General features: G+C 40.8%; 2 protein-coding genes across 2 annotated transcripts in view; one reads left to right on the forward strand and one right to left on the reverse strand.

Moving 5' to 3' along the window:
* The first annotated feature begins 23762 nt into the window (after positions 1 to 23762).
* LOC131910460 (olfactory receptor 2B11-like) lies at positions 23763 to 24713 on the forward strand. The gene has a single exon (XM_059262391.1). The coding sequence runs from the start codon at positions 23763 to 23765 to the stop codon at positions 24711 to 24713; it is 951 nt and encodes a 316-aa protein (XP_059118374.1).
* Positions 24714 to 72063: 47350 nt separating this feature from the next.
* The window catches only part of Aoah (acyloxyacyl hydrolase), a 209211-nt gene continuing 209185 nt past the window's right edge, over positions 72064 to 72089 (reverse strand). Inside the window, exon 21 of the mRNA XM_059262392.1 lies at positions 72064 to 72089. This exon is cut by the window's right edge and continues 354 nt beyond it. The gene's annotated coding sequence lies outside the window, so the exon portion shown is untranslated.

Consider the following 72089-nt stretch of genomic DNA (forward strand, 5'->3'; position numbering starts at 1 on the left):
CAATTCATTTCTCTTAAAATAAATGTTATAAAAAGAAGATAACTACTAACAGATTGTGGAGAAAGGGGAACCCACATACTCTATTACTTTGAATATGTTAGTTCAATCACTATGGAAAATGTCATGAAGATTACACAAAAAATTAAAAATAGAACTATTAGGGATACATCCAAAGGTAAACAATAAGTATATTAGATATCTTTACATTGCTATGTTTGCTACAGCATTAAGAGTCAAGGAACAGGCTCAATCTAAGTATTTATCAATGAATGAATAGATAAAGAAAATGTGGTCTATAGATAGATACTGTAATACAATTCAGTCATATTAAATAGAAAATCCTGTCACTTTGAAACTATTTTGATGAATCTTGCAGATACTGAATTAATTGAAACAAAGAAGATACTATGCAGCAGGTAACAATTATATCTTAGAAGCATCTCCATAGGGAGATATTTCTCAGGGAATTTGCTCTGCTAGCACTGGAAGAAGTTACATGTGTGAAAACAATGCCAAGAGGAACCAGGAATATAAAAACTCCCAGAAAGCATTCTACTACTGTGTTCCAAAGCCATGTTCTTTTTTTTTTTTAAATTAACTTTTGTCACTGGCATCAAGAAAAAACCAAAGAGTTTTTTAAACTAATCAAATGCTCATCTGTATACAGCAGAATGCCCATCCTATCTCAGTCTGAAAAGTTCTGAGTTCCTTTTTAATGTTTCTTTATTGCATATTATTTAAGAAAATAGTGTAAGTAAAAAAGACACTTGCTTTTAAAGATCATGGATGATATTTTTAAAAGTTGGTATTTTTATCATCCTGAGTGAGATAACCCAGACCCAGAAAGACAAATATGGTATGTATTTACTTATAAGTGGATATTAACTGTTAAGTGAAATTAAATGATAATTAAGCTACAATCCACAGACCCAGAGAGGTTAGGTAAAGAGGAAGGCTTTAGGGAGATGTGTGGATCTCCCTGAGAAGAGGAAATAGAATAGATTTTTCCTTGACTATGGATAGGTGGGGATGGGAGCAGAAGGGTTGGGGTGGAGGAGGGGATGAAGGGGGAGAAGGTAGGGAGAGACAGTTATAATTGGGGGGCTTCTAGGAGGGATGTGGAAACCTAGTGCAGTGCAAACTTCCTGGAATCTGTGGGTGTGACCCTAATGAGGACTCCTAGTAATGGAGGATACAGAGTCTCCTCTGTCCATCTTTTGTAGCCAGGCAAGGCTTCCAGTGGTGGGACTGGGTTGCATTCTGTTGAGTTGTTGGCTGAGGAGGTCCCATGGAGATCCCTAAACAATCCAGGCTGATTCTAGGGCAGAGAGTCCCTCTCTGAAAACTTTCTAGTCTCTTCAGGCTACAGAAAGAGAAATGTGGACACCAACACAGCCACAAAACCTTTGACCTACAATCTATCCTGCCTGCAAGATGTGCTGGGACAATGGTAGTGCAGAACTTTTGGGAGTGGCCAACCAACGTCTGGTTTAACTTGAGGCCCATACCAAAAGAGGCAGCCCTGCCATACACTGCCTGGATGGCCAGAAACTGGAGATTGGATAGCTCAGAGACCTATGGTAGAACCAAACAAGGCTGGGAAAAAAAAATCAATGAAATGATTTCTAATGGTATTCTGCTATACTCATAGATTGGTGCCTTGTCCAGTTATCAGCAGAGAGGCTTCCTCCGGCAGCATATGGGAGCAGGTGAAGAGACCCACACCAGAGTCTAAATTGGACATCTCCATCCAGTCCCTCCCCTCAGATCTATGGGAACCTCGCAGAAGAGGGGGAGGAAACATTGTAGGAATCAGAGGGGATGGAGGACACCAGGAGAACATGGCCCACTGAGTCAACTAAGCAGGGCTCATATGGGCTTACAGACCCTGAAGCAGCAAGCACAGGGCCTGCATGGGTCTGCACCAGGTCCTCTGCTTATATATGTCACAACTGTTAGCTTGGTGTTTCTGTGGGACTCCTAACAGTGGGAGCAGGGCCGTCTCTGACTGTTTTTCCTGCTGTTGCGACTCTTTTCCTCCTATTGGGTTGCCTTTGTCTAGCCTCTGTGTGAGGGATTTTGCCTTGTCTTACTGTATCTTGTTTCATCTATTTGGTTGTTATCTCTTGGAGGTCTGCTCCTTTCAGAAGGGAAACAGAGGGGGAGTGGATCTGGGTGAGAGTGGAGGTGGAGGGGAGCTGGGAGTTGTGGAGGGGGGGGGGAAACTGTGGTCCAGGAGGATTGTATGAGAGAAGAATTTCTTTCCATTAAAAACAAGATAAAACAAACCAAAAGTTGGTATTTTATACAAAATTTTTCATTAACACACATTAATCACACATATTGGTAGAATTTAGGGGATATTTCCACAAATGCATACAGCTTGCAATTATTCTTTTACCACTTCCTTCAACATCCTCATCACTTCTGATAGGAGTGGGGAAGATGGGCATGAAATCTCGCTGCTAGCTGAGGAGCTATTGGCATTTGATAGCTGCTGGGAAAGAAAGATTTAGGTTTTTTTTTTTTTTAAATTTTATTTTACAGTATAATTTAGTTCTACGTATCAGCCACGGATTCCCTTGTTCTCCCCCCTCCCGCCCCCCCTCCCCTTCCCCCCAGCCCACCCCCCATTCTCACTTCCTCCAGGGCAAAGCCTCCCCCACGGACTGAGATCAACCTGGTAGACTCAGTCCAGGCAGGTCCAGTCCCCTCCTCCCAGGCCGAGCCAAGTGTCCCTGCATAGGCCCCAGGTTTCAAACAGCCAACTCATGCACTGAGCACAGGACCCGGTCCCACTACCTGGATGCCTCCCAAACAGATCAAGCCAATCAACTGTCTCACCTATTCAGAGGGCCTGATGCAGTTAGGGGCCCCTCAGCCATTTGGTTCATAGTTCATGTGATTCCATTCGTTTGGCTATTTGTCCCTGTGCTTTATCCAACCTTGGATAAAGATTTAGGTTTCTTTAGGAAAGGAAGATTTAGGTTTTGTTTTTGTTTTTGTTTTTAATTATGTGACCACTGATAGATTGACCACACACCAGGGCAGGGCAGGCCCCATTCCCAAGACTAGCTGGGTAACATAAACTAGACTTGGTGTGGAAAGAAGGAAGAAGAGAAAAAATCTTAAAGTTGGGTGAAAGGATGGGAGGCAAGAATTGATGGCAACAGGAAGACTTGAGGGAGAACGTGTTCAAAATGCATCGTGTGAAATTCTCAAAGAATTAATCAAATATTTTTAGAAGACTTTATTTTATTTGTGTGCATCCACGAGTGTGTGTCGTGTGAGTATATGTTCACATGTGTGTGCAGATATCCCTGGATCCCAGAAGAGGCCCTTAGAACCCTTGGAGTTAAGAGTAACCAGAGCTCATGATTCATTTGAGATGAGTACTGGAGTTCAAACTCCAGGCCTCATGATTGAGCAGCAGATACTCTTGACATCTGAGCCATCTCTCCTGCCCCAACTGGCTGTCTTTATCCTGAGACTTGTACACACAATTCTTTGGAAGTATTGATTTTCATCATGTCTGTATGTGTCTTATGTTTGCAAAATGAGCAGTCTTTTTTTTTTTTAACTCAGCCATACAAGTACTCAGTTCATCTCCATTTGTCTGTACATCAACTCTGATTTAGGGTCCTAGGCCTGTCAACTTTAAAAATACCATTGGGGAAGTATTTTTTTTAATAAACAAATCCCTTGTGCATATGCAATCTGTGTCATTCTTTTCCCCCTTTAATGAAAATAGGTTCATTTTTCATTCAGTATATCCCAATTACAGTTTCTCCTCCTTCTATTCCTTCAAGTTCCTCCCCACCGCTCCTCCTATCCAGATCCACTCCCTTTCTGTCTCTCATTAGAAAGAAAGGCTTCTAAAAGATAACAATAATACATAATAAAATAAAATATGAAAGATAAATGAATCACATTGAAGCTGGACAAGGCACACCAACAGAAGAAAAAGAGCCCAAGAGAAGGCACAAGAATCAGAGGTCCACTCTCTCACACATTCAGGGGTCCCATAAAAACACAAAAGTGAAAGGAATTATATATGTGCCAAGGACTTGGTTCAGACCTGTGCAGACCCTGTACTTGCTGCTTCAGTCTTTGTGAGTTCATATGAGCTTTGCTCATTTGATTAAGAGGGTCTTGTTCTTCTGCTGTCGTCCATACCCTATGGATCTTATATTCCTTCTGCTTCCTCTTCCACAGAGTTCGCTGAGATTTGAGGGGAGGGATTTGAGGAGACATCCCATTTAGAGCTGAGGGTTGCAAAGTCTATCTCTCTCTCTATCTGCATAATGTCTGTCTGTGGGTCTCTATTTTTTTTCTTATCTGCTTCAGGAGGAAGCTTCTCTGGTGATGGCTGAAAAAGGCATTGATCTAAGATCTAAGAATATAGCAGAATGTCATTAAGAGTCATTTATCACTACTTTTTTTTTTTAAGACCAGTAGTATTTGGTTTTTCCCTAGGTCTATGGACTATCTAGTCTTTGGTCCTTGGTCACCTAAGCAGTGCTGTGTATGGGTTCCACTTCCTGGAGTGGACCTCAAGTTAAATCAGACACTGGGTACTTGCTTCCACAAGTTCTGTGCCACCACTGCTTTTGCATATTTTTCAGGCAGGCAGCATTGTAATCAATGGCTTTGTGACTGGGCTGCTGTATGCATTTCTCTTTTCGCAGCCTGCAGAGTACCTTCCTGTACTAAAGACACTAGAACACAGGGTGAAGGTTCTGTGTAGGCACCAGATTGACCGCTCCATGTTCAATGAGTTATGTGGGTGCTGTCCTCAGTAATGGAGCATTTCTGTCATTTTGTGGAGAGCAACCTATTGTCTTGACAACAGCATGGGTTGTTTGGGGATTTCCATGGAACCCCTTTGATCAATAACTTGATTGGATGTAACTGAGTCCAGGTAAAGGAAGCCTTGTTTGGTGCTAAGAGATTTCCAGTTCAGACTCCATCTCTCCCATTATTTGGAACCTTCATTAGGTTGGCCTTCATATATTTTAGGAAGTGTCCACTGCACCAGATTTCCATACCACATCTCAAATGCCCCTCGATTTCAGCTGTCTCTCTCCACATGACCTCCCTCTCTAACCTGACACACCTGTTCAAGTTCCCCTCTGTCCCCAGTACACCCATAAAATCTATTCTATTTAATCCTCCCAGGAAAATCCATGTGCCCCTACCTAGTCCCTTCTTCTATATCTAACTTCTCTGGGTCTACAGATTATAGGTTTGTTATCATTTACTTAATGGCTAATATCCACATATAAATGAATACATACCCTGTCTATCTTTCTTGGTCTGAGTTACCTCACTCAGGATGACTTTTTTCCCCAGTTTCATCTATTTCATGATATCATTTTAAAAAACCAGTTGATTAATACTCTGTTGTGTAAATGCACCACATTTTCTTTATCCATTCTTCTGTTGAGAGACATCTAGGTTGTTTCCAGTTTTTGGCTATTGTGAATAAAGCTCAATAAACATGATTGAGCAAATGTCCTTGTGGTAGGATGAAAAGTCTTTTGGGTATATGCCCAAGAGTGGTCTAGCTAGATTTTGAGGTAGATTGATTCTCAATTTTCTGAGGAACTGCCATATTGATTTCCATAATGGATTTACAAGTTTGCACTTCCACCAGCAATGGAGAAGTGTTCCCCTTGTTCCACATACTCATCAGCATGAGCTGTCGCTTGTGTTATTGATCTTAGCCATCTGACGGGTGCAAGATGGGTGGCCATTTTTACTATGTTAATCCTACTGATCCATGAACATGGGAGGTCTTCCCATCTCTGGTATCTTATTCAATATCCTTCTTTGAAAACTTGAAGTTTTACCATGCAAGTGTTCCACTTGCTTAATTAGAGTTACCCAAAACATTTTATATTATTTGATGCTATTGTGAAAGGAGTTGTTTCCTTGATTTGTTTGTCAGACCATTTGTCATTTGTATGTAGGGCTACTGACTTCTGTGTGTTAATTTTGTATCCAACTACTTTGTTGAAAGTCTTTATCAGTTGTAGGAGTTTCCTGGTGGAATTTTAGGATCACTTATGTATACTATCGTATCATCTGAGTAAAGATACTTTGACTTCTTCCTTTCCAGTTTCTATCCCCTTGATCTCTTTCTGTTGCCTTAATGCTCAGCTAAGACATCAAGTTCTATATTGAATAGATATGGAGAGAGTGGACAACCTTGTCTTGTTCCTGATTTTAACAAAATTGCTTTGAGTTTCTCTCCATTTAATTTTATGTTGGCCATAGACTTGCTGCACATTGCCTTTATCATGTTGAGGTATGTCTCTTGTATTGCTAGGCTCTCCAGGACATTTATCACAAAAGGATGTTGGATTTTGTCAAAATTTTTTTGTACATGAGATGATCCTGTGTTTTTTGTCTTTCAGTCTGTTTATGTGGTAGATTACATTTATCAATTTATGTATGTTGAACCATTCCTGAATCTCCGGGATCAAGTCTACTTGATCATGGTGGGTGATCTTTTTTATGTGTTCTTGGATTTGGTTTACAAGTACTTTACTGAGAATTTTTGCCAATATGTTCATAAGAAAAATTAGTCTGTAATTCTTGTTCTTTGTTGAGTCTTTATGTGGTTTGGGTAACAGGGTAACTGTGACCTCATAAAAGGAATTAGGCAATGTTCCTTCTCTTTCTATTTTGTGAAATAATTTGAAGAGTATTAGCATTAACTCTTCTTGGAAAGTCTGGTAGAATTATTAACTAAAACCATCAGTCCCTAGGCTTTTTTTTTTCACTAGGGGTTATACATATGCTTCAATTCTTTATTTGATCTTGATTTAACTTTGATAAGTGGTATATGTAGTCAGAAGTTTTCCTGTGTCCCGCCTGTTCCCCAGCCGCTTGGACAAGTAAACACACAGAGGCTGATATTACTTACAAACTGTATGGCCTAATGGCTCAGGCTTCTCACTAGCTAGCTTCTATAATTTAACCCATTTCTATTAATCTATAAGTTGCCACGTGGCCATGGCTTCTCGGTATTTTCACATCTTGCTTCTCCTGCTGGCAGCTTGCAGTGTCTCTTCTGCCTCTTTCTTTCTTCTTGCCTCCTCTTCAATTTCCTGCCTAGCTGTAACCTGACTTGCCATAGGCCAAATGGTTTTATTTATCAACCAGTCAGAGCAACACATATTCACAGCATTCAGAAAGACATCCCACAGCAGATATGTATCAAGAAAATTGTCCATTTCTTTTAGATTTTCCAACTTGGTAGGGTACAGGTTTTTAAAGCATATCCTTACGATTTCCTTGGTGTCTGTTATTTTGTCCATTTTTTCATTGAAGATTTTGTTAATTTCAACATTTTTCTCCATATTTTAGCTAATTTGGATAGGGATTTGTCAATCATTGATTTTCTCAAAGAACCAACTCTTTATTTCATTGATTCTTTGTATTTTTTTTCTCTGTCTTACTGATTTTAGCTCTGAGTTTGATTATTTCTTGCCTTCTACTCCTTTTGGGTGTGATTTCTTCTTTTTGTTCTAGCTCTTTCAGGTGTGCTGTTAAGTTGCTAGTATGGGATCTCTCCAATTTTTTATTATTTATTTTATTTTATGTAGTAATGAGAACTTGCCTCTTTGAGTCTTTTTCCTGTGTCCCATTAGTTTAGATATGCTGTGTATTCATTTTCATTCAGTTATAGAAAGTCTTTAATTTTCTTCTTAATTTCTGTCTTGACACATTTTTCATTCATAAGTTTGTAAGCTTTCTGTTGTCTCTGTAGTTGTGGTGGTCTGATTGGGTACAGATAGTTATTCAATTTTTTTAAAAAAATATCTGTTGAGACTTTCTTTGTGCCCAAGTATGTGGTCAATTTTGAAGAAAGTTCCATGAGGTGCAAAGAAGGTATATTCTTTTGTATTTGGGTGAAATGTTCTGTAAATATTCTGTTAGTTCTATTTGGTTTATAACATCTGTTAGTTCCTGCATTTCTCTGTTTAGTTTTTGTCTGGATGACCTATTCCTAAGAGTGGGGTATTGAAGTCTTCCATTACCTACTGGTGAGAGTGGGCTATTGAAGTCTCCCACTATCAGCATGTGAGGGTCAATATGTGATTTTATGCATAGTAGTTTTTGTTTTCAAAATTGGGTGCTCTTGTTTTTAGGGCATAGATGTTAAAAATTGACATGTCATCTTGGTGGATTTTCTTCGATGAGTATATAGCATCCTTCTCTATCTCTTCTGATTAGTTTTGGTTTGAAGTTTGTTTTCTTAGATATTAAAATGGCTATGCCAGCTCACTTCTTATGTCCATTTAGTTGCAATAATTTATCACTGGAACTTTGATTCATTATCTTTTTTTCCCTCCTGATGACAGCTATAAGTTTGAAATATGCTATGTTAGTCTAAGACCAATTATGAGATAAGAATCACACAGTGGTTTAAAGAAGGGAGGTGAATATAAGTTATTGCTGAACTCCCAGGGGGAGAAAATAACCCCCGGGGCTGATGGAGAATATCCAAGGGAAAATGTGAAGGGAGGCTGTCCTTCAGATGTCTTTGGAGGAGGTCCAGTTGCAGTCCCTGAATGGCAGGAAATTTGCTGGGCAAACATGTGTTTCTTGGATGCAGTGGAAGTATGGATTCTGTTTTTGCATTTATTTTCTTAGTTTTTTCTTTTGATTGGGGAATTGAGAGTATTGATGTTGAGAGATATCAATGACAAATGATTGTTGATTCCTGTCATTTTGTTTTTGTTGTCATTGTTTTGTGTTTGTGTGTGCGTGTGTGTGCGTGCGTGTGTGTGTGTGTGTGTGTGTGTGTGTGTGTATGTGTGTGTGCAGGAGCACGTGTACTTTTATTCTTTACTGGTTCTAATATTATTTATTCCCTGCATTTTCATAGCTGTAGTTAACCTCTTTAGCTTGGTATTTTTCTTCTAGAACCTTCTGAAGGGCTGGATTTGTAGACGGATATTGTTGAAATTTTGTTTTATCATGGGATGTCTTATTTTCTCCATCTCTGGTGATTGAAAGTTTTGCTGGGTACAGTAGTCTGGGCTGGTATCTGTGGTCTCTTAGAGTCTGCAGTTCAAGCCCTTCTGGCTTTAAGAGTCTCCACTGAGAAGTCAGGCATAATTCTATTCTGTCTGCTTTTATATGTTACTTGGTCTTTTTCCCTTGCAACTTTTAATATTCTTTTTCTGTTCTGTACATTTAGTGTTTTGATTATTATATGTTGAGGGGGCTTTCTTTTCTGGTCCAGTCTATTTGGTACTTCTTCTACTTTTATAGGCATATCCTTCTATAGGTGTTAGAAAAGTTTTCTTCTATGATTTTGTTGAAAACATTTCCTGGACCTTTGACCTGAATTTTTTCTACTTCCTCTGGTCCTATTATTTGTAGATTTGTTCTTTTCATAGTGTCCCATATTTCTTGGATGTTCTGTTAGGAGTTTCTTTAGATTAAACATTTTCTTTGACTGAAGTAAGAATAATCTTTATAGGCCTGAAAAATAAAAAAACATATTAGCCAGTTCTGAGTAGAAGAATATTTAAGATAGCAACAAAAACAACAGCAACCTCAAAACAAAACAGAATTGTACCAAGTTTGTGAGACCATGCTTTTGATATAATTCTTGCTGGAGATTGTTCTAAAAACTAAAAATTCTTAATCAATTCCCAACACTAAAGTAGACTTAGAATACCATCCCTAGCAAAAATTAAATCATTTATTCTGTGTATATGCAAAATTTAGAGACATTTTATAGTAATTAGCCAGTAAACAGAAATCAGTCAAATTTCAAGATTACTTAAAATTATTTTTTCCAACTAAATACACCATAGTTTATGAAGCTGGACACTTTTCAAACAGTGAATCTGATTTAGAATTGACTTCACAGGATAAAATTTTTCTTTCAAATATTTGATTAGATTAGCATAATAAGAATATATACCAGAAAAACAAATTATGTGTTTTAATTCAAAATTCATATTTTTACTTGCAACATCATGCTTTATTCTTTTAAAAATGATTTGTTTTTCATTTATGCATATATGTATGTGTCTGTGTGTGTACATGTGAGTACGGGTGTCAATAGAGTTAAGAATAGGGATCACCTGGACCTAAAGTTATAGGTAGTTGTGAGCCACCAAGCATGGGTGCGGGGAACCCAACTTTGGTCCTCTGCAAGAGCAGTATGTATTCTTAACAGCGTAACCATCTCCCCAGGCCTCTGAATTCTTTTGTTTTTCTTTAAAATTTTTTTCCTGTAATATATTTTGTTCATATTTTTCCCTCTCCCAATTCCTGCCATATCTCCCTTACTTTTCTACCCACCCAACTTCATGTTGCCTTTCTCAAAAAAAACAAAAACAATACAGAAAACAAAGACAAAAATTATCAAACAAAACAATACCAAAAATCAAAACAAAACAAAAAACCTGGGGTCTATTGTGTGTTGGTACTACTCCTGGGCATAGGGCCTGGACTGTGTGTGGTTGATATAAGCAGTGACACTCTATTGGAGAAAATGGACTATCACTTTCCCAGCAGATGTCAATTGCAAAAAGCTTCATGGTTAAGAGTAGGTCTTTGTGGGCTCACCCTTCTCAGTGATAAGATTTTTTTTTCTGGTTTGACCTTGTATAGGTCTTGTGAATGTTGTTGTAGTCTCTGTGGGTTCATATATGTATCAGTCCTGTTGTGTCTGGAAGACACTGTTTTCGTGAGTCATTCACCACCTTTTGTTCTTACAATCCTTCTGCCTCCTCTTCCACACAGATCTCTGAGCTTTGAGGAGAGGGATTTGATAAAGACATTCTGTTTAGGAGTAAGTGTTTTAAAGTGTCTAACTCTCTTCATTGTCCCTTTGTGGATCTTTGTGTTAATTTCCATCTACTGAAAGAAGACGCTTCTCTGCTGATGGTTGAGTGAGGCATTGATGTATGGGTATAGTAATAATGTCATGAGGAGTCAGTTTCTGGGTCTGTTCATTTAACAGAATGATAGGAGTAGGCTATTATCCTGAGGCCCATGTGCTATTTAGTCACAGGGTCTTTGCCACCTTTGCAGCGTTAGTCATGGGTTTCATCCCATGGTGTGGCCCTTAGATACAATCAAATAGAATTACTTCCATAACATTTGGGCAACTATTACAGCAGTATAGCTTTCAGATAGGTCACTATTTTAGGCTACAAGGTTTGTATCTCGCTGATACTAATAATTACTTCTCCCATAGTGTGCAAAGTTCTTCCCAGCACCATGAATGCTAGTCAGTAGGGATGAAATTTCTAATTGGGTACCAGCTAGATTTTTCTGTGTTCAATGACACAAATAACTGTTGTCTTCAGCAATAGACCTTTAGCATCAGATTTAGAGAGTAACCAATAGCCTTGGCAATAGCCTGTGACATTCAGGTTGCTCTATGGGACCCCTTTGACCAACTGCTTAACAAGAAGTAACCCATTCCCAGCACTGGGGGTTTTACTTGGTGACAAAAGATTTCTAGCTGGGGCATTATCTTCTCCGTTATATGGCAACTCCATTTAAATTCCTTTTACAAATATATACAGGAAGCTTCTACTGAAGCAGGTTTCCATATGGCTTTTCAAAAGACCTTTAGTATTGGCTGTCCCTCTGTGTATTCCCTCCTCTACCCTCTCCTCCGATCCCTTCCCATTTTAACTTGATTATTCTGCTTTCCTCTTCATCTCTTTGAACACAAATATATTCTAGTTCCCGTTTTCTGGAAGATCCTTTCCTCTACACTGGTACCTAACTATCTACCTAACCTCTGTGGCTTTATGGATGGAAACACGCATATCTAAAGCTTAGATGTGAACATCTACATAAAAGACACAGAATTGTCTTTCTGGGTCTGAGTTACCTAACCAAGGATGACTATCTCTAGTGCCATCCATTTATATGGTAATTTCATGATTTTTTTTCTGAACAGCTGAGTGACCTTCCATTCTGTAAGTGTATCACATTTTTGTATGTTTGCCACAGTTTTGTGATGAATATCTAGGCTTTTTCTAACTTTTGGCTATTATGACTAGACAAGCAATGAGCATGGATGAGTATCTTTGTAGTAATATATATATATATATATATATATATATATATATATATATATATATATATTCCTTTGGGTATATGCCCAAAAGTGGTATAGCTAAATCTTGAAGTAGGTAGATTTTCAGCTTTTTGAGGAACCTCCACACTGACTTATATAATACCTGTACCAATTAGTATTCCTACCAGCCATGAATAAATGTTCCTTTTCCTCATTCCCTAACTCATGTGCTGCATTTGTTTTATTGATCTTGACTTGAGTAAGATAAAATATTTTTAATTTAATTTTAAAATAAGAAATAAGTTGTTTTCATAGAATATATTTGAATCACGATTTCCCCTTTTTCATCTCCTTCCAGACTTTTTCTTATTCTTCCAATTCCATACCTTCTTTCTCTCTCTTAAAACAAACAGGCAAATAAAAAAGACAAACAAGGCTAAAAACAAAATGAACAAGTTAACAAACAACACCAACAAAAAGAAACTAAGAAAGAATACAAAAAATGTGTGCACAGCAGATACACACACATACAACAACAAAACCCATAAAGACTCAAAATCAGAAACCACAATATGCAAGCAAAAGATCAGTAAGCTTAAAAAAATGCCCAAACAAAGCAACAGGAGACAAAAGAATCTCCAAAAATACCTTTGAGCTTGTTTCATGTTGGCCATCTACTGCTGAGCATGGGGCCTGACATTAAGTGTGGTTTGTATATCCAGTGAGACTTGCTTGGAGAAACTATGGTTTTCCTTTGTGAGAGATTGTTAATTGGAGACAGCTTCTTGGTTGGAGATGGGACCTCGTGTTATATCCCCATCTCGGTACTTTGATCTTATCTGGTTTGGATATGTACAACCCTATGCATGCTGAGTTCAAATGTCAATCAATTATGGTGTGTCTGAAAGACACTATTTCCTTGGTGTCTCTCTCCCCATTGGCTAATACAATTTTCTGTTTCTTCTTCCACACAGTTCCCTGAGCCCTGAAGGGAGAGATTGGATGGAGACATCCAATTTAGGACTGAGTGTTCCGAGGTTTTCACTCTCTGCACATTGTCCAGTTGTGGATCTCTGTATTAGTTCCCATCTACTGCAGGAGGAAGTGTCTCTGATGAAGGCTGAGTGAGACACTTTTCTTGGGATATAGCAGAATATCATTTAGAATCATTTTATTGCTATGTACCTTTAGCAGAACAATAGTATTTGGTTTTCCCCTAGGACCATGGCTTATCTAGTCTCAGATACTTGACCACCTGAGCAATGTCAGTTATAGGTTCCATCTCATGGACTGGGCCTTAAATCCAATCAGTCAGTCATGAGTTAGTGTAGCATGAATCTTTCCTACATCTTTTGAGCCACTATTGAAGTATTATGCAGGCATGTCACCACTGTAGATTGAAGATTTTGTAGCTGAGTGGTGCTTACCTTTCCAATCTGGTAGTGTGCAGAGTACTTTCCTGTACTATTAACACTATTCAGTAGGGGTGAAGGCTCTAGGTAGGCATCAGCTTGACCTCTGCATGTTCAATGAGATGTGTGGGTGTTGGCTTCAGCTAGAGGGCCTTACTGTCAGTTTGTGGATATTAACTAATAGCCTTGGCAACAGCGTGAGTTATTTGGGGGTTTCTATGGAGCCTTTTGGGGCAATAACTCAATTAGATATTGTTAAGTTTCAAACTCTAGACTAAAGACCAAGATGCCTGTTTAACATATCAAAGCAGACTTGGCCTCTAGGTTCTCCCAGCATCCCTCAGTCTCTACCTGTACAAGGTATGGCTGGCACATCCCACCCTCTATGCTGTACTCTTCAGCCAGGGGCCGTGCTGCCCTTCCCCTAGAAGATCTTCCCTATGTAATCCAGACATTTTGACTACCTGCCCTCTTTGTACCTTTGGCCTCTTGGCTGATGCACCTGGTTCCCTCTCTTCTCTCTTCACTCCCCCCACATCTCCCCACATGGCCCAGCTCAGTCTGGTTATGTCCAGTCTGGACTCTGCCAGATATCTCTGCCTCTGGCTATGCTCTACATTTTATCTACAGTAAATTTTAACCTCCATCATACCTAGGAACACTCATGTCCTTTCCTTTCCTTTTTATTTCTTTTTTTTTTCATTCAGATATAACCCATTCCTGACTCTGGAGGTTTCACTTGGTGGCTAGAGATGTCTTTGGGGGGCCTTTCTGTCCCTGTTATTTGGTGATTCCATTTAGATTTCTTTAATATATGTATATATTTCATGAATCTTCTACCTTTGTGGGTTTCCATATAAACCTTCAAATGGCGCTTAGTGTTATCTATCCCTCCCCATATTCCTTGCCTTACCTCCTCTTCTTCCCCTTCTAGTTTAATCCTCCAGTTCCAGTCTCCTCCTTTGTTTCTCTCTGGCTATATATTCTATTTTCCCTTCATTGGTAGATCCTTCCCTCCATTCAAATTCCTTACTCTATACCTTACCTCTGAGGTTATTCAGATATTAGCATGCCTATTGAAGGCTTAAAAGCTAACGTCCACATTAAGAGAATACATACCACAGTTGTCTTTTGGGATCTGGGATATCTTAGTCAGGATGAATTTTTTAGTATGATCCATTTATCTATGAATTTCAAAACAACCTATTGAGCTCTCAATACTCAATAGCTTTTCTATCCCCAAGTTCCAAAGTCCTTCCCCAATCCTCCCCCAAACAACACAGTCAGGTCTGTCACAGCAATACCCTACTCCTGGTACCAACTTGTCTTAGGGTTTCTACTGCTGCAACAACAACACCATGACTAAAAAGCAAGTTAGAGAGGAAAGAGTTTATTTGACTTACATTTCCATATTGCTGTTCATCACTGAAGGAAGTCAGGACAGAAATCCAAGCAGGGCAAGAATCTGGAGGCAAGAGCTGATGCAGAAGCCATTGAGAGGTGCTGCTCACTGGTTTGATCCCCATGGCTTTCTCAGCCTGCTTTCTTATAGAACCACAATGGGCTGGGCCCTCCAGAATCAATTACTAATTTAAAAAATGGCTAAAATCTGGATCTCATGGAGGTATTTTCTCAATTGAGTTTCCCTCCTTTCAGATAACTCTAGTTTATGTGGCAAGGTGGCATAACACTAGCCTGCACATCATCCGTTTTGTTGGGTCATTATGTCATTTTGTTATCAATATAATAGTGGTTTTGTAAAAATAATTATAAAATATTCCTTTAAATTATATTTTTTTGGAATAATTTTAGGATTACAGGCACTGATTCTTTGAAGGTCTGGTTGAATTATGTGCTGAATTCACCTGGCACTGAGGTTTTTTGGTTAGGAAACTTTTAAGGGTTTATTTATTTTATTATTTTATATGTGTGGGTGCTCTGCCTGCATGTATGTATCTGTACCATGTGCTTGCTGGGCTCCCTCAGGTGATATATATATTTAGACACACATATATACATACATATGTTCTTATGATTCTCTGAATTTCCTTGATGTTTGTTATAATATTTCCTTCTTCATCTATAATTTTATTCATTTGGATATTCTCTCTCCATAGTTTGGTTAATTTAAGATTTGCCAAATTTTTTGATTTTATCAGTGAGCCATTTCTTTGTTTCATTGATTCTTTGGATGTTTTTTCTGTTTCATTGATTTTAGACTCAAGTTTGAGTATTTCTTTCTATCTACTTATTTTAAGTATTATTTCTTCTTGTTTTTCTATAGGTTTCAGGTGTGTTGTTAAATTAATAGTATAAGATGTCTTCAGTTTTTTTTTAATGTAGACTCTTAGTTTGCTGAATTTGCCTCTTAGAACTGCCAGTTCATTAATTTCTGCTCTGATTTTTATTATTTTTTCCATCTACTGGATTTGGGTTTGTTTTTTTCTTTTTTCCAAATTCTTGAGTCGCATCATTAATTGATTATTTGTGCTCTTACTAATTTTAATGTAGGTACTCAGAACAGTAAATTTCCCTCGTAGGACTGACTTCAATATTTTATAGAGGTTTGGTTGTGTTGCATTTATATTTTCATATTTTTAGTTCCAGGATTTTTAATTTTTTTCTTGACTTTTTTTTGACCCATTCTGCTGTGGGATGTTCTGTATGGCAAATGTGTTGCTAATTAGTCAATAAATAAAACACTGATTGGCCATTGGCTAGGCAGGAAGTGTAGGCGGGACAAGGAGGAGAATAAAGCTGGGAAGTGGAAGGCTGAGTCAGAGAGACACTGCCAGCCGCCATGATGAGAAACAGCATGTGAAGATGCTGGTAAGCCATGAGTCATGTGGCAAGGTATAGATTTATAGAAATGGATTAATATAAGCTGTAAGAACAGTTAGCAAGAAGCCTGGTACGGCCATACAGTTTGTAACCAATATAAGTCTCTGTGTTTACTTGGTCGGGTCTGAGTGGCTGTGGGACTGGCAGGTGATAGAGATTTGTCCTGACTGTGGGCAAGGCAGGAAAACTCAAGCTACACCATTCTTTTTTTTTAGTAAGGAGTTGTTTAATTTTCATGAGTTTGAGAACTTATTAGAGATTTATTTGTTGTAAATGTTTAAGTTTTATTGTATTCTCATCAGATAATATATATGGAATGATTTCAAATGTTTTTTAATTTGTAGGTATTTGTTTTGTGTCCCAGGATGTGCTCTATTTTAGAAAGCTTCTGTGTGCTGCTGAGTAGAACGTGTATTTCTTGGTATTTGGGTGAAATATTCTGTAGACAATGTTAAGTCTATCTGATGTATGTTGTCAATTAATTTTGATATTTCTCTGTTTTTTTTTCTAGATGACATCCTTGTTGGAGAAAGTGGGGTATAAAATCACCTAGTATTAATGTGGATTGATGTTAATGTGTGTCTTTAAATGCAATAAGAAGTTTTTTTTTTGGTTTTGATTTTTTGTTTTTGTTTTTGTTTTTTTTAAATGATACTGGGTATCCCAGAGTTTGGTGCATATACATTTAGGATAGTAATGTCTTCTTGGTTAACTGTTCTTTTGATGAGAATAAAGTGTCCTTCTTTATCTCTTCTGATTAGTTTTATTTTGAAGTTTATTTTGTCAGATGATGGGATAGTGATACCTTCATGCTTCCTGATTCCATTTAATTGGAGCCTTTGTCCGACTTTTTACTCTAAGACCGTCATCTTTAAAGCAAAGACGTGTGTCTTTCTTCTTTCTTTCTTTTTCTTACCTTCCTTCCTTTCTTTTTTTGACAGGGTCTCTCTCTGTCTCTGTCTCTCTGTCTCTGTCTCTCTCTGTCTCTGTCTCTCTGTCTCTGTCTCTCTGTCTCTCTCTGTCTCTGTCTCTCTCTGTCTCTGTCTCTCTCTGTCTCTGTCTCTGTCTCTATCTCTGTCTCTCTGTCTCTGTCTCTCTGTCTGTCTCTCTCTGTCTCTCTCTCTGTCTCTCTCTCTTTCTCCCCCAGAGTCCTGGCATCCTAAAGCTTGCTATGTAGACCAGGCTGGCCTCAGACTCACTGCCTCTGCCTCCCTAGTGCTGGGATGAAAGGTTATTGCCACCATATCCCACCCAAGATGTGTTTCTTATAGACAGCAGATAGATGCATTTTGTTTCCTTTTTCTTTTTTTCTTTTTCTTTTGAGGGTTGGTGGTTGATACAGGTTTTTCTGTGTACCCCTGACTGTTCTGGAACTCACTTTGTACACCAGGCTGGCCTCGAACTCACAGAGAGCCACCTGCCTCTGCCTCCCAAGTGCTGGGATTACAGGTATGGGCCACCACCACCTGGTTTGTTGCACAGAAATTTTATAGGCTGTTTATTAATACATTTTCTGCCCCTCCCAATAAGTTTCTCCACCAATACAGTAAGTTAGATCAAGCTGAATTGGAAAAGTATAACATCAGGTTTATTGAGATCAAAGCAACTCTCAGGTGGGTTCTCCAGTCCCACAGAAGTTGAGCACCCAAGCCAGGGCTGGAAAGCTTTATCGACCGTGAGAGATGTAGGTGAGAGATGATGATGTGTCTGCCACAAGCTGGGTTTGTGCCCGAGCATGGTCAAAAGCAGAGCACGCAGACAGGACCTTGGGTGGCTGTCAACTTAAGGAGAGAAAGCCGCAGTAGCCGCCAAGAATGCAGAACTGGGCTTTTGGCGCCTTTCTTTTGTTCAGAGAATCTCTGAGCAGGCGAGATTTGGAGAGAAAGAGGCAGGAATGGGCTTTTCTGGACCTTCCAGGGGCGAGCCAGAGGCTCTAACCAAATATGGACGCCACGGAAAAGTTTTTTTTCTCTTCAATTATGGCAGATAGTTTTGCTGGGTATATAGGTCTAGGCTGGCCATCATAGTCTTTTGGACTCGAGTGCATTCATTGCTCCAGGCTCTTCTGGCTTTCAAACTTTCCATTGAGAAGTCAGTTGCTATTCTGATGGATTTTCCATTATATGTGACTCGCAATCTTTCTCTTGCAGCTTTCAATACACTTTCTTTGTGTGTATTTAGTGTTTTAACTATGATTTGCCATTGGGGTTTCTTTTCTGTTTTTGCCTAATTGGTGTTTTGTGTGATTCTTGTATCTGTATGGGTGTGTCACTCAAGATTCTTTTCTCTCATCTATGCCTATAGTTTGAAGGTTTCCCCCCCATGATATCCTACATTATGTTCCTTTCCTATGTTTAATTTTTTTCATAGTCCTTACTTATTTGATCTAACTCCTCTACTTGGTCTTTGAGTCCTGATTTTCTACCGTCACCTGATTGATTCCACTGGTAAGGCTTTCTTTTGGTTTTCGAGTTGAGATATTGGGTTTTTAATTCCATCTTCATTTCAGCTTGAGTCCTCATCAATGCTTCTGTCTCTTCATTGAATTCCATTTTCAAGTTCTCAATTGTCTTCATCATTTCCATCAACCTTATGCTGTGTTTTCTTCATTATCACTCAAATGTTTATTCTTCTTAAGTTCTTTCTCCTTAATTTCATTGAGCTGTGTGTGTGTGTGTGTGTGTGTGTGTGTGTGTGTGTGTGTGTTCTTTAAATATCTTGAATTCTTTGATGAAGTTTGATTGCTCTTTTTAAATTTTGTGTTCTGGAGTTTATCTAGGCAATTATCATTGGCAAACAGATCTACAGGACTGGCAGGATTCAGAGAGTAAATACTGGCTTGATCTTTTATAGTGTTGGTATTTTTGCAATGATATCTGGGCATATGCATTCTTTTGTTAGTTCTAAGTCTGTTATGGACACATTTATGGACAGAAGACAGTATGTGTGAACAAGTTGAGCTTAGAGACTCCAAATGGCTTCAGTGGAATGAACTCAGGTAGACAGAGGGCACTGGGCTTGTGTATGAGATACATTTACTGGTCCAAGCCTGAAGTATAGGGGTGGATCTAGCTTAGTAGACATGTTGGATATGGCTTGGGAAGGGACTGTGGGCTTGGGGATGGGTAGGGAGAGTCCTTGCTGAAGTCTAGAGATCATTTGTGATACAGGCAGTAGAGGGCAGACTAGGCTGTACATAGAACCTAAGCTAGACCAGATGGGTGGGGAGAAAGCAAGGATGGGGAGGTCAGGGAGACTCATCAGACTAGACCTTAGAAAGGGAGATGGAAATCTTGCTGTGTAGAGAGGTTGAAAGCAGTGCAAATGGGACCTGTGCATGGTGGCAGGTAGGAGGTTCCTGCCAGAAGTCTAGAGGTCAGCTTTGACGCAGGAGGGGGTGGCCAGACTAGACTAGGGTACTGGATGTAGGACTCCATCTGGTTGGTTGGGGAGAGGGTGTAGATGGGGCCATATTTTGAACTTTTGTTTCCAAGTTACTCACTATTATACTCACTTTGACTGTCTTGTAGAGGTCTTGAATAGATTTTCTTAATTCATTTATTTGTTTGAATCTTCTATATGATCATCAATTCTTTTCAAAAGGAAGACTGAAGTTTTTCATAGACATTTCAGTTATCTCTGTAGTTTTGCATTCCATTATATGAGAGTTGGTCATTTGGGGATGTGTCATGAATATAATTGTTTCGTATTTCTTGAGTTTGTTAAATTTTGCACATATGTTGGAGTGTATTTATCTTTCAGTTTTGACCTTCTCTTCTCTTCTTCCTAGTCTATTGGATGTTTTGTTTTTATGACTCTTCCCCAGGGATCTCTTCATGCTTAGCTATGGGTATTGGTTATGCTTGGTGTTGGTTGTCAATGGACTTTTGGAGGTTAAAAACCCTCATCATCCCTTGGCTTTTGCGAACACTCTAGGGATAAAACAAGTATCAGACCCACTGGCATCTGTGTACTCACTGGAAGCTGTGGTTTCCAGTAGGCCCCAAACAACCTCTGAGACTCAAGAATACAGATTTCTGGCCCTGAAACGACTCCTGAAACCTTAAAAGTCAAAATCCCAGACCAATCCTGACCTGTGAGATACTGAAGCCATAGCCTCGGTTTCTCAGTGGACCTAGGGCCTTCCAAAGCTGTGGCCCTGCACTGATCTCTGGAGCCACTTGGGATGAAGAGCTAGTCCTGTGATACTCACTGGTCCCTATGAAACTGGAAGTTTGATTCCACGTTCTACACTAGTTCAGCAAACTATTCATTGAGTATTGGCTGGTTACCATACAAAAATATTAAGGTCATAGCAAGGACTAATAGCTTTGGGGAGGCCATGTGGATCTATCCCTTACCCACCCAGCTGGCAGATGATGCATTCTAACCCCATGTGTCTTGTTAATCTTTCAAAGAACTAACTTTAAAAAGATGTATTGTTGTTTATTATTTTTCTTTTTTTTTGAGATTATAGTATAATTATATCATTTCACTTTTCCCTTTTCTCCCTCCAAGACCTCCCATATACTCCTTACTGTCTTCTAAATTCATGGCCTCTTTTTCATGAACTTAATTTTTGTTACATATACATATATATGTACATATATGTATATACATGTATATTCCTTAATATATAAAATGCAACCTGCTTAATCTGTATAATGTTACTTGTAAGTATCTCTTCAGGGTCTGCTATTGAATATCCAATTGGTATGTGCATGTTTGCACAGGTATACACTACACACGAACCCACACACACACAAACCTACACACACAAACTCACACACAGAAATCTATTGTTCAAAGTCTTTAGGATTTACACTTTTAAACATCTGGGATCCATGTTACAAACCAAATGATAGTCCATCCAGAGTGACACACCAAGTAATCCCAGAAATTGGAAGGTAGAAGCAGGAGGTTCAAGAATTCAAGGTCAGAAAGGGTTATATGAAATGATGCCCCAATTAAAAATATTTTTATCATTGTAAATTATTTAAAATTATTTAAATTACACCTATGTCACTCTAGAACTCAATCTTTCAATATAGTGAGAATAAACACAACTATTTCCTGTATTAGAATATATTTAATCACAGAAAGTTTGGGGACGTTGATATTCAGTGTTTATTTGAAGTATTAAAAAGAACAGTTGATACATACTGATAGTTAATATTGACTAATTTAGCAGATGATTGAAACATTAATATACATAAATGAGATAATGTTTTTAACTTTTAGGAGTCTAATGTACTATCCATTGCATACCAGAGTGTTTTTTTTAATTAATAATTTTAAGATCATCAAAATAAGATCAAATAAAAAGTCTATAACATGCTAGGATATTATGAAAGAAATATTTAAAGACAACAGCTTTTAGTTTATTAAAAATCATATTGGAATGGATTGGCCTTGTCCATTGCTACAAAGAACTAAGATGATATTAGCACTGTGGGAATTTCAAGAATAAAACCTTGAGAAAAATATAAATAAAAGAAAGCTAGATCTTGACATCATAATAATTCTAAAGTTTTTCTCATAAGCCATGACAATTTTCTGAGATTTTTAAAGAAATGCTTGTTTGTTTTTAAAAACCATTTTAGTCCCACAACACATGCTAAAATTTATTATTTCATTTTATTTTCACAAGAAAATCATGGGAAGGTACCCACAAGGGGAATTTCTATGGTGTCTTTTGCCAAGAAATTTCCACTGAGATTCATTATCTACACGGAGAGCGAAGTCTCAGGGCTTTATAAGGCACAAAAGCCCCTCCTTTGCTTTGTTTGTTTTCTGTGGTGCCAGGACTCAAACCCAAGGCCTGGTGCAGAAGGGCAAAGTGTCTACCCCGAAGCCACATCACCAAGTCCTTCCTCAGTTATTTTCTTTTCAGAGTAAAATATATTTCCTCACTTTAAAATACTTCTGATTTTTCATATCAAATATTAAGGATTTATGTTATATAAAGCCACTCTAGACAGAGGGAGTAGTCAATGCTTATCTACTATTAACACTGAATTCTGATAAAAAGACCAATATTCACATTTACAAGAAAGTGAGGTACCACCACAAAAAGTCAACATTAATTCAAGGTAGGTGTTTCATATGGGTGGAGATTATTCCTCTGATTTGATGTAAGTTTTGCATAACTCTGCATGCTATGAATTCTTTGTGCAAATTTGCATATTAAAGAATGTATGCATAAATTACATTTTGATACTAACAAGAACCTTTATAATTTACAACATTGAAATGCATTTTTAAGGTAGTCCAGGGATCCTCCTTGCCTTAGTATTTCTGCTAATTAAAATAAATGTACACAAATATTAAAATGTTGAAGGCCTTAATATTAGATTCAAGTGAGATGATCTGAGAAATTAAAAAAAATAGAAGGAAAGAAAATGCAGACATTATGAGAGGAAGAGAACTGATAGTATTTGGATGCAACTAGAAGAGATATTGCATTAAATATTGCACATTAAAAAGCAGATGAATGTTGTGGTCCATGCCTGCAACCACAACATTGATGAAGCTGAGATAGGAATCTCATCACATATTTGAGCCTGCCAAAGCTATATGGTGAGTTTCAAAAAAGCCTAGCCTGCAGAGTAAGACCATGTCTCAAAATATATGACTGAAAGAAAGGCAGGATGGAGAGGGCTGGAGGGAGAAAAGGTGTTCTTATGTATAATGGACTTATAACTAAATAAGTAGACAAAAAATAATGCACAACTGTCTAAATGTATTACAGATTACAACTCACAATGTGAAACTCACTAATGTACTCATAGTATGCTGATAAGTCATGTTGCTTTAATAACATTTCATCTCTAGGATTTGCGATGAATTATTTTACCTTTTTTTTTTTTCAAGCTCTGAATTTATTTCAAGAGATCATTTCCTCTTAGTGAAATGCTTGACTTTATAGCCTAAATTTAAATTGGTAAGTCAGTTAAAAGTTTGGAGAGTAGAGCAATATTTGTTGTTTCTATGAACTCTGAACTCATCTAAACTGACCTTTAATCTAACTAGAGCATGGTGAAGGTAAGTAGATCACAGATGTTAGAATTTAACATGAGGTAAGTCAACATGAGTGGTTCCTAGGCATTCTTTAGATCATCCATTTATTATCCTTATTCTTCTAGCTCACATAAGATCATCTAACCTTTTCTTTACTTGTCTATTATTCTATTAAAATATGCTGTATTGTAATTCTTGCTTAAATGTATAGAATCATTAATCTTTCTCTTGGTGGTAACAAAAGGCAATATTTGTTTCATGCTTTCAAATATTAAATCAGTTCTGTGAAATGACATTCCAAGAAAAGTCTCTTAATAACTCATGTTATTTTATTTAACTCCATATCTTGACTGTCATAGAAATTCCATACTAAAATACAAGTCTTCACCTTCACTTGAATTCACCAGTCAACAAAAGTAATGAATCTAGGCAATGAAAGTGCTCCAAAGATCTTCATTCTTTTGGGTTTCTCCAACCATCCATGGCTGGAAATGCCCCTCTTCATAATGGTGCTTGTTGCTTATGTCTGCACAATGCTGGGAAATATCTCAATTATTGTTCTATCCAGGATAGACCCCCAACTGGACAGCCCAATGTATTTCTTCCTTTCTAACCTCTCCTTCTTGGACCTGTGTTTTACTACAACCACCATCCCTCAGCTGCTTCTGAATCTTTGGGGCCCAGATAAATCTATCAGCTATGGAGGCTGTGTGACACAGTTTTATGTTTTTCACTTCCTGGGGGCTACAGAGTGCATCCTCCTGGCTGTGATGTCTTTGGATCGCTACATTGCCATATGCAAGCCCCTACGGTACCCATCCATCATGCACCAGCAACTGTGTATCCTCCTGGTGTCCATGGCATGGCTGAGTGGTTTGGCTAACTCGTTGCTTCAATCAACCCTCACTGTCAAGCTGCCACTTTGTGGAAACAACAAAGTAGACAACTTTCTCTGTGAGGTCCCAGTGATGATCAAGATGTCCTGTGCTAACACTGCATTCAACGTAGCTATGCTCTCCATTGTAGGGACTTTCTACTCCCTGGTTCCCTTGTCACTTATCCTTGTTTCCTATGGGTTCATTGTGGCTACTGTGCTTAGGATTCGTTCCTCAGAGGGCAAGAAGAAAGCCTTTAATACATGTGGTTCTCATGTTGTTGTCGTGTCTCTTTTCTATGGACCGGTAATCAGCATGTATGTACAACCCTCATCTTCTAATTCCCAGGACAAGAACAAACTTCTGTCTCTGTTCTACAGTTTGGTGACTCCTATGCTTAACCCCTTTATCTATACTTTGAGGAATAAGGACATGAAAGGAGCGATGAGGAGGCTTCTTGTCTCATTGTATCACAGGGGAACAGAGCAAACCTAACTTTTAGACCCTTCCTCTGCATTTGTGGCTTCAGTTCTAACATTATCTTTTTAGCATCCATTAGCTCTGTTCTATCTACGTATATCTTTCCATCATACTGCTATGATTTCTTCACTCATTGTAAACTCTAAGCCTAATTTGTCCGCAGTTTGCATGAGCATGAAAACAGCCACTTAACTAAGTTGCTTTGTATCTGTCTAGAGATCTGTTGTAGAAACCTAAGGAATTGGCAATAAATAAATGCTTACTGATCAGTTTTGTCAAGCTACAGCAATAGTAACCACAACAACAATGAGGATGACTCAAAACAACAAAAATATATAAATTTTTAATGTCATTTTGGAAAATAAGTAAAAAGAATTTAGCTTGCTGTTTACCAAGGCTTAAATTTCTATTCAAGAATTATCTATTTCATAACTGGGTGTAATGGTGCATGCCTTTAGTCCCAGGACTTGGAAGGCACGTCATAGATGGATCTCTGTGAGTTCAAGGACAGCCTGGTATACATAGTAAGTGCCAAGACAGCCAGAGATACATAAAAGCACCCTGTCTTGGGGGAAAAAAAAGAATTAACTATTTAATGAATTACCAGCAAGATCAAGTGAGTTGTTATCTCACATTTTGTAAACTGTCAACCACACATCCACTAATCTTTTAAGAAGAAAATACTTAAAATTTCTGACTTTTGCCATCTACAAATCTTGATGGATTCCTTTCTTTTGAGTTATTTGGCTAAAGCCAGTCTTTTTAGGTTTCAGAAAGAAGAGCTGATGATTAAAATCCTTAGAAATATTTACATAATTCTTAGTATTGCAAGTTTTTTGGGAAATGAGATGTTAAATAGATGAGCAAAATGGAAAGCAGAGAAAAATGGATAAAAAAGTAGAGAAAAATTTAAAGTAAATTGACTATCAAATCATGAAATTTTACATGGAAATGAAGCCTAAAGATTGATGATGTGTGGTGATATATGTTATTTTATTAATAATATCAACAAGATAAATAAGTAATTGTCTCATACTTTTGTGCACCTTACCATAACAACACTGTCATCTTTCAACTTCTTTTTAAGGAAAATGTTTCTTTGCTTCTCTAACAACCAAGAATGTGTGTAAGGTCTTCATACTCCAACCGTTATTTTCTTCCAAACAACAACAACAACAAAAATCTACTAATAGAAAACAAACCTGAGACACAATATATACTGATTCCAACCAGTTATTACTAATGATAAATTCTCTCACTTTTCAACTTGTGCTTTATTGTACACATTCTTTATTGTCTGTGCATGTACAGCATACATGCACATGGGTACAATACACCTCTCCCTGTAGACTTCAGGGGAAGAATGTTGCACTTTGGTTTCTGTTAGAGACAGAGAAATTTCATTCTTTAGTAGGCTAACTGGGTCCACAGATAGCCATGTCTACTAAGAATCAGAGAAAAAACAGTATAGTTTAGAAAATAACTCATTAGGAGACACCGAATCCCAGACTCTGAAGAGACAAAAAGAAGATGAGCTGCAGGCAGGGAGAGAAGTAAAGCCTCACTTTGGGGCTGAATTATAGGTAGCCTATTATGACAATCTGAGGGCTGAGAGAAAGCTGTCTGTAATAGTTTATTATATCTCCCAAGGTATTTGAAACACTAATCAGTAGTAATAAATATAGTAGCAAATAGACTACTTTAAGGCATAGTTTTTTAAGATTGTGTAAATATTTTTAATATTTTTTAAAGACTGTGTTTACAATTTTAAAGTCAGTATTCATTAGATAATTGCTTTATCTTATTAATGTTATAACTTATGAATAGATGATAACTTATTGCACTTTACACATTAAGCACAATATTGTTCTCTTTCTCTACTGAATATACTTTGTCCTGAACATGTAAGTAACTCTTTAATGTGTACCTCTTATAATCAATAAAAGGGGTATAATTGGAGATGAATTGTGTCAAAACATTAAAATTCAAGTTTGGATGTTATTTCTCAGTAAACATATTGAAGAACATTTCTCAAATGCAAGTTTTAGAAGTATGCTATTTTCTCACGTGTAAGCAAATGTGTCTTATATTAGTATCTTGAGAATTCTGCATAAAAATCTATGTTGAGCTTGATGTGGTGGCAATACCAGCACTCAGGAGGAAAAAGTAGGAATATAATCACTAATTCCTGACCAACCTGGTCTAATGAGTGATAGCAAGCTCCAAGCAAGCTGGGACTATATAGGGAAACAATGTCTAAAAAATTTTCAACAAAAATTTTATTGAAAAGCGTTCTCACTTAATTTTTATATGATTCACGTAGTGAGGACATCATAGGGAAAAAAACTTTGAAGTATCTATTGGAAAGTGAATTTAAAAATCAGACGGGAAAATTATGGTCCCAATAAAGATAAAAATTGACACTATAATTACTGACAGACAAAGAATGACTAAGAACATAAACAGAATTTAGATTCTTGTTTGAATAAAATTCTCTAGTGTCCAGATTGAGAAGATAATCAAGGTTGACAAACACTTGACCCAATGAACCGAAAGAAAGAAGAAAGAAGACAACCCCAATTAACAGAATGAAAGACTGAGGAAGGCTGGGAGGAGGAACAACAGTCTTCCCCGGGGAAAGGCACACCTGTACCAGAACTTCAGTGTGGTGATATTTCATTTGTGCTAAAATGTGATGATATTTTATTTGTGCGTTAATAAATAAAACTTGCCTGGAGATCAGGGGGAAAAGGCCAGCCATTTTAAGTAAACACAGAAGTCAGGCAGGACATGCCCTTAATACTTTAGCAGGCAGGATCTCTGTGTGTTCAAGGTCACACTAGGGAACGGAGCCAAATGTGGTGACACACGTCTTTAATCCTAGTGCCAACCATAGAGACCTGGAGGTCTACAGACAGACAGACAGTGACAGAGCTGTGTAGGAAGAGGAATTGAGGTAGCTGGGCTAAGAGAGCCAATGAGAGGGCAGAACAGCAAGGCATATGAAGCCTGGGTAGACAGGAAGCTCTTTGGAAGCTTCGGAGTTGGTGAGATGAGGTTAGTTTGTGACTTTCCCTATTTCCCTGATCTCTCTTAGGCTTTAATCCAAATTTCTGGCTCTGTGTTTTTTATTTAATAAGACCATTTAGAAATTCGGCTACACTTTAGCCCTGAAAATATACATACACATACATTATACAGACTGAGCAGGTTGTATTTATGTATTTAGGATTATATGTACATCTACATATTTTTTTGCAACAAAATTTAATTTTAAAAGAAGCTATGGATTTGAAAGAGAGAAAGGAAGTGTATATGGAAGGAGTTGGAAGGATGAATGGCAAAGAGGAAACGTAATTACATTATAATCTCAAATACTAAAAGAAATATTTTTTAAAAACTGAGCATAGAAACATTACAAAAGACATAAAAATATCAGAATATTATAATAAAATACTTAAAAAACTTACTCCATTAGAAAATCTGAAAGAAACGGCTGAATTTCTACGTTGATCCAAACCACCAAAGTTATGCTCAGAAGAGATCAATGACCTAAACAGACCCATAACAAATTCAGAAATTGAAACAGAAACCAAACAAGCAAACAAAACCTTTGGATTAAAATACAACAACAACAACAACAACAACAACAACAACAACAACAACAACAACAACAACACAGGACCATACAGATTTCACAGCAGAATTCTACTAGACCTTTAAAGAAACAGAAAAAGGGAGGAAGGGAGAGAAAGAAGGGAAGCTCTGTTGAGTCGGCCTCTAGGTGGCTCTAGAGGCAAAGAAAACTGACTTCACACCTCGCTCAGCTCCAGAGCAAGACTCCCAGGATGATGCTGAGACTGGCCCAGCTAACCGGTCAAGCGCAGTGACACACCGGATTCTAGGAGGCAGACATCTGTCTGCAGAGACAGCGGTGCACGCATGTCACAGAGCGAGGGCCACACACAGACGCAGGCTCGTGCTGCCGGACGGCCTGACAACCACGCCTGCATGCGGTGAGGAATTGTGTGAAGACACTTCAGGCCCCAGAGGGCGAGAAGACACCACGTACGAACTAGATTGCCGCTCATTCTCTTTCTCTTACCTCTGTGCCTCTCTTAATAATTTCAACGTAGAGAACTAGCCTTGTCTTGTTTGGGGTCCCACATCCTTTTAGACTATACCAAAGAACATTTGCTGGCCTCGAGCTGCGGGCCTCCCCGTCTCAACCCAAATGCTGATTCTTTCTTTCCAACTTTATCTTGGAACTCTACGGTTAGCAGGAGCCAGTTTCTCTTCTCTTCATCTCTATTGTTTCGCCTTCAGTGTACTTTTTTCTCTTGTGTTGAGTTTTATCTTTTTTTTTTTTTTTTTGTATTGTCCTAATACTACTCGCTGGTTTTCCTGTGATAACCTCCTTTCCAGTCCTAGAAAAAAATTGAGATTACAACATAATTACACCAATTCTCTCTTCCTTTTTTTCCCCTCCAAACCCTCCCACACACCCTTCCTTTCTCTCTTTAAAATTTCTGACGTCTTTTTTTATTGTTATCACATCTATATATATTCCTAAATATAACCTGCTCAGTCTGTATAATTTTACTCATATGTGTGTTTTCAGGGCTGACTATTTGGTAATGAATAATCAATGGATGTGCTCTTCCCTAGAGAAGACTTTTTCTCCCACTCTCGACATTCCTTTGCCTATAGTTCTTCGTGTAGGGTTGAGGCCTCGTGGGCTTTCCCACATCCACTGTAGCATCCTTGTTCAGCTCATGTTTAGGCAGTCATGAAAGTTAGATTTTATGAGTGTAGCTTCTGGAATTACTAGGAAACAATTTCACAGCAAACTCTCCAATTTTCTGTCTTTACAATCTTTCTCACAATGTTGCTTGAGCCTTAGATGTGGTGGTATTTTATAGATGTATCCATTGGTTGTGATTTATGTAGTGGCCTTTATCTGTTGTAAAGAAAAATTTCCTTGATAAGGAAGTGTAACAAGTCTTTTTCTGTCCCACCAGTCAGCTCCCAAATAATGACACAGAGACTTCTTATTAATTATATGAAAGCTTGGCCTATAGCTTAGTCTTGTTCCTAACTAGCTCTTACCTCTCTTCCATTTTGCACCTCTTGTTTCCTGTCCATATCTCCTGGCATCTCCCACATCTTCCTCCTTCTCTTCCTTTTCCTTCCTCGAAATCCCACTCATATCTCCTGCCTAGCTATTGGCCGTTTAGCTTTTTATTACACCAATCACAGCAATACATCTTCACACGGTGTACAAATATCCCACATTTCCCTCTTTTTGTCCAAATAAAAAAGAAAGATTTTAACTCCAACATAGTAAAACTATATACAATAAGAACAACTACCAAGTAAGAATTACGTTCACAATGTTTAGTCCACATGTATTTGGCAAATTCAGAGAAAGTACTGTATTATCTATCCTATCTTAGTGAGTCCAAAGTTTTATGCCTAAACCATCTTCTATCATAACTTGTACTACCATCCTAAAAATATCTTTTTAGACCTAAAAACATCTTTTTAGATAAACGACTTAAGTTTTTATATTTCTCAACTGTCGGGAGCCATGAGATTGTAACATTAAGCCCAGGAGAGAACATATTATTCTGCCAAGTGCGCAATTCTAGGCTGCTGATGCCAGCAGGAGGTACATTGTAGGCAAAAACGAGACTGTCTGTTTCCTGACTCAAGGACAGGACAGGGATGTGGTCTTCTTAAGACAGCATCTGCCTATGCTGTGTGTGTCAGCATTGTTCTGAGTGCAACTTTTGTATTATTTGCTCTGCCTTAAAGTTGTATATAAGCAGGCTGAGAAATAAACTCAGGGCTGCAGTGTTCACTGACAGTCCTCCCGAATCTATCTTATGTCTCTGTCTTTTCTTAATCATCACTCCCCACTCAGGCTCTGTTTTGGCTGTGCCAGCAGGTACCGGCAGGTGGTGTGTGAATAGGGACCTGAGACTTGGGGGCTGTAAAGAAGGACACTACTGTAGATGTAACAGTCTTATTTAAATAAGAAACACAGAGCCAAATGCAGAGTTAAAAGCCCAAGAGGTCAGAGCAGCAGCTGAGAGCTGAGACTAAAAATGGCCTTCTTACCCTTCGCTGCCACTGTCGTCCTTCCCCTCAGCAAGACACCTACTTCCTGTGTGTCTGACTTTCTGTTCTGCCTTCTCATTGGTTGTAAACCCAACCACATGACCTCCTCGTCACTGCCTGTCTATACAGACCTCTAGGTCTCTATGGTTGGTATTGAGATTAAAGGTGTGTGTCTCCATGCTGGCTGTATCCTTGAACACACAGACTCTGCCTGTCATGTGATCGGGATTAAGGGTGTGAGCCACCACCACCACCGGCTTCTGCTATGGCTTGCTATTAGCTCTGACCCCCAGGCAACTTTATTTATTAATATACAAATAAAATCACGTTTTAGTACAAATGAAATATCACCATACACTACCAGGAATTTTAGCTTGCAAAATTAAGGGGGCGGTGAGTAACTTTTGGGAGAAGAATGGGCTAAGGTGATAGCTGTCTGCTTTTTGCTCATATGCTTAAAGATGTGTTCCCCACTGGAGGAGCTAAGGTAGAACAACCAAAATTGCTCCAGTTTCTGAAATTCATAGAGGATGTATGGCCCTGGTTCTCTGCAGAAGGGACTGTGAGCTGATTTATAAAAGGATAGGGAATAAGCTGCAAGATTTTTTGTTTATTTGTTTTGTTTTGTTTTTCGAGACAGGGTTTCTCTGTGTGCCTTTGAGCCTTTCCTGGAACTCACTTGATAGCCCAGGCTGGCCTCGAACTCACAGAGATCTGCCTGGCTCTGCCTCCCAAGTGCTGGGATTAAAGGCGTGCGTCACCACCGCTGCCCGGCTAGGATTTCTATGATATGTATGGACCTGGGAAGGTTCCGGCAGATACATTAGGTTTATGGACACTCATTAGAGACAGTTTATGAATGAGATAAAATACAGGAAAAGCCTGTAGTGGCAGAGAAAAAAATCGGAGAAAATGAAACTAGACCTTTCACCCAGCTTTTAAAGAGTCTATGTATACAGAACCTGTTACAGATCTGTTGTTAGAATTGGAGGAGTTAGAGGAAGAGGCTGCTAAGTCTCATAATGAAGATTTTCCACCTTTAATGTCTATGGCTGTGGAGAAGGTAAAGGGAAATCAAAAGGAACCGAGGGAATACAAAAAATTAAAGAGATGGTAGAGTCTTTGTCACAAGAAATGAAGTTGCGAGTGACAGAACCAGAGAGACTTTATCCTTCATTTCAGAGTCCTTCGCCTATTGTAATAGCAGGATTAGACCCACCAGTCAGAGTAGAAAAACCTTCAGTGACTGTGGTGGTACATAAGACACCAGGGCAATGGCGTACACTGTCCACAGCACAAGTTTCTCCTTTACAGACCGTAGTTAAGGGAGGCTGCGAACCAAGGCGAAGATGTTCAGGGTTTTCAGATGTTCCCTGTAACAGAGCAAAGGAATGCTCAAGGGAATCTAGTCAGAAGCCATGCTCTAATTCCATTTAAACAACTGAAGGAAGAAAAAACTGCATGCGCTCAATATGGGCCCATAGTTCTATTTACACAAGCTATGCTGGAGTCCATGGCCACAGAGGCCTCCCCCTCAGGAGACTGGAAACAGCGAGAGCCTGTCTGTCAAGGGGGAGACTATCTTCTTGGCACAAGAAGTTAACAAGACCAGAGATACCTTTTCCTAAGTATATATTATCCATTACATAGATGATATTCTTTTAGCCCATAGGAATGCAGGACACCTCTTAGCAGCCTAAGCAAATTTACAAAAGGCCTTAAAAGAGCAAGAGCTTAGCCAGGCTACGTTGGCGCACGCCTTTAATCCCAGCATTGGGGAGGCAGAGCCAGGCGGATCTCTGTAAGTTCAAGGTCAGCCTGGTCTACAGAGTGAGATCCAGGACAGGCACCAAAACTACACAGAGAAACCCTGTCTCGAAAAACAAAGAAACAAAAGAGCAAGAACTTGTTATAGCCTCAAATAAGGTTCAACGTGAACCACCTTATTCTTATTCAGGTTATAATTTATATCCAAAAGCTATTGTGCCACAGAAGATTTGAATTAGAAAAGATCAGCTACATACTTGAAATGATTTTCAAAGATTATTGGGGGATATACATTGTTTGAGACTTCCCTACAGGGGATCTTAAACCTTTATTTGACATCCTTAAGGGAGATCCTTCCCCCACGTTGGAGAGAACCCTTACAGAGGAGGCTAGAGGTGCCTTGGAAAAGGTGGAATTGGCTATTTAGAGTAACAAATTCAGTATGTAGATTATTCTAGAGGATCAGAGGCATATGTTTGTGCTACTAACATACACCTGCTGCTGTGTTGTGGCAGGATGGTCCCCTGATGTGGCTGCATTTGCCTGTGTCACCAGCAAGAGTCTTGACTCCTTATTGTGATGCGGTTGCCCATCTTGTGCAGATGGCTAGGATAGATTCTAAAAAGTATTTTGGCAAGGAACTTCAGTTGATTGGAGTACCTTTTACTAAACTACAAGTAGACTGGTTATTCCAAAATAGTGATACCTAGGCTATTGCTTTTGCTAATTATACTGGAACCATTGAGAATCATTATCCTTCAAACAAAATTTTACAATTTGTGAATTTACTGTTTGCAAGGGTCTTTAGAAATGAACCTGTTGAGAAAGCCCAGACGGTGTTTACAGATGTCTCTTCAAATGGAGCTGCTTTTGTGATTGAAGGTCAGACTTATCCTTTTCAGACTACCGCACCTTCTGCTCAGATAGTAGAACTTCATGCAGTGTTGCCATTTTTCATAAGCTGAACCAAACACCTTTTAATTTATACACAGATACTCATTATATTTCTAAAGCTTTGCCAATCTTAGAAACAGTGGCCTATTTTAATACTGCCAATTCTGCAGTGCAGGAGTTATTCAACCAGACTCAGAGATGCCTGCATTGTCAAAGGCATTCTTGCTTTGTTGGCCATTTAAGGGCTCATTCAGGACTCGCAGGGCCTTTAACCAAGGGCAATGATCCTGTTGACTAGGCTACTAGGCTCATTGGAATATCACAAACTGAGGAAGCACAGCATTCACATGTCCTATATCACCAAAACAGCCAGAGTTTAAGATACCAATTCCGTATTACAAAAGAAGGAGCTAGACAATTGTTAAACAATGTTCCCAATGCCTTGAGTTCCAAACAGTCCTGCAGTATGGTATTAACCCCCGAGGGATCAAGCCTAATCAAATTTGGCAAATGGATGTAATTCATATCTCTGAATTTGGGTGATTAAAATATGTCCATGTGACAATAGATACTTTTTCTGGTTTCATAATGGCTACTGCACAAACTGGAGAAACCATAAAGCATGTAACAGCTCATTGTCTCAAATGTTTTGCCATCATGGGGATGCCTTCCTGCATTAAGACCGACAATGGGTCCGGATATACTAGTCTAGCCTTTCAGTGTTTCTGTTGCCTGTTTCAGACTGTACATAAGACTGGCATTTCCTATAATCCTCAAGGGCAGGGAATTGTTGAAAGAGCACATGGGAGTCTTAAGACTCAGTTACATACAATAAAAAAGGGGAAATTATATCCTTAATCATCACAAAATTCACTGCATCATGCTCTTTTTATTTAAAATTTTTAAAATTTGGATAATAATGGATGGTCTGCTGCTGATAGACTGTGACACCCTCAAACACCTGATACTTATGCACAAGTGAAATAGTGCTTATCTGAAGTCTTGGCTCAATAGTCTTTGAGGCTGGAACAATCAACTAGGAGCTTTGAAGTTGTTCAGGATGTAGAATTTTGAGGAAACTGCAACAGGCATTCTAAGAGCCTGGATCACCTGGGCTATTGTCTTTATTGGTGTCTGGTCCTTTTTTTCTGAAAACACATAAACTTTTAAAGGTAACAACATATATATATATATATATATATATATATATCTATATATATATATATATATATCTGTATTAGCACAAGTATGGAATGTGCAGTGTGTACAAGTCAACTAAAGATGATTTTTTATTTCATGTTTGAGCAGGTAAAAAGCATCTGTCAACTTTATAAGTTTGTTTGGACTATATAAAACCAAACCCCTATCAATGCCATATTAAAGAATGGCATGTAATAAGTCAGGAGGATTCTGTAGCCAACAAGATTTATCATGTTTCATCTGGTCTCAGAGCTTATCTCAATGAAGAGGGATCAACATATATGTCACCTGTCCTGTAGTCTTTCTTGGTTTCTTTTTCCATGTCTGTTGTCAAGATTTTCAGGATGTCTCCCCCAGTCAAATGTGATCTTCATTAATTTTGAAGAGCACCATAACTTTTTGTTTCCTGTGGAAACAAAACCTCTTCCCCAATGTAATATATTTTTTTGACTTCCATTAAGATGCTCATAAAATATACAAGTTGGTTTACTTTAGCAATTTCCATAATCTAATGTCTCTTAGTAGCTATTGTTTTTTTGTACAACAAAACACCATACAGGATCCAGATGCCCTGTGTATTTCCCATCCTTATGTGGCATGTTCTTTTTATATTACTTTACTCTTTTTTTTTTTTTTTTTGGCTTTTTTGAGACACAGTTTCTCTGTGTAGCTTTGCGCCTTTCCTGGAACACTCTGTAGCCCAGGCTGGCCTCGAACTCACAGAGTTCCATCTGCCCCTGCCTCCCGAGTGCTGGGACTAAAGACATACGCCACCACCACCCGACACTTTACTCTTTCTTTAAAGACTTTAGTTATTATTTTTAAACTTTTTTCTATGACTGTCTATACCCATTTCCTTTTCTTTCTCCAGCATCTAAGCACATTTTTTAAGCACACTGTAACCTGTTCAGAGGTTTTCTCAGCCTGGACCTGACTTTACTAAGTGCCTGCAGCCACACACTTATAGAATTCTCTGACCATGTGAGCCAAACCTTAAATTGTTCAGCAGTAGCAATGCCCTCCACCATGTGTCTCCACTTAGCGTATGGCCTGGTGGCTGGCTCCGGCCCCTCCCTTAGGTTCCTGAGAGCTGAGTTTCATGCCTATGGCCCTGGCCTGGAGCTGGTCTATCTGTCTCAGTACTGGTAGGTGCTTCCACCTAGTCTCCCACCACTGAGTAGTGTGCTGCCTGCTGCTCATAAACTCATTCAAGTGCTCAGTAGCAGGGTCTCTTAAAAGAGCCATGCCTCTGTAGCTCAAGCACTGAGCCTACTCAGAACCTTTTTTTCCAGCTTTCTCAGGCCCTATGTAGATTTACATGTCCCACATTTTTTTCTGTCCCACAGCCAGCTCCCAAATAATGACATAGAGATTTCTTAATAATTTTGAAAGCTTGGCCTATAGCTTAGGCTTGTTCCTAAATAGCTCTTACTATTTAAATTAATCCATTTATATTAATCTAAATTCTATCACATGGCATTACCTCTTTTCCATCTTGTTCCTCCTATTTCCTCTCCATGTCTCCTGGCATCTCCTGCATGCCTAGGTTCCTCCTCCTCTTCCTTTCTCCCTGGAAATCCAGCCTATATCTCCTGCCTAGCTATTGGCCATTCAGCTTTTTATTATACTAATCACAGTAATACACCTTTACACAGACTATAAATATCTTACAACAAGGAGGTGAGGGCTACATTTATCTGTGGGTATAAAATATTCAGATTGTGTTATGGATCATGTGTGCTTAGGAAGGTGGTAGTTGTTGGTTTTTCTCCAAGATCTGTGACTTCACTAGCCCTAGGTAGTTGTCTAGTTTTCCAGTACCTGGCATGTTTTTCCTCCTGTTGAGCAGATCTTAAGTTCTAAGTATAGATCTGTTGGTTTCTGCCAAGGTATGCATACCACCATTGCACTCTTAGGGTTATCATTCAATGCTGGTTGTTGCTGTGATTCATAAGCATAATAACTGGGTAGGACTGTTAAGCTGCTTCTCTTTTTTGAAAGCTTGCATGGTAACTTCTGGTACCATGGAAACTACTCCTCGGGAAGGAGGCTTTCAGGTCAGTGATGTCTGATGTGGGAGGGTCCAGTTCAATGTGAACAGTGACACATTTGGGCAGGTAGTCTTGGCTTATATAAGAAAAGACAGACTATAGAACTGAAGAAAATATTAACTAGCTATGTATCAGGCAGGAGATTAATATCTAGAATAACTTAAAAACTAAAATATCAAAAAACCCCAAATAAATCCAATCAATAAAAAGGTTAATGAAATCAATGGACATCCCTCAAAAGAAAAAAAAATACAAATGACCAATAAATATATAAATAATTTTCAATATTTTTAACAATCATGGAAATATAATTTAAAACCACATTGACTTCCAACTCACCCTAGTCAGAATGTCTTTTGTTAACAAAATAAACAATAACAAATGCAGGCAAGGGTGTGGGAAAAGGGGAACCTTTCTACAGTATGGGTAGCATTGAAATTAACCCAGGTACTATGGGAACCAATAGGAAGGCTTCTGAAAAAGCAAAAATAGAACTACCATATGACTTAGTCGTTATAAGCCCAGTTACATAACTGAAAAGACTAAATGAATGTATCATAGATACTTGCATATCCATGTTTATTGTAGTGGTGTTCACAAATGCCAAGGCATCAAGTCCACCTAAGTCTCTATCAACAGAGAACAGATAAAGAAAATGTGTTGTATATACACAATGGAGTTTCTTTTTGCTAAAACTGAAGATAATCATGTTAAATGAAATAAGCCAGAATCAGAAAGACAACTGTTGCCTGTTTTTTCTTTATTTGTCAATCCTGGATTTTATGTGTGTATGGGCAATATTGTCTATAAATGGCATAATTCATAGAAAAGGTAGAATAATGTATAACATGAAAGCAAAGGGAAACCATGGGAAGGAAGGAGACTATTGGCAGGGGCCAAAGAGGAAGTGGAAAGAAAGGTGTGTGTGTGTGTGTGTGTGTGTGTGTGTGTGTGTGTGTGTGTGTGTGTGCAGGAGACAAATATGGTCAAAATATATGATATACTTAAAATAAATTGTTTTTATGAAACCCAGTACTTTTTACAATAGATATACACTAATAAAAATGGGGAGGGGGCAAAAAGTAGCTGCAGATAAGCCTAGCAAATTCCAAGATATGCTACTTTCCATCTTCATAAAAGCCATGACAAAAAATTCCAAATATATCTGTTTTTTAAACGTCTCTAATTTACAAACTCATTCCAGATGCAAAGTGCAAACAACGAACACTCATTTGCTTGTCAGACAAATGGTTCTGAGAACACTCTGTTTTGTAAACTACCCACACATGTTACGAACAACAGGGCACACAGGTGTGGTAGCATACACCTGTAATTCCAGTCCTTAGGAGGCTAAGGCAGGAGGATGGCTGTGAACTTGAGGCAAGCCTGGACTATATTGCAAGACTCTACCTTAAAACAAAACAAAAATATCAATTAAAACAAGAAGTTCAAATTTCCTTATCCAACAAGTGGTCTAAGGACTTCATCACAAACTTAGTTACAAGGTAGGCATTGGGTACTATTGTATGCCTACATTAGCAGAAAGCTATACAATATAGAGAAGTGGAAAATAATGTTATTTACAGCTTTCGTCATTACACCTGACTTTCCCCACATTAATATCACAATTTATAGAAAAGGTGGAAATAAAGCCAGGAAGTATGCAGAGGTATGTGGTATGCTAGCAGCAGCACGTTGGAGCACCAGAGTGTGTTTATAATGCAGAACATGAAAACGCATTTCCTGCTGTAAGTAGTCATCTATATCCATGAGATTGGTGTCATATTAAGAATGGTATCGTATTAAGGATGGTACCATGTCACCATGTACCTGGTTGGTGGTCAGCATGGCTTCTTCCAAGTGAAAGAATTCTCCAGAATGTTGTTGTGCACTTTGGAGCACATTGTATGTAACCACATGCAGTATGCCTTGTAAAATATTTCTGAAATGTGGACCCTCAAGATGGCTCAGTGAGTAAAGCATTTGCTGCACAAGCCAGATGAACTGAGTTTGATCCCCAGAATCCATGTTAAGATGACCATGTTGAAGAGGAAAGGACAAGGGACAGTTAGTTGTCAAGGAGTTAGTTAGTATTTCCCCTAAAAAAGTCAGACCCACTCCTTTATGGACAATTTTAAGCGGCTAAGAGACACAGAAGGAATGGCCCTTTGGTTGGGTCTATCTGGAGTCTAGTTTTGAATCTTGTCTGACATGTGGGTGATGTACCATCAGCTACAAATGGACAGCAACAGACAGACAAACTATTGCTTAGGTTATTCTTTTAAAGTTGAGTCTCTGCAGAATTCCAGTGGAAACAGCCATATAATTCCACAAACAGAACATACAAAACAACTAATCAGAGCAAACACTTAAGGAAAACTAATCTTAAAAAATGAAATATTTATCCGTGCATGCACTTTTTAGGTGAGCAATGTCCAATGCCTATAATTATTAAAGACACTTCATAGAATGTACACAGCTGGCGTAATGTCTAACTACCCTTGTTAGAAAGAATACTTATAATGCAGTTAGGAAACATGAATATAAGCCTGGGAAAGGTTAGTATATTAACAGTTCTGGTTTGTGGGACACTAGCTTCACAACATGACTGTGGTGGTATTTTACTTGTACTGAAATGTGATTTTAATTGTATGTTAATAAATAAAGTTGCCTTATGTGATTTTAATTGTATGTTAATAAATAAAGTTGCCTTGGGGTCAGAGTTTTAGAGCCATAGCAAGTGCGTGGCGGTGGTGGCGTATGCCTTTAAGGACCTGGAGGGCGGTACATACAGGCAGTGACAAGGCAGTCACATGTTTAGTTTACAACCAATGAGAAGGCAGAACAGCTAGACTATATAAAGACATACACACAGAAAGAGGCCCTTTTCGAAGAGCTCTCTTGGCTGAAGCAGGATTGCTGAAGCAGGAAGGGTAAGGCTCTTAGTTCTGACCTCTTGGCTTTCTTCTCTGAATCAGCTCTGTGTTTCTTATTTAATAAGATGGTTGGTTACATCTACACATGACTTTTTGGGAAAATATTGCATATTAGAAGTCTTATAAAGAGGTTTAAACACATATAAAAGAGTTGGCAACAATTACCATCACTACGAAGAAGAGCTGTATAGAAGTGTGTGTGTGTGTGTGTGTGTGTGTGTGTGAGAGAGAGAGAGAGAGAGAGAGAGAGAGAGAGAGATTCTATAAGTCCTAGATGGCCTGAAACTTTCTTTGTGGCCTAGGCTAGCCTCAAATTCACAGAGATCCATCTGCTTTTGCCTCTTGAGTGCTGGGATTAAAGGTGTGTGCCCCTCCCCACCACTGGCACTTTGAGACAGGGTATCATACACCCCAGACCGGTCTCAAATTCACTATTCTTGAACTTTCTTGTATGTGTGCTTGTGTATGTATGTGTGGAGACTAGAGATCAGCAGTGAGTATCTTCCTCAGTTTTGATCCTTTGTATTTCTTGAGACAGGCTCTCTCACTTAGGCTGGTGTTCACCAGCTGGCTGTCTTGGCTGGCCACTGATTTCCAGGGATCTGCCTTCTCTGTCTCACCAGTTCTGGATTGCAGGTGTGTGCTACAATGCCTGGATTTTTGTGTGGGCACTAGAGATCTGAGCTCAGGTCCTCACACTTTCATGGTAAGCACTGACTGAGCCATTTACTTAGCCCATATCTTATGTATGTAACAACAAAATTTTTTTTTTGTCTAGGTAAATAGATGTTTATCAGCATCTTTAACCACTGAGTCATCCATAATGGAGAAATTATCAATTGACGTTTTCTCTCCCCAGGTTTGTCAAGCTTTTAAATAAAAATACTGCTCAAATGGTGGGCTAAAATATACGAATATAGGCATTTCTAGGAGTGACTGTTTCACAGCAGACTTCCTGGTATTCTAGCTCTTACAATCTTTCCGGCCCCTCTTTAGCAGTGTTCCCTGAGCCATAGATGCAGGATCTGTGATGCAGATGTATCCACTGGGGCTGGGTTCCACATGATTGGTTGATCTTTGCATTGCATTCAGTTGTAGTTTTCTGCAGTGGTCTCAGTTTGCTTTAAAGAGAGGTTTCTTTGATTAGGGGTGATAGTTACCATAATCTGTGGGCATAGGGATAAGATTTAGAATGCAGTAAATGATTATGCTAGCCTAGCACAGTGGTGGTAGTAGGTTCTTTTCCAAGGTCCGTGACTTCATAGCCCCCAAGAAGCTGCTTAGGTTTTCAATATCAGGCATGATTTTCCTCCTGTTGAATGGGCTTTAAGTCCAATTAGATAGTTGGTAGTTGCCACCAACCTGAGAGCGCCACTTATTGTGTCTTTACGCATATCTTGCCATGCTAGTCATGGTTCATAGGTGTTACAGCTTGGTATGATTATTTGATTGTTTCCCTCCCTTGGTAGCTTGTGTATTAGTCAGGGTTCTCTAGAGGAACAAAACTAATATATATATATTAGGGCCTGCTAGTTCAACAGTGGCTGTTTATCAAAATCCAGTAGTTGTTCAGCCCACAAGTCTGGATGTCTCAGTTGGTCTTCAATATATGCTGAAATCCTGAAGAACTATGTTGTAATGCCAGTGAAGAAATGGACTTGCCAGCCAGAGTGAGGGCAAGCAAGCATGTCCTTTATATAGGCTGCCAGCAAAATGTATGGCTCTAATTAAAGATGACTCTCCCCATCCCAAAAGATCTGGACTAAAGGTAGATCTCCCACCTCAAAGATCCAAATTAGAAGTGGGTTTCCCACTTCAAATGATATAATTAAGACAAAATTCCTCACAGGTGTGTACCCAGCCACCTAGTTAATTCCAGATGTAGTCAAATTGACAACCAAGAATAGCCATCATAGCTTGCATAGTATTTTCTGGAATCATGGAAGCTATGTCACAGGAAAGGCTTTCAGTTCAGATCCAGCTTAAATCATCAGAGTCCTGTGTCTTAACTATGTGGTCTGTTCAGCAACAAGGTTTTAGCTCCAACCCTTGAGAGGCAGCCAAAGGCTACATACATCTATAATCTATATTGTTTTGAGAGTCGCTTGGACTACCCTAACCAACCCTGCAAAAGGAGGCACTTCGTGCCTGGTACTGAGGTTTTTGTTAGTCTATGGTTCTTGTGGGGTGTATTGTCAGCCTAAGTGACTTAACTTCCTGAGAAAGAGAGAGAGAGAGAGAGAGAGAGAGAGAGAGAGAGAGAGAGAGAGAGACAGAGAGAGAGAGACAGAGACAGAGACAGAGACAGAGAGACAGAGAGAGAGTTTGTTTACATACACTTATGTATTGGTATAACTTTAGGTAAATATAAAGCAATAGGATTCCTTGAGGCTTCATCAAGCCACCTTGGTCTTTGTCCTTCATTCCCCTTCTCCCTCTGTACTCCTCCCCAGTTGGGTCCCCCTCCCCATTACCCCATTTCCTACTTCATGTCACCCAAAGCCTGCTATTCCTCTCCCAAGTAGCACCCCCTACCCCATGCTCCCTTTATACTTTCCTGGTTTCTGTGGTTAGTTCACATCATATACTCTGAGGATTTGGAGCTAGGAACCATAGATGAGAAAGAACATGTAATATTTGTCTTTCTGAGTCTGGGTCACCTCACTCAATATAATCTTCTCTAGGTCCATCCATTTACCTGCAAATGTTATGATTTCATGTTTCTTTTTTACGGCTGAATAGTATTCAATTGTGTATATATACCACCTTTGCATTATTGTAGGTTGGAGGACATTTATGTTTCCATTTCCTGGCTATTGTGAATAGGGTAGGCAATGAACATTGTTGAGCGAGTATCTGTGGAGTAGGATGTTGAGTCCTTGGGCAAATGCCAAGGAGTTGTATAGCTAGGTCATACGGTAGATTTCTTTTTAGTTTTTTGAGGATTTTTTTCCATACTGATTTCCAGAGTGGCTGCGCTGATTTGAATGAAGGGCCCTCTTTCCACAACCTCATTGGCACTTGTTTCCTGCTTCCACCTCACAAGGGCTTGGAGTCCAGACATTTGTCATCTCTTCCCAGCTTAAAAGCACTTAAAAAACTTATTTACTTGTGTGTGTGTGTATGTTTCTCTACACGAATGGACATAGGCATGTCATGTGCCCATGTGGAGGTCAGAGAACAACTTTGTGGAGTTGCCTGTATCTTTCCACATTTCTTGAGTTCTGAGGACAGAACTTAGGTAGCCAGGCTTCTCTGCAAGCGCTTTAACCCACAGAGCCACCTCGCTGCTCCCTGAAAGCATTTTAAACTACCATATAAAGTTAGAGGCTAACTTACTGAAAGCTGATACATAACAGCCCCTCCCTGGGGCGTGTGCGCATGTGTGTGTGTGTCTGTGTGTGTGTGTGTGTGTGTGTGTGTGTGTGTGTCTATGTGTTGCGTATGTTTTGATTTGGCAGTATATAACCCCACATATTATGGTTGTATGACTTCCCGGAGAGTTACTCAGCTTTATACCTAACGCGATACTCTCATATCTGCATGATCCTCCCACTATTATATGCAAAGTCGTCAAATGCTCTTCTCCCAATTTTTTTTGTCTTTCTGCTTATTATTTCATTAAACCATTAAATAAAACCTTTCCTCTTGCTTTCATTTTGTAGAAGTAGGTTTGTGTCAATTTGAAAATTACACTTTTAACAAACCAAACAGAAACAAAAGACAACTAGAACCTAAACTTGACCTCTAAATCCTTGAAGATCAATATAAATTCTTATTGAATGTTCTAAGTGGATGGGGTTGTCATACTAAACTGTCCAACTTGGCCTGGTAAGTTTCTTTTTCTCCTAAGTCCCAGCTTTTTTTTTTTTTTTTTTATCCATCTGCCTGCTCTCAGCCCATCTTTCCCTAGCTCTCTGTTTTCACATTCCCACAAGTCTGACTCTGTTCTGCCCATGACACACCCTAAGAAGTATATCCACCAGCGAAGTATATCCTTGTACAGTAAATGTGAGAGAAACACGTGACCTACTTCTAAGAACAGAGCAAGGTAAAGGTGATAGGATTTCTTCCTACGTAGGTTCCGTGACTGGGAGTATGGAGGTCATTCCAATGACCGTCTACTCCTGGCTGTGACGGTGAAGAGGCAGTCTGAGCATATTTCAGAGGAAGCCTTCATACTAGCTTCAAAGCAGCAAGGATTCTTATTCAAAGCAGCAATGATTCCTATTACATGAACTGTATGTGGGGTGTGTCATAGGGCAGGGAACTGAGCGAATCATCTAGAAGCCAAGGTTTCAATCTTAGGTTCAGAACTGAATTCTGCCCCCATCCCATGAACTCATATGAGGACCCTGCTTCAGAAAAGCATAAATGCTGATGGTGTATTGACTACCGCTGTGAGATCTTGAACGGAGGGCTCAGCTGTGTGCCCGTGTTCTGAAGCAGTGTGACATTAAAGTGAGTGTGGCTTCGCAGTGCTCCATGTGGGTTAATCCATCTCACATCAAGCCCCTGTAGCCTTTTTTGCTTCTTTATTTGCATCCCCATGAATTCTCCATATGTCCTTCCTAGTGACACTGACGCATCATCATTAGAACCTACAACTTCTGAGAAGTCATTGTGTGTGTGTGTGTGTGTGTGTGTGTGTGTGTGTGTGTGTGTGTTACATAGACTTAAAGTTTCACAGGTATTACCACTAAATAGCTCATTCCCTTAGTGAAATTGCTGAGCAATCACTGCCAGAAGCCAGTAGACTGCTCTAAGATAGGTGTGTGCATTCCTGTTTCCATAAGCAAATGTCAGAAGAGTCAATAGTGTTTGTTCCCAAACCTGATCACATCAGCTGTAAATGTTATTGTAAATGACACACTGTAAATGACATAGTCAAACATACAAACAGCTCAAAAAGAGATCCCTTTCCTATGACTTAGAACTCCAGGGGACTCTACAAACCTCTGCTTGTATTATGTGTATATAAAGGGAGAAAATAATAGAAACCTTGGAGAAAAGCACTCCAAAATTGCTTCTCAAGTCTCTTTAAATTCTGGTTCTCTTTAGAGACCGGGATAGTGCACACTGGCTGCTTCTGTATGGACTAGGATGTTAGACTGGACAGCTCATCCTGCAGACTTCTGCACAAAGAAAGAGCCATCCTTACAATACCGTTGAGGAATGAAGAGTGATGTTTGAGATGTGAATGAAATCACTTACAATGCTTGCTCACCTAAATTGACTTGTTTCAGTTAATTGATTATCCCAGGTACAGGCTCCTATTGAACTGTATTTTAATACATTCCTCTGTTGTAATATGAAGAATTCTGCTCTCCCTCCTGTTTATTCTTGGTTGAAAATATTTTGAGAAAAGTTCTAAGGCATTTTCATAAAGTGAACTCTTAATTCTGTTATTTGTGGTTGAGCAGCAGCAAGCACAGCAGTAAAGTTAAATGATAGGTTTGACAACAAAATAGAGAAGTCATCTCCAGGCAGCTCTTGACATGCTTTGAAATGAATATCATAACCGAGCTGGGAGATACTGTCATTCCTGACCTTGACAAAAAGTCACTGCCTATTGGGAATTAATTTGTAAAAGGTAAAAAAATAAAGGACTTCAGAGAAGCCCTTCTCCCAGACCTTCCTCCTCTTATTTTTAACCGGCATTATCTTAGGCAAAATGAGATCCAGACCTATCCCAGGTGGCCAGTATAACTGCAGACAGTAATCGTATTCCTTAACTCAAAGTCCAGACAACTGGTTTACCTGTGAGACTATTTGAAATTGAGGCACTAACTTCACTTTTGGTATGAATTTATAGAAAGAAGAGGTTATGACTTGGCACAACCATTAAGAATCTGAATTTATACACTGTCTAAAGGGAGTGCCTCTAATAGTTCCATTCTGTTCCCGAGCAGGCCTTTGGGAATGAGAGATAACCCCGTGATGGCTGTTCTCGGCTGTCAGTTTGGCTGTATATGAAATCGGCTAGAACCCAAGATGGAGGGCATTACAGTGAGAGGGTTTCTTAATCAGATTATTTGAAACAGGAAGACTCATTTTAAATCTAGGTCACACCTTCTGGTGGAAGCCCAGATAAAAGAATATAAAAGAAGGATGCTTTGTTCTTTTTTTTTTTTCCCCTCACTCTCATTGAGAAGTTCATCTGTCAAGGTGCTGCCAACATTTTTAGATTCTAAAGCAGACTGAAGACCAGCAGCTTTCTAGGAATTCTGTAGAACTCCAGATTGGTACTTCTGAGATATCCAGTCCCATGGCCTAAAGAACTGTCAGATTCTCAGCCTTTCATCATAAGACAGCCATTGATAAACTACCAGAATGCCATCTTGTAAGCCAGTATAACAAATAATATATATGAGATTCTATCAGTTCTGTTCCTTTAAAGAACCCAGATTAATACACCCATATTCCATGGATCTTCAAAAGTCCTCTCCGAGATCTACAGATTAGAAGCTGTTAGAGGCCAGTCTGGGTCCTCACAGTCTGGGCTGGCTGAAGGCATCCACAGGCCCTCCTGGTGCCACTCTGCCCAGGTGGGTGAAAGACATCTATAAGCCAGCCTGAGTCCTCACAGCCTGAAGACATACACAGGCCCTCTTGGTCCTTCAAGGCACCAGGCAGGTAGGTGCCATTATGATGAGCAAATATGTGGTGGAGAAATGGGAGAGAAAGAGAAGCAGAACTGTCCATGTGCTGTGGAAAGAGGCAGAACTGAAGAAGCAAAAGTGGTGAGGAACAGGCTGAGGTGGGTGACCTGCTTGCCACACAGGGCCAGGGTGACATCCAGGCCATGTTTGGGTCTATGATCTTGTTGCAGCTGGTGTCTGTGTTGACATACATGACCCATGTTGCCATCAAAGGCCATAAGGATTCCGGGGGTCTGGGCTGCCACCTGTGACCGTGTTAGTGTCTGAGGGCCACACTGCTGACACTAGGGCCACACCGACCTGACTGGCCTGTGCTGCTACCTAGGGCCATGGTGATGTGTGGGCCTGGGCTAGTGCTAAGGACCACGTCTGGGTCCATGGCCCTACAGCAGTCAGAATCTGATTTGATTTCCATGGCTCCTATTACCACTGAGGGCCACTTGAATGCCTAGGGTCTGGACAGCCACCCTAGACCATGTAGGTGTCTGAGGACCATGCTGCTGATGGGGCCATACTGGTCTAGGTGGCCTGTGCTGCTGCCCTGGGCCATGGTGATATCCAGGCCTGAGCTGCTGCCTAGGGTCATATATGGGTCAGTGGCCCTATAGTAACCAGGGTCTGAATTGATATCTGTAGCTCCTGTTACCACCAAGGACCATGTGGATGCCCAGGGTCTGGTCAGCCATCTGAGTCCATGTTGGTGTCCAAGGGCCGTGTTGCAGCAGGAGCCACACTGATCTGGGTGGCTTCCACTGCCACCAGAGCCATGGTGACGTCCAGACCCAATCTGCTGCCAAGGGCCATGTCTAAATCCGTGGTCCTACTGCAGCTGGAGTTTGTGCTGATATCCATGGCCATGTTACCATAGGAGACCATACGAACTGAGCATGTTGAAATCCAAGGGCTTGCTGAGATAGCCCCGCTCCCCGCCACTGGCCCTGGGAGAACTGGTCCTGCCCCTGGTTAGACACTATAGCAGGAGAGCTGTGCCTCTGCACTAGTGAGAGATTGCCTCATCCCTCCCCAGAGGTGTGGGAGAGTTGGCTCTGTCCCTTACCTGAGGTGAGCTGGGCCGTCCCTGTGTCCTGGACCGACCAGCCCAGCTCCCACCTAGGCCCACACCCTAGGCCTGGGGTTGGCCCACCCTAATATCTACTCCACCTATGCTAGAGAGCATGAAGAGACTGGTCCTGTGGAATGATAGCCACAGGATCTCCATGACTGGGGCAACAGCAGGATCTCTGAGGGGAGTTTTGGTGAAGGTCCAGTGACGATGGTGTGCCAAAGGTGAGAGGTCAGAGGCCTTGAACCAGACCAATGACTCATTGCAAGAAACATTTGTGGGTGGGGCTGACTGGACAAAGTGGTGTACTGCATGACACAGCACAGCTCCCAGTGCCACTAGGATGAATGAAGAGGTGTTGGAGAGGCAGGGAAGAAGGAGGAGCAAGGCGGGTTTTTCGTTTTGTTTTCAATTAATCGTGTGTGTGTGAGTTTCTTTTGGGAGTGGACACTGCAGGGGTGAGGGGTGGATATGGAAGGACTGGCAGGTGAGTGGGATTGGAATGCATGATGTGAAATTCCCAAAGAATCAATAAAGAATTATGTTATAAAAAATAAGAAGCTGTTAGGAAATGGGAGCAAATTATCTCAGAAGTTGTGCCTTTTTGTGAAGACTCAAGGCTGTGGTTCCCCAGACAACAGAACTCTTTCCTTGTCTTCCAAGCTATAGACCCCCCTCCTCTATTCCTCTGATCCACCACCACCAAAGCACCTCTTCTGCAAGCCCAAGGGGACATACATACCTCTGTACCTGCATCTCCCTTTCTACATCATACCTTGGACGTCAGGACTCAGACTCCCTGCAAAGTGGTTAGAATCTGTTTCTGGACTGAAGGCCTCTTGCCTCGGTCATCTTCTCAATACCCATGCTTCCTTGACTCAAAAGGGACTGGGTTATTTACTTTTCTTGTTCTTTTCATCAAATGTTCAACAGACACAAGTTAATGGAACACTGAGTTCCTTTATCTCCCAGTTTCAGTCCATCTTGGCAGGGAGGATGTGGTGGCCATAGTGGCTCATTTCATGGGGTCAGGAGCTTCTTATATGACAGCAGACAGAAGCAGAGACAGGTATGAACTTCAAGACCTGTTCCTAGTGGCTCATTTCCTCCTGCTAGGCACCATGTTCCAAAGGTTCCACAACCTCTCCCAAATAGCACCACTAACAGGGAACCAAATCTGTGGGGAACCTGTGGGGGTAACATTCCACATTCAAATCGTAACACTAGTTATTCATAGGATGGTGAGAAGAGCTTGGCAATGTGTCTGTGTTCCAATGTAGAACGCCAAACTGCACTTCCTGGTCATTATGAAGGTATGTTTATTGTCGAATCAAAATAGAGCATATGTATTTTACACAGCATCTTGTTTGTTTAACTTATGTTTCATATAGATTTAATTTTTTATATTAATTCTATATACTTGTCTTCACTGAATATTCTTCTGGGCCCTGCATATAGTTTCATTGCTGTTGAAAATATAAATTAGTGCAACTTCTCTAGGAAAATATGGATCTGTGGAAATAAGACACACATACACACACACACACACACATATATATATAAACTCTTTGGCTCAAGAATTCCTCTTCGGGTATTTATTCTTCATATAGATTTGTTGTGACGGGTCATCTTCACATCTTCATTTTCAAGTTGCCTAGATTTAGATTCACCATGGAAACACTCCTGGGTGTGACTAGAAGAGTTTTTCCACAGGATCTTCTGAGGAGGGAAATCTAACCCTGAGTGTGGGCAACACCATTCCACGGGCTGGGGTACCAAGCTGAACAAGTAGGAGCAAGTGGAACTGGACAGATGGCCCAACAGTTAAAAAGCACTGGCTGCCTTTCCAGAGGAAGAACAATTCTCAGCATCCACCTGACAGCCATGCATGTGACACACACGAGCACACACACACACACACACACAGGCAAAATACTTGCACACGAACAGTAATAATACAAAGCTCTTGAAAAGAAGGAGAAATTGAGCTGAGCACAAGTGCTCATCCCTCATTGCTTCCTGACTGCAGATGCAATGTCACCAGCCATCTCACGCTCCTGCCACCAGAATGCCCCTCCGTGATGACAGTATCACTTGTCCAGCTGAGAGTCGAAATAAACATTCCCTTGAGTTGCTTCATATATATAATTCTGAAACATTTGAAAGCAGCCGGTGTCCACCAGTAAGGGGTTAGTTACATGAGTTAGAGTCTAACCTGGGGCAGGGGAGCGGGGACATGATGCAGATAGAAGAGAAGATATGGAAATTCACTATTAACTATGGTTGCCATTCATTCCCAAGGTCAACAGTAATCTACAGAAAAAGAAGAAGAAAGTAAGACTTAGGTGGAAAGAAAGATCGGAGACAATAAATAAAAGTTATTATTTGTGTCTAATTTGTGGTTGGAGTGAGGTTGTCTTTGTATGATGTTTTAATTTCAATTACATGAATGTGTTATCTATTAAATGATAAAGTAAGACAGTGATTCTGAAATGTAGGTTTGTGTTTTTTTTTTCTACCTTGGAATCATCAATCAATGAAATCTTTTGAGGAGATCATCATAGATACAAGATAAGCTGTCACAACTGGCACACTGCCTGTGGGGACCAGCCCAGGAAGCCACCCAGTCAGCTATATCAACCAGTGCAGAAAGCCAGCTGGGAAACCATGCCACATGGAGCAAACACTCCAGGAAGACACATTAACCCTGTAATAGTGACTCGTAAGAGCTAAGGTTCCTATCAGACACTTTCCCTAACTTTTGTTCCAGTTTCTGTCTTTGAATCAAGAGGAGAAAGCTGAATGTGTTTCCATAGCCAATCACAAAGACTGTTCCATTGCTGGTTAGCTGCTCCCATCATCTCCAGTTAGAGACACGTGAAACACTCAGTTTTCCCCACTGAAAACCCTCCCTACTCCTCTGTCTGTCTGTGAGTCCCTGCCAAATGTGAGTGATGGAGGTGGCTGAGTCTCTTGCTATAGTGTGTCAGCTTTCTGTCACCGTGACTCAAGATAAAGCAACTTAAAAGGGCAAAGGTCCATTGTCTTACATTTCCAGAAGGCTCAGTACATGGTTGCTTGCTGTTTGGATGTGTAGTGGTACAGTAGAGCCTCCAGAAAATGGGAGAAAGAAAGAGGGACACAAACCGCTAGGACTGGAGAGATAGTTTGGCTATTAAGAGCACCAGCTGTTCTTCCAGAGGATGTAGGTTTGATTCCCAGCACCCACATGATGGTTCACAACCTTCTGTAACTCCAGTGCTACATGCATGTGGTACACATATATACGTTTAGTCAAAACATTCACACACACACACACACACACACACACACACACACACACACACACACACACACGATATGAGCAGCAGTTGTCCAAGTTCTGAGTGAATACTCATTGCCTATCTCATTTTGAGTATTTGCAATGGCCTGAGATTTTTAGGTATTCCCAATTTTTACCTTTAACCCACAAGCTAAGAATGATTTCTAAAACACTCTTGTACTTATTATTCACTTAATATATTTAACATATCTGAGGCAGATTAAAAGAACGTTGGATTCTGGGAACCTAGGGATTGTATGTGTTGTGTGTGTCTTAATTCTCATAAGGTAGGGTTTTTAAAAAACCAACTTGGGGTCTAAAGGATAAATATTTTTAATTCGTGTGCTACAACATAGGTTTTTTTTAAGACACTTTGAGGCTTACTAGTGTAAATTTTCAGTTATAGAAATTCTGGGAGGAGGTCAAGCACTTGAGGAAATAATACTGGCCTGTCAATCAAGAGCCTCTCTGAGCAGGGAACTGAATTAGTAATTTAGGTGAAAGTGGTACAAGCACAGTTGCAGTTTTTCATATTGACCACCAGATGGTGCCAACAGGCCTCCAGTGGTTTTGCCAAGTTGCTTTGGTATATTGTTATCCAGAGGTGTGGGAGATGGGTTACACACACTCCAAGCAAGTTATGGTTAATTATGAGCTCAGCTTTAGTTGCAGCTAAGTATATTCACAAGAGCAACACATCCTCCAGAACAACATGTGCAAGAAAATTAACCAGCCCAAAATGGAGAACTGTCACTTTTCACTGGCCTCTGCTTCTCAAATCCCAGACTCTGTAGGTTAGCTCTATCCAGATTTCCACCTGTCTGCCATCTGCTGCAGTGTGGGCCAGCCCTTTAATGCTTAAGTTTGATGTGAAGTATGTTCTTCTCAGAGTGGGTTGCCATTCCCAGATTGAATGTCTCCACTCTACTCATCTGTCCCATGGTGTCTTGTCAATAAAGCACTGGTAGCTTTAAGACTGTGTCCTTGAGTCTCCAGGACTGGCTGGAGAGAGCCATATGCTTTGCTTAGAAACTACTTCTTGGGCCAGAGGAATGGGTCAGAGGGCAAAAGCACCTGACACCAACCTGGATGGCTTGAGTCCTTTGATCCCTGGGACTCCCATGGTGGAAGAAGAGAACTGACTCCTGTTGTTGGTTGATTTTTACTCTTTGGCCTTTGGGGGAGGCCCACCACCCACCTCCCAAATAAATACACACACGGAGACTTATTATTACTTATGAATGCCTGATCTTAGCTTTGCTTATTTCTAGCCAGGTTTTCTTAACTTAAATTATCCCATCTACCTTTTGCCTCTGGGCTTTTATCTTTATCCTATATACCTTTCTTTCCTTCTTACTCCGTGACTTGCTGTGTAGCTGGGTAGTTGGGCCCTGGAGTCCTCCTCCTTCTCTCACTTCTCAGATTTCCTATTTCCTGATTTCTCCTCCTATTTTTTCTTTCTGCCTGCCAGCCCCACCTATTCTTTCTCCTGCCTTGCTATTGGCTGTTCACCTCTTAATTAGACCAATCAGGTGTTTTAGATAGGCAAAGAAACACAGTTTCACAGAGTTAAACAAATGCAACATAAACAAAAAAAATCTTTGCATCGTTAAACAAATACCCCACAGCATAAACAAACATAGCACATCTTTAATTAATATTCTACAACAATATTCTCACCAATTGTTCTCTGACATGTTTGTGTGTCACCCCAACCCATGAACACTAAGTAAATAAATAAAATGTAATTAAAAATTAAAAATAAAAGAGAAGCTATTGTCTTGGAAGATGACCCTACAATCACTAGTATGTTGGAAAGCACTCCGTAGGTGCCCTAGTCAGTTCCTAGGAACTCAGAAAGTGCAGAAACCATGCATTGAAGCCTTGGAATTCAGTGAACTGGAAACAGGGAATCTGTGGATTACTAATGAAAGAGGTCATGAGGTACACTGTTTCTTTCCTGCAATTTTGGGGGCCAGATCAGCTTCAGAAGAGAATGTTTTGAGTTTACAGAGGAGCTGGAGGCATGGCTCAGGTTAGGAGCATGCACTGTTCTTTCAGAGGACCTGTTTGGTTCCCAGCACCTTGTTTTGGTGGTTTACAATAGATCGTCACTCCAACTGCAGGTCAGTCGATCCAACAACTTCTTCTGGCCTCCAAAGGCAACACACACACACACACACACACACACACACACACACACACACACATACACACACAAACATAAAAATATTTTAAAAATAATTTATAAAGCTAATCTTGTGCACAGACCATATATATTATATTGTGCCAAAGGATTGGGAGAAATCTCTAAAAACTTAATTTTTCTGCAGGAAAACATAAATGCTTCTGTTGAAAGGGTTAAATAGAGACCAAATGGTGTTGTATCAGAGCAGGTGAGGATTTAGATTCAAATAACTTGTGGTCGTTAGAACTTTTTGGATTGGACTGTATAGATAAGGTATTGGGGGACTTGTACTTGGTGCACTAGAAGTATTATTTCGTCCAACACTCACAGAACTCACTTGTTAAATATAAAATAGAAGAATATGGGGAATCTGAGAGTTGGAGTAGGCAAGTAGCTTTCCCAAAGTCACACAACTGAGCCAACATTCAAACTAAGGCTTGACTCTTGATGGCAGACATTATGTTACATCGCCTCTTAAAATTTACTAGAATGTGAAGTATGATAAGGTGTCGAGAACTCTCACAGACTTGCCAGCATTTGTATTTGCCCATATCTCACATGGTTCTTTATTTTCTTTTGTGTCTCTGGGGAAAAAAAAATATATGACGCCACAGTGATCTATTCCACCTGAAGGGCAGAATCAAGTTGACGGCACTACCTCTGAGCAGGCAGGTACAGCAGGGGAGGAAGCAGAGAGCAAGCACACTCACCACTTCGGATGGCAGCATTTCCAGTGCTCTACAATCCCCGCTGTGCACTTGGTCTGAATAGCTCATCAGCCTTGGTGTTGTCGGCAATGGAATCTAGCATCTAATTAATGTCTCTTGCCTCCTTTTGCAAAATGCAAGTGGACTCCGCTCCTTTGAATGGCACAGCAGTCATTGGCTTAATCAATTTGTTGGCAGTCCAGGGAAGAAATTCTGGCTTTGTTTTGTGCACTTTGTCAGGATGGGAATGAATTAAAGTACTGGGATTGTCAAGTTGTGCTTTCAAGATGACTCAGGAGCCACGCTCCCCTTTCTACAGCCCAATTATCTTTTCTACCTTCCCTCTAGCTTCCCTATTTTCTAAATTATAACACGGTGTGTAGTCTGAAGTTTAGGAAGGTAAAATATTATTTTCTCTCCTGTATCTTTCTTGTAGTGAAATCAATAACAGTAAAAGCATGGACACACAACTCTTTTTATATGCCCGTAAAAATACTGCAGGCCACAATAAACTGTGTAGCATTTTAATGGACTTTCCCAGTGACCCTTTATAGACTTTCAAGGTTTCCTAGAAAAATGACCTGACTGTAGGACTACATGTATTAACATCAGTCTTGAAGTCTTTAAAATCCCCTATGGACTAATCTTGATCACGGTGACTAGCATCTGCATGTATTCATGCATTCATGCCTTCAAGCACCCAGCCTCTCACATTCCCATAAAATAATTGGCATATAACAAAATAACACTAATCATAAATGTTCCAGTTCATGAGTCTTTCAAATTCATCCCTTCACAATTTCATACACAAATAATGTATTTTGTTCCTCCTCTTCCCCGTTATTTGCATAGCCCCTCCCTCCACTGGAATCTTCTTCTTTCCAACAGTCCCATTCCTCTTCTGTGTCCTTTTGGGGGGTTCCCACAGCATTAGGGGGGTCTAAGTGAGCATGAGTGGGAGGTTTTTTTCTTGAGTGAGGGCAAAGTATCAGTGACTACACCACTTAAGAATATGACTCTCCATCAGCGACCATTAACTGACTACAGCTTCTGGTGTGGGTGTGGGGCTGATGAGCCGTCTCCATCCACAATAGCCCATTAACTTTTCAATGAAGGTGCGGTAGATTAGCAGCTGGGAACATGGGCCCTGGGGCCTGGCTTCAGCTTCTTGTTTTATATTTCGTGAGATGTGGCATCTTGAGCAAGTAATATAATTGTTCTCCAGTTCCATTTCCCTACATGTGAAGGTGGAAACCACTGCAGACCCGCCAAAGGTGAAGTGTTAAGTGAAACAGCACGTGCTCTGTGCTTGCCACTTGCCCTCTGCAAGCATGGCTCTTGTTAATGCTGGCAGTAGCACCACTTTAAAGAGACTCACTTTAACAAGGGTAAGACTGGGGTACCAGGGCCTGGAGAGACGCTCAGCAGTGAAGAGTGCTTGCTGCTGTCCTAGGGGACTTGTTTTCTGTTCACAACCATCCACAACTCTAGCTCTAGGGCCTCCAACATCCTTGTCTGGCCTCTGTGAGCACAATTATATCAGCTCTCCAAACACAATACAAACAAATCTTAAAAGAGGGTGGTGGAGAGATGGCTCAGAGATTAAGAGAACTTTCTTTTGTTTCAGAGGACCCAAGTTTGATTCCCAGCACCCACACCATGGCTTACAACTGTCTGTAATTCCAGTCCCAGGGAATCCAGTGTCCTCTCCTGGTCTCCTTGGGTACTAGGGCACTGGGTACAGATGTGGTGCATAAACATATGTGCATGCAAAAAACCTGGACCATTGAAAAAATAAAAATAAGTGGATTACATCTATATATTACATCCATGTACATGTGTGTGTGTATGTATGTATGTATGTATGTATGTATGTATGTATGTATGTATATATGTATGTATGTAAGTATGTATGTATACTGAGGCACCAGCACTTGGGCCTGCCACTCCCTTGGCTTTGTGTATCCATGTGACCCTCTTCCAGGAGCCTGGACAACAGATTGCTCTTGCCACAATGGTCAGACAGCTTGTTATCTCTACCCAGGCCTCAGCAGTCCTCTGCTCCCCGGGCATACTTGCTCTAAGTCCTGGCTTCGCTGATATTTGCAGAGCTACAATGTGGAAATCACTATAAAAATATGAACACCTCAGGGGCTTCCTGAGCCTGTGCAAAGCACAGTGAAATGGAAAGTCTCCTGGGCCTGGAGTGCCTCGAGCTGGCCGGAAGCCCTTGGTGCCAGTTTCCAGCCAGTCTGCTGTTATCGACCTGGGCTTGTTGAGATCAGGAGATACACTTGCAGGGTTCAGAGGCTGGAGGGATTCCTGTAAATGCCTCCACATGATTCACTTAAAACAAAGCAGCCAGCCAGGAGCACAGTCCCGAAGAAACCCCCGCAAGCCCCATTGTACAGTGCGTTTCTCTTCATTTCTATCCACCCTAGAGCTTCAGAAGTGTAATCCTCCTTAACCATCGATTCATGATGATGAGACCATTGTTTTTTGAGATTGTGGTTTTAAGACTTGACCCAGAAAATGGGCTCAAAAAGAAACCTCTCCCCACCCTAAACAAAAGACCAGATTAAAAGAGTCCCTGCCTGCTTGAATATTTATTCTGGAACCTCTGTCAAATCAGATTAAGGAAGTTCATCCTGCTGGGCAAACATGGATTCTGTCTTCAGACTTAATGAGAAAGTGACACCTTCATAGTGTATTGAAGCATCCATTTATCCATGCAGCCTGGAGAATGTGGACTTTGCCCAGGAGAGGGGCTGCCTTCGGCAGTTCTGCTGGGGAAGCGGTGCCGTGGGAAGAGGACTCCAAAGACATTCTGCTTCACAAGAGATAGGACTTGGACACGCTGGTCTCCATGTACTTGGAAAAGCTCTCCTGATGCTACCAGGGACTACACCAGGCAGGAGTTGATTCCTCCAAGCGGTGTCTTCCAGGTGTTTGCAGAGAACATGAGGGTGCAGGGTGCCGAGGTTTCAGGAGAGGAAGAAGCTTGGCTCAAAATGGTGGATAAAAAAATGAGCTGAACCAACTTCTTGGATGCAGAAGACTCAGATTTTATTACATCATTCTCCATAGCAAGAAATCTTGTTGCCAAACTGCCTCCCTCCACCCCTACCCCCATGCATGCTGGAGTAGCCTCGGGTTCCTTTCTCAGAACAGCATTTACTTAGTTATTTGAGACACAGTCTTAATTGGACTGTTGGGCATTTTGATGTCTAATTTCTTGAGTTCCTTATATATTCTGGATATCAGTCCTCTGTCAGATGTGGGGTTGGTGAAGACCTTTTCCCATTCTGTAGGCTGTCGCTTTGCCTTGTTGACCATATCCTTTGCTCTACAAAAGCTTCTCAGTTTCAAGAGGTCCCATTGATTGATTGTTTCTCTCAGTGTCTGTGCTACTGGTGTTATATTTAGGAAGTGATCTCCTATGCCAATTCATTCAAGACTACTTCCTGCTTTCTCTTCTATCAGGTTCAGAGTAGCTGGATTTATGTTGAGGTCCTTGATCCACTTGGACTTAAGTTTTGTGCATAGTGATAGATATGGATCTATTTGCAGCCTTCTACACGTTGATATCCAGTTATGCCAGCACCATTTGTTGAAGATGCTTTCTTTTTTCCATTGTGCACTTTTGGCTTCTTTGTCAAAAATTATATGTTCATAGGTGTGCGGATTAGTGTCAGGGTCTTCAATTCGATTCCATTGGTCCACATGTCAGTTTTTATGCCAGTATCAAGCTGTTTTTATTATTGTAGCTCTATAGTAGAGCTTGAAGTCAGGGATCGCAACAGTCCAATTAAGAAGTGGGCTATAGAACTAAACAGAGAATTCTCAACAGAGGAAGCTCAAATGGCTGAAAGACATTTAAGGAATTGCTCAACATCCCTAATCATCAGGGAAATGCAAATCAAAACAACTCTTAGATACCACCTTTCACCTGTCAGAATGGCTAGATCAAAAACACTGAAGACAGCTTATGCTGGAGAGGATGTGGAGCAAGGGGAACTCTCCTCCACTGCTGGTGGGAATGCAAGCTTGTACAACCACTCTGGAAATCAATATGGCACTTTCTTAGAAAATTGGCAATCAATCTCCCCCAAGACCCAGCTATACCACTCTTGGGCATATACCCAAGGAATGCTCAATCATACCACAAGAGCTATGTTCATATCAGCATTGTTTGTAATAGCCAGAACATTGAAACAACCTAGATGCCCTTCAACTGAAGAATGGATAAACAAAATGTGGTACGTATACACAGTGGAATACTACTCAGCAGAGAAAAACAATGACATCATGAGTTTGCAAGCAAATGGATGGATCTAGAAAAAAATCATCCTGAGTGGGGTAACCCAGACTCAGAAAGACAAACATGGTATGTACTCACTCATAAGAGGATACTAGATGTGAAACAAGGATGACTGGACTGCTACTCACATCACCAGGGAGGCTACCTGGAAAACAGGACCCCAAGAAAGACACAGGGATCGCCAAATGACAGAGAAATGGAAGAGATCTACATGAACAGCCTGGACATGAGTGGGGGTAATGAAGGGCGAGGGTTGAGGGAAAGAGAGCTTGGGGGAGCAGGAGAGCCCAGCTGGATCAACAACAGAGAGGGAGAACAAGGAACAGGAGACCACAATAAATGAAGACCACATGAGAATAGGAAGAAGCAAAGTGCTAGAGAGGCCCACAGAAATCCACAAAGATACCCCCACAACAGACTGCTGGCAATGGTCGAGAGACAGCCTGAACTGACCTACTCTGGTGATGGGATGGCCAAACACCCTAATTGTCATGCTAGAAACCCCATCCAACGACTGAGGGATCTGGATGCAGAGATCCATGGCTAGGCCCCAGGTGGAGCTCTGGGAGTCTAATTAGCGAGAAAGAGGAGGGTTTATATGAGCGAGAACTGTTGAGACCAAGGTTGGATAAAGCACAGGGACAAATAGCCAAACAAATGGAAACACATGAACTATGAACCAATGGCTGAGGGGTCCCCAACTGGATCAGGCCCTCTGAATGGGTAAGACAGTTGATTGGCTTGATCTGTTTGGGAGGCATCCAGGCAGTGGGACCAGATCCTGTGCTCATTTCATGAGTTGGCTGTTTGAAACCTGGGGCCTATGCAGGATCACTTGGCTTGGCCTGAGAGGAGGGGACTGGACCTGCCTGGACTGAGTCAACCAGGTTGATCTCAGTCCTTGGGGGAGGCTTTGCCCTGGAGGAGGTGAGAATGGGGGGTGGGCTGGGGGGAGAACAAGGGAATTCGTGGCTGATATGTAGAACTGAATTGTATTGCAAAATAAAAAATAAATAAAATAAAATAAAAAAAGAGACACAGTCTTGCTATATAGCCCTGTCCAGCCTTGAACTCATAATCCTCTGGCTACCCAAGGGCCACCATGCCTAGCTAGTATACATGCTTCTTTTGGAAGGTGGTAAAAAACAAAATTCAATGGTACTATGATAATTTCTACAAGTTCAAAGCATTGATGGCTATGAATGATATTTCATTATAAAAATAGATCCTTATTACTCATGGATTATGCATTTGGGGATTGTGTACTTGCTAAAATTTGTTTAGAGAGCCAAGTTAATACTTGTGGTACCTTTGCAGCTATTCATGGCCATGCTGAGCAGGGAAAGCATATAGCCCCAGCTGAGGTCTGGAAAAAAACATTCTGCTGTCTGCTTTCAGCTGTCCTAGCACAAACAGGTGTCTTTTTCACGCTATATTTAGTGACACATTTTTGTGTCATGTGAGCGCATGTGTGCCTGTGTGTGTGCCTGTGTGTGTGTGTGTGTGTGTGTGTGTGTGTGTGTGTGTGTGAATTTCACTGTGTGAATGTCCCCAAGCAGTGTGACTGTGCTGTCTGGTGTTCTTCTGTCAAGGATGCTGCATGTCTGGTAGAGAAAATATGTGCTGAGAAACTTCACTGAGACATGTTGTATGGTGCTGCTGGTGTGAGCTTAATGTTAATGAATTAATGAAATCTTAAATAAAGAGTCTTTTAGGCAAAAGCTCATGAAAGGAAATGGTTGGCTGCTGAAATGCCATGACTGCCTGAAATGAGGGCAATGTGTGTTTCTTCTGCTGGAAGCAGCCAAGGCAGTGTCTGGAAGGACATGTGACTCCCAGGACTCCCAAGAACCAACTGCCTGTTTAAGAACTGCAATGAGACTTGGAAATATCTGAAGCAAATGCAATCATGGATTCAGCTGAATTTTGTTTCTTGCACTCGTGTTGAAAGTAAATAAATTTTGGCTCAAAGACAGAAAAGACAGAGTATTTTCCCATCAGGCTTCTGGGTACTTTTAGTCGAGGTTGTTCCTATGGTTCCCAGGTAAGCACACCTTCTCCAGAGAGATGACACAGAATGGGGATGGGCAGGGCACGCTCATCCTGCTGTATTCATTTGAGTCTCACACAAAATCTTCTAGCAAACCTGTTTTTCTTGTGGGGCCTGAAATTTTCTCCCCTTTAACCAGGCCCTGGTCCCATAAGACCCTTTTGTGGATGGAAACTGGAGAGGAGTGGACACAGAGGTTTTCAATATTTTTTTATGTGGAGCATGATCAACTCCATTACAGTGAGGGGGCACAGAACAGACATTTCATCTGGTAATGGGAGGAAGTAATTATGAGAAAACTTGAGGGTGTACAGAGGACATGCACACAGCCGGCTCAGGTTTCTTCTGCCTAGGGGACCAGGGCAGGAAGGCAACCTCTCAGTAGACAGCTTTCCTTTCTTCCCTTTCACTACAAGCACCAAAATTCAATGGGTTTTTAATTGAAGTGTATCAATTAAAAAAAGTGAAGGCTTTTTATAGCAAGAATAAGAAAGTATGACCTACAAAGCAACAGTAATCATTAATTTACAATCAATTAAGTAATTTCTATTTGGGGGCGCTTATGGTGAGTCAGTCATTGCCCTAGAGGCTATGAACACAATAATAAACATGATAGCTAGATACTATGTCTGGACACTCAGTTCAAGTTCAGGCATTTAGAGCCTCCAGACAAGGAGCCGAGGAACAGCCACAGAGAGAGATGCAGGGTGCCAGGTGCCTCTGAGGAGACAGCACTCACCCAGCATGATCTGTACAAATCTAAGGATGAACACAGGACCTCAGGGTTAACCAACATAGAAATACTGGATAGGAGCTGAAACTTCACAGTTAGCTGTAAATGATAGGAGTGTATGATAGGGGCCTAGAAGTGCCCCCAAACACCAATAGAGTCAGAATGTTTCCAAGGCCTGGAGGAACACCTGGTCAAATCTCCAAGAAGAAATGTGGATGGATTGATCGTTCACAGAGAAGATGAAGAGGAGCTTCTCCATTGGCTTCTGTGATGGTTGATGGTTGAGACTGTCAACTCAACAGGCTCTAGAATCACTCAGAAGACAAACCTGGGCATGACTGTGAGGAAGTTTCCAGATTGAGTTCATTAATGTGGGAAGATCCACTCTAAACGTTGGCAGCACTGCTCCATGGGCTGAGGTCCTGGACTGACTGACTATAAAGGAGAAAGCAAGCTGAGAAGCAATATCTGTCGTTCTCTGCTTCCTGACTGCGCTAGTTAACTTTTGTCAGCGAGGGTCATGGAAGAGGGGAACCTGAACTGAGAAAATGCTGCCACCAGATTGAATGCAGGCAAGTCCATAGGGGTATTTTCTTGATTAATGACTGATTCGGGAGGGCCCATGCCACTGTTGGTTGTACTGTCTCTGGGCATGTGGTCCTGGGTTATATGAAAGATCAAGTTTAGTGAGCTGTTGAAAGGAAGTTGAAGGATAGACGAACATAGGATGGTAGGGAACACTAAGGGAAGTCAGGCTCCCTGAAATGGCTGCTACGTGTGCCCAGAAAGCATTGAGAGGAGAGCTGGCAGGAAGACGTGAACATGGGTGTCTGGACAGGACCAATAGGGAAAGGAGAAGGGAAGCGCCCTCGGAAACACACAGTTGTCTGTTTAATGGACTTTCGCTGTAGGCTTTCCCATCCCGAACGTGTTGTGGGATATTTGTACACTGTGTGAAGATCTATTGCTGTGATTGGTTTAATAAAGAGCTGAATGGCCAATAGCTAGACAGGACTTCTGGGCAGAGACAGAGGAAGTAGGAAGAGGAATCTAGACATGCAGGAGAGACACCAGAGGACATGCAGAATACAGAGGAAACAGGAGGTGTAAGATGGAAGAGAGGTAAAAAGCTATGAGATAAAATGTAGATTCATATAAATGGGTTAATTTAAGTTATAAGAACTAGTGCAACAAGCCTAAGCTTTTATAGGCTGAGCTTTCATAATTAATAGTAAGTTTCCATGTTTTTTTTTTTTTTTTTTTTTTTTTGTGTGTGTGTGTGTGTGTGTGTGTGTGTGTGTGTTTGTGAGCTAGTAGCCCAAAGAAAAAAATCCATCTTCAAGAACGTATAAAGCTGTTATTTTCCCTTTCTCTAAGGTGTGGTCTTCTGTCTTTCTTGGTCATTCAATTCTTGGTTCATGCCAGGGAAGAGACTTGGCAATCCCTTAGACAGCTACCGGCATCTGTTACAAAGCCAGTGAGCAGCACTCCTCCGTGGTCTCTGCATCAGTTCCTGACTCCATATTCCTGTCCTGATGAGTTCCTGTCCAGATTTTCCTCAGTGATGGACTATGACACTAAAAGGTAAGCCAAATTAAATCCTTTCCACCCTAAGCTGTTTTTGGTCAGTGTTTTATCACAGCAGAAAGAAACCAAACTAGAACATTAACTGTGAGTTTACAGTGACCGGCTGCTTCAAGTTCCTGCCACTATATTTGACTGTACCCTCTGTAGAGTAAAAGGGCCAGCCAAAAAAACCCACCCTGACCCTGAAACCAGAGCCAAAGAAACCCACCCTGACCCTGAAACCAGAGCCAAAGAAACATACTTTGGCCCTGAAACCAGAACCAAAGAAACACACCCTGACCCTGAAACCAGAGCCAAAGAAACACACTTTGGCCCTGGAACCAGTGCCAGTGAAAGAAGCACAGTTTGGCCCTGAAACCAGAGCCAACTCTGCCCCTGGCCAATTGAGCACAAAACCAACCAATGGACAAGCAGGCAAACCAACCAATTCCTGAGCACAAAATCTAGGCAATCTCTGAGCTTGTCAAGCTCAGGGGATTGAAATCTGGCCAATTCGCACCCTGAACTCTTCTCCTTGGAAAAACTCCTCCCCTAAGAAGCCCTATATAAGACTTGTGCCTGTTCAGCTGGCAGCTGCCCTTCTCCACTCTGGCAGAGACAGCCACTCTTCTGGATTCCTCCCTCCCAAAAAAATCTCTTGGAAGAGTTTTGGATGAAGACCTTTCACCTGAGTGGAGCAGAATCTCTGCTGGGAAACTCTCTTTGCAGAATAGAGCAGAGATGCGATGGACACCTCTGTTGGGAGACTCCCTTAGGGGAGCACAGCTGAGCTCAGCTGTAATGGTTCTCTTTCTCAGAGAGGAGCCGGATTGCCACATCCTGTGGGGAGACCATCCCCCATTGGAACCCAGCTTCAGGTATAGCCTGACTTCCAAAGATCAGGATACCTTTCTCCTCACAGCTGTAGGTATTCAGGATACCTCCCTTCACAGCTGTAGGTATTGCCTGACTTCTGACAGTCAGGGTACTTTTCCCTCCAGAGATGTAACACTTGAACCCTCAAACTGTGACCCCCAAACAAACTTTCCTTCCTCAAGTTCTTTTTGTCAAGTATTTTGTCACATTGTAGCCTGGCCTCACACATGGGTGCTTGTGACAGTATTGGGATTCATTGTTTATTTGCACTTAGTACTTATTTTATGTAGCATTGGTATTTTTCTCAAAAGCTAAAATAGGGTTGTGGTGGATCTGAATGAAAATGGCCCCTATAAGCTCATAGGGAGTGGCACCATTAGGAAATGTGGGTTTGTTGAAGTAGGTGTGGCCCTCTTAGAGGAAGTGTATCACTGGGGGCGGGCTTTGAGGTTTCAGATGCTCAAGCCAGGCCCAGTGTCACTCTCTCTTTCTGCTGCCTTTGGATCCAGAGGTAGAACTCTGAGCTCCTCCTCCAGCACCATGTCTGCCTGCACACCACCATACTTCCCATCATGACAATGGACTAACCCTCTGAACTGTAAGCAAGCCCCAATTAAATGTTTTCCTTTGTAAGAGTTGCTGTGGTCATTGTTTCTCTTCACAATAAAACCCTAAGACAAGGGTCAATGATCCTCTTGTGCCCCTTGACTTCTTTCTCAGCGCTATGCCCCAGGAATCCAATCAGGGCTCAGAACTCCGGCATTGTGCCCTCCTTGTGTGCCTGTCCAGAGCTGAAGCTGCTGTGCTGTTTTAGGATGCTCAGTATCCCTCAAAGGCTTAGGTACTAAAGGCTTCGTGCCTGGGGTAGCTGTGGGGAATGGTGAGAAGACTTCAGGTGGCCAGGTGCATGCTGCGGTAGAGCATTCCGACACCCTGGCCTCTTGCACTCTTTTGTTTCCTGGCTCTGAGGTTAGAGGTTTTCCCCCACCACACACTTCTGACAAGCTGTGCTGCCTTGTTTGGGGCTCTCGACAATGGGGCCAGTTGAACATGTGCAGAACTGCACAACCATGAACCCAAATAAATCTTTTCTTTTTATAGTTAATTAAAAGTTAATTCATAAAGCTCTTTTGTGACAGTGACAGAAAGCTGAGTATATATGGTTCAATTATACAGCAAGGTGACAGCTGTAGGAGAATTTGGCAGTTTTCTCCACAGCGGTAGGAGGGAGGGAACTGGTTGAGCCTGTGAGCTCTTCCTTTCACTCTTGTGGTCTCCCTAGTCAGATCCACTGTCTTCCTCACAACTTCCGTTTCTTTAATAAAGATTATTTTATATGAGGACTATTTTGACTGCATCTATGTATGTGTATTGTATGAGTATTTGGTGCCTTCAGAGGTCAGAAGAGGGCATCAGATCTAGAACTGGAGTTATAGATGGTTGTGAACCACCATGTTGGTACTGGGAATCAAACTCAGGTCCTCTCCAAGAACAGCAGATGCTCTTACCCACCAAGCCCCAGTCCTCACAACTTTTAACATAAGCTTGCTCCCTTTGGCCACCTGGAGGATAAGTAAGACCTTAAAATGAACCCTCTGTTAGCTTTCCCTTCCTCATCCAGCAGCAAAGCAGAAGAAGATCAACTTTAAACTTCATGTGTATTCTGGAAGTTAGAGCAACAATAGAAGCTTTAAAAAAAATTTTAATAATTATTTTATGTGTGAGTGTTTCTCTCCCATGTATGACTATGCACCACGTGGGTGTCTAGTGCCAGAAGAGGGTGTCAGATCCCCATGGAACTGGATTTACAAGCAGTTGTGAGTCATGATGGGGACGCTGGGAAGTGTGGCTCTTCAGTAAGAGCAGCCAGTGCTCTTAACTACTAAACCATCTCTAGCCTCAATGTAGACGCTTTTGAATGAGGAGGAGTGGATAGAATTCTTGCTAAAGGAATAAACAGTTTTAGTGCAGCATTCTGAGTTTTATTGAGACTGAATGATTAAAATTTCAAATAAAACCAGGAACAAAACAACATCGTAACAAGTATTGGTACTTAAAAGTAATATGAGATGCCAACACTGTAATGAGTTATGTGAATAGCAAGATCTTGTAAGAAGACATGTTGGGAAGTGAGTACATTAGGATTCCAGAATCATACCACCATGCTTTTTACTCTCAAATTAATATTCCTCGTTTTTATTGTCTCCTTTAAAGAGTAGCTCCTGGCAGTATGCCGGTGCTCCTTGTGGATCTGCCTCCAGGGCGCATGCTCAGGTTATGCTGAATCAAGAATGGTACTGTGGGGCAGAAATGAATGATGTGACATTTTTAAAGTTTGTCATCCCTCCAAATCAATGCTCACATATAACCCAGCAAATCACCCATGAATGGAGCTGTCGTGGCTGGACAACTGAAAAGTCTCAGTGTCCCTTCCACGAAGAGAACTTCAAAATATGTCCACATGCCTATTTGCAAAGTCTGTGAAAGCAAGGTGTTTTCAACATAGTATCTTCCCGTCTTATATTTTCTCTCAATGGGGTGACCCTGGAGCATTTGTTTCCCCGATATTAGTTCCCTTTGTGTTGCTGTGACGACAGCAGCTGAGGGGAAGATTTGTTTAGGTCATGGTTTCAGAGGACTTTAGACCCTCAGTAGGGAAGGCACAGAGAAGTGGCCCAGTCTGTGTCAGCAGGAGCTTGTTCTCATGACAGTGTTCAGGAAGCCAAGAGGGCACTGGCACCAGGGGCTGGGCTACAGCCTTCAACCCTGGCAACCTACCTCTGAAAGCTGGGCCCCATCATCCAAAGGTTCCATAGACTCCCCAAAGAGTCCCAAAGAGTTGAAAATCTGGAGACTACAGGGGTAAGTGGTTTTCGTTACTGTAACAAACACCTCGGAGAATCATTCACTTCATTTGACTCATAGTTTCATAGATTTCTGTAAGTCCAGTGGACAGGTGTATTCCATACTCAAACCATAACACCTCATCAAACTCAGCTCAGGGAAAGCTGAAATGAGAGGCACATAGGCTGTGTTTATGTGGTATCAGCACTTGTCACTGGCAAAATGCCTGAGAGAATAAATTTAAAAGGAGGAAAAGTTCACGTTGGCTCATAGTTTCAGAGGTCGTGCATGGTCATTTAACACTGTGGCTTTGGACCTGAGGAGACAAAGTACCTTATGGCAGCAGGAAGATGGAACAGACGGACTGCTCACCTCACAGCATCAGGGAAGGGTATATTTATATCTACCTCTATCTATCTATCTATCTATCTATCTATCTATCTATCTATCTATCTATCTATCTACAGAAGAGATAGAGACATAGGAAAAAGAGAAGCAAAATTAGAATTTGGGTGCCACAATCCCCAATGACCCAACTTCCCTCCACTAGACTTTACTTCTGAAAAAGTCTACCACCTCCTAATAGCCCACAGGCTGGGACCACACCTTTAATACACAGGCCTTTAGCAGATAGTCAAGGTCCAAACTGTGGCAGTTGAAGTTGTGGTCAATTGTGTCCACAGTTATCTTATTGCCAGCTCTTGTCTATTGGCATCATGACAAAGGTATAGGGTTGTACTAGTTTGCTTTCAGATGCTATGATTAAACACTGACCAAAACCACTGTGGAGAAGAAAGGTTTATTACAACTCACAAGTTCCAGTGCATTGTCCAGGGAAGCCAAGACAGGGACTGAGGGGGGAACACTGCTTATGGACTTGCTTTTCTTGGCTTACTCAGTCTGCTTTCTTATACAACACAGGACCACCTGCTCAGGGGTGGTACCACCCATAGTGGGCTGGGCTTGTCCACGGTAATTAGTAATCAAGCACATCAATCAGTAATCAAGAAAATGCCCCACAGAAATCCCCACAGGCAAATCTCATGGAGACAATTCCTCAACTGAGGTTCTGTCTTCCCAGGTGACTCCAGTTTGTTTCAGAGGAGGAACAAGATACAAGATGTATGGAACTGGAAGGTAGCTGGTGACACTGCCTTTGAGGCATCGGGTGTGCACAGCGAGCAGGAGATTTGGCTTCTAATAGTACCCAGTATCTCGCTGCCAGAAATACACTCAATGATAAAGCATGAACCACGAACCCTTGATATTTGAGGATTCTGTGCCTGCAGATTCAGTCAACTGTGGATTCAACCAACTGCAGATCATGTATTGTGGAGTTAGGTCTGTGAAAATTATGTTCATAGTGAGCAGAAACAGACTTTTCCCCTTGTCATTATTCCTTAAATATTACAATAGTGATTCACAGCGTTTATATTTTATTAGGTGTCATGATTAACCTACAGACAATTTAGAGCACATAGGAGGATGCATGTAAGTTCTATGCAAGTACCTCTTTTATATGAGGTACTTGAGCATCTGAGGATTTAGGTATCTACAAGGGATCCTGGAACCAGCACCGTGAAGATGCTGAGAGATAATGGTACAGTCATGCCCACACCATCCTTTGAACTTTGTGTTTATTGAGACAAGGATTTGGGTGCAGATGGCTTATGGGAAGCAAGACAAGGGAATCAGGGCTGTGTGATGTGTGAGTGGGGGCAGCACTGCTGTGAGAATATGCTCAGAGAGTCCCTGTTGTGAGTAAAGGGGGCTGATGCTGGGAAGTCCACAGACTTCCCACTAACAGAGGAAACATGTTATTTCCCTAGTCCCCATTTCCTACTGTGGGGTTAACTATCTCATACCTCTGGGCTATACCAAGCAAACTTTTCAGAATAGAATGTAGACAAATGTGATTGCTAGAGAGGAGGATGCTGGCAGCACAGGTGGGCTTGGGTGTACAAACACTGAATCCCAAATCTGTGGTATGTTCGAAATGGCCGAGTGAAGTTACTCACAGGTAAGAAGGTGTTTGCTAGACTTGATCAGAATTCCTGTGCATGTATAGACCTCAACCTATGCTCAAGTCTTCTTTCCATCTGTGGGGGGATTGACTCCAGGACTCCTAACCAGGTTCAAGTTCCTTGTAGAGAATGGTGTAGCATTTATATAGAACTGACATGATCCTCCTGTGCACTTGAAATCATCTCAAGATGATTTATTGTGAAGTGAGTTATCCACTACTATAACAAACACCCAAGATAATGCACATAAAAAGAAAGGTTTGGCTGGGCAGTGGTGGCACACGCCTTTAATCCCAGCATAAGGGAGGCAGAGGCAGGTGGATCTCTGTGAGTTCAAGACCAGCCTGGGCTACAGAGTGAGTTCCAGGAAAGGTACTACACAGAGAAACCCTGTCTTGAGAAAAAAAAGGAAAGGTTTGTTGTAGCTCACTGTTTTATAGGGTTTAGCTTATGACTGATTAACCCTATTGCTTTGGACACATGGCAGTACATCACGTGGAAACATGTAGGGAGTTCATCTCATGGCTGGGAACAAATGAGAGGAAGAGGAAGGAGCTGGGGTCCTACAAGCTCTTTTGAGGATGGGCCCCTAATGATCTCATACTTTCACTAGCCTTACCCCCTTAACAATTTCAGTACCTCCCAGGATTACTAAGCTGAGAACCAAGCCTGTAATACATGGGCCTTTGTGAGGCATTTAAGATCAAAGCCACATCACTTATAATACCTAATCTAATATGAGTACTGTGCAAACAGTTCTAAGACTGTATTGTTAGGGAATAAGCAGTTGTTTTTTTTAAATACCTTTGATCTGTGGTTGAATGAATCCAGAGGTGCAGAAGCTGTAAACTTTGAGGACTGATTGTTACAAACAGGGAGTCTTTAGTAGCTCACTTCCTAAAGAAATTTGGTCCAGGTATGCCACTGTGATAACAATCTTGTATGCTTACATAACTTTACCCATACTGATTTATGTAGCTGGAAAAGACTACCTAAAATTATCAATAAACCTACCCCTCCCTGGAGAACTATTGGCCATTGATGTATGCTGGAGGAAAGGGAGGCGTTGTCTTCAGCTGTGTTCCCACTGGGGAGCCCACCGGACTCCAGGGGATAGTTCCAAATTCATGGTTGTGAAGACAGCCCTGGTTAAACTCAATGGGTCTCAAAACAATTAAGACAGACATGAAGGTGGGCATAGGATTTGCAGGGAGGCAATGAGTTAACAGGGGTAGGAGAGAAATAGAGGATGGGAGTGGGGGGTGAGAGCAACCAGATGCATTGTAGATATGCATGAACTCATCAGAGAACAATTTAATAAGAAACTATTAATAATATCAATAAGAAAGATATTTTATTTTTAAATATTATTTCTATAGAATATGACACAAAGTCATTATTATAAGAAAGACACAGATTATACAGTTAAAGAATTCAAGAATAGCTTTTTAAAGAAAAGCATCTTCATTTAATGGAGGTTCCAGCATCCAAATGTGCAGAAGCTATAAATTTTGACTTTGTGTTGACTACTACAAAGGATGAGTCTTTAGTAGCTTACTTCCTAAGAAAATTTGGTACAGGTATGCCGAATAACTACACTCTTCTAGAAGGAATCTCAGCTTTCTGGACTACCTTCAAGTACATACTGGTAAGCTGATGAGCATCCTGGGGTGGTTTGCCATTTTAGAAGCCTCTTCTGGAACAATAGACTGCTGAAAGGCACGGATTATTGCCTTGTTTGGAGTGATCCCCAACACACACTTTCCTTCCTTCCTTCCTTCCTTCCTTCCTTCCTTCCTTCCTTCCTTTCTTCCTTTCTTTCTTTCTTTTTTCTTTCTTTCTTTCTTTCTTTCTTTCTTTCTTTCTTTCTTTCTTTCTTTCTTTCTTTCTTTCTTTCTTTCTTTCCTCTCTCTCTCTCTCTCTCTCTCTCTCTCTCTCTCTCTTTCTTTCTCTCTCTTCCTCCCCCTCTCCCTTTCTTTTTCTTTCTTTCTTTTTTCCTTTTGATTGGTTTTTTAAAAAATTTATTTTCCCTTCCTCCTCTCCTTTCATTCCCTCCTCCACCTCCCCTCTGACCCTCTTCAATCCACTCCTCCTCTGTTTCTGTTCAGAAAGAGGCAGGCCTCCCATGGCTCTCAATAAAGCTTGGAATATTAAGTTGCGGTATGACTAAACACTGCCCCTTGTATTTAGGCGGAGTAAGGCAATCCAGTATAAGGCATAGTTTCCCAAGAGCCAGCCAAAGCATGAGGGACAGCCTATGCTCGCATTGATAGGAGTCCCACAAATAGACCAAGCTACACAACTATTACATACATGTGGATGGCTTAGGTTGGTCCCGTGCAGGCTCCCTGGTTGTTGGTTCAGACTTGGTGAGTTCCTATGAGCCAGGTTAGTTGTTTCTGTGGGTTTTCTTGTGATGTCCTTGACCCCTCTGCCTCCTACAATCCTTCCTCCCTCTTTTAAGTAGGATTCCCTGAGCTCAGCCTAATGTTAGGCTGTGGGCCTCTGTATCTGTTTCCAGCAGTTACTAGATGAAGGCTCTCTGATGACAATTGGGATAGTCACCAATCTGATCATAGGAGATGGCCAGTTCAGGCTATGTATCCACTATTGTTAGGAGTCTGAGCTGGGGTTATCCTTGTGGATTCGTGGGAGTTTCCCTTGCGTCAGGTTTCTACCTGACCTAAAAAGCCCCCCCCCCCGCCTTTCCAGTCATTTCTTTCAGCACTCTCCCCCTCCACCCACTCCAACCTGACCCCTCAAGTTTCCATCCCTACTTGACCCAGTCTACCCAGGAGATTGCATCTATTTCCCCTTCCCAGGGAGACTCATGTGTCCTCCCTTTGGGCCCCTCCTTGTTACCCAGCCTCTCTGGATCTTTGGATTGTAGCATGGTTATCCTTTACTTCACAGTTAATATTCACTTATGAGTGTACACACCATGTTTGTCTTTTGGGTCTGAGTTACCTCACTCAGGATGATTTTTTTCTAGTTACATCAATTTGCTTTCAAATTTCCTGATGCCATTGTTTTTAACAGTTGAATAATACTCCATTGTGTAAATGTGCTACATTTTTTTTTATTCATTCTTCAGTTGAGGGGCATCTAGGCTTTACTGCAGAGTATAGTAATAAAAGCAGCATGGTATTGGTATAAAAACAGACACATGGCTCAATGGAATCAAATCAAAGACCCATATATAAATCTACACACCTATGGACACTTGATTTTTGACAAAGAAGCCACAATTATATGGTGGAGAAAAGAAAGCATCTTCAATAAATGATGCTGGCATAACTGGATGTCAGCATGTGGAAGAATGTAAATAGACACATATCTATCTCCCTGCATAAAACTCAAGTCCAAGTAGATCAAAGACTTCAACATAAAACCAGATACCCTGAACCTGATAGAAGAGAAAGTGGGGAATGTACTGGCACAGGAGACAACTTCCTGAATATAAAGACACTGAGATCAGCAATTACCAAATGGGACCTCATGAAACTAGAAAGCTTCTGTAAGCAAAGAACACTGCCAATAGGACAACACAGCAGCCTACAGAATGAGAAAAGATCTCATCAACCCCACATCTGACAGAGGGCTATCTCCAAAATATATAAAGAACTTAAGAAACTAGATATCAAAAAACAAATAAACAAATAATCCAATTAAAAAATGGGATACACACCTAAACAGAGAATTCTCAGCAGAAGAATCTCAAATGGCAGAGAAACACTTAAAAAATGTTCAACATCCTTAGCCATCAGGGAAATCCAAATCAAAATGACTCCGAGATTGCATCTTACACCTGCCAGAATGGCTAAGATCAACAATACAAATGACAGCTTATGCAGGAAAAGATGTGGAGCAAGGGGAACACTCCTCCATTGCTGTATGGAATGCAAATTTGTAAAGTCACTTTGGAAATCAATATGGTAGTTTATCAGAAAATTGGGAATCAATCTACCTCAAGACGCAGTTATAACACCCTAGGGAATGTACCCAAAGAATGTTCAATTATACCACCTGGACACTTGCTCAACTATGTTCATAGCAGCTTTATT

Source organism: Peromyscus eremicus, chromosome 5 (genome assembly GCF_949786415.1).
Source record: "Peromyscus eremicus chromosome 5, PerEre_H2_v1, whole genome shotgun sequence".
NCBI lineage: Eukaryota > Metazoa > Chordata > Mammalia > Rodentia > Cricetidae > Peromyscus > Peromyscus eremicus.

What these genes read in the sequence shown, in the direction of transcription:
- LOC131910460 (XM_059262391.1), top strand. Translation starts at nt 23,763, where the DNA reads ATGAATCTAGGCAATGAAAGTGCTCCAAAGATCTTCATTCTTTTGGGT.